General features: G+C 43.8%; 8 protein-coding genes and 1 pseudogene across 8 annotated transcripts; 5 read left to right on the forward strand and 4 right to left on the reverse strand.

Moving 5' to 3' along the window:
• Nucleotides 1–5742: 5742 nt before the first annotated feature.
• Nucleotides 5743–6342, reverse strand: LOC127329414 (uncharacterized). The gene has a single exon (XM_051355934.1). It carries the CDS (start codon nt 6340–6342, stop codon nt 5743–5745), a length of 600 nt encoding a protein of 199 aa, XP_051211894.1.
• A 19172-nt stretch (nt 6343–25514) lies between these two features.
• LOC127329413 (uncharacterized) lies at nt 25515–30496 on the forward strand. Its single transcript, XM_051355933.2, has 3 exons — nt 25515–25544; nt 27455–27519; nt 29377–30496. The coding sequence occupies exons 1-3, from the start codon at nt 25515–25517 to the stop codon at nt 30494–30496; spliced, it is 1215 nt and encodes a 404-aa protein (XP_051211893.2).
• An 829-nt stretch (nt 30497–31325) lies between these two features.
• LOC127336077 (uncharacterized) lies at nt 31326–34153 on the forward strand. The gene is made up of 3 exons (XM_051362841.2): nt 31326–31696; nt 31809–32035; nt 33434–34153. The coding sequence occupies exons 1-3, from the start codon at nt 31411–31413 to the stop codon at nt 34040–34042; spliced, it is 1122 nt and encodes a 373-aa protein (XP_051218801.1). The 5' UTR covers nt 31326–31410; the 3' UTR covers nt 34043–34153.
• Nucleotides 34154–35026: 873 nt separating this feature from the next.
• On the forward strand, nt 35027–39821 carry LOC127336075 (histone-lysine N-methyltransferase ATXR2). The gene is made up of 15 exons (XM_051362840.2): nt 35027–35244; nt 36081–36156; nt 36280–36365; nt 36470–36774; nt 37230–37342; nt 37483–37514; nt 37963–38093; nt 38302–38389; nt 38506–38554; nt 38644–38698; nt 38852–38921; nt 39018–39087; nt 39179–39255; nt 39350–39406; nt 39506–39821. Exons 1-15 carry the CDS (start codon nt 35143–35145, stop codon nt 39617–39619), a joined length of 1425 nt encoding a protein of 474 aa, XP_051218800.1. The 5' UTR covers nt 35027–35142; the 3' UTR covers nt 39620–39821.
• Nucleotides 39822–40699: 878 nt separating this feature from the next.
• LOC127336074 (peroxisome biogenesis protein 22) lies at nt 40700–43734 on the reverse strand. The gene is made up of 9 exons (XM_051362839.2): nt 43451–43734; nt 42231–42461; nt 42096–42143; nt 41941–41997; nt 41758–41859; nt 41466–41531; nt 41256–41357; nt 41033–41160; nt 40700–40927 (listed from the first exon to the last, which is right to left on the reverse strand). Exons 1-8 carry the CDS (start codon nt 43598–43600, stop codon nt 41047–41049), a joined length of 870 nt encoding a protein of 289 aa, XP_051218799.1. The 5' UTR covers nt 43601–43734; the 3' UTR covers nt 40700–40927; nt 41033–41046.
• Nucleotides 43735–46298: 2564 nt separating this feature from the next.
• LOC139835849 (uncharacterized) lies at nt 46299–50412 on the forward strand. The gene is made up of 3 exons (XM_071825732.1): nt 46299–47985; nt 48856–50299; nt 50391–50412. Exons 1-3 carry the CDS (start codon nt 46299–46301, stop codon nt 50410–50412), a joined length of 3153 nt encoding a protein of 1050 aa, XP_071681833.1.
• An 823-nt stretch (nt 50413–51235) lies between these two features.
• Nucleotides 51236–53100, reverse strand: LOC127336073 (cyclin-P1-1). The gene is made up of 2 exons (XM_051362838.2): nt 52615–53100; nt 51236–51774 (listed from the first exon to the last, which is right to left on the reverse strand). Exons 1-2 carry the CDS (start codon nt 52974–52976, stop codon nt 51369–51371), a joined length of 768 nt encoding a protein of 255 aa, XP_051218798.1. The 5' UTR covers nt 52977–53100; the 3' UTR covers nt 51236–51368.
• Nucleotides 53101–54709: 1609 nt separating this feature from the next.
• LOC139835850 (uncharacterized) lies at nt 54710–56181 on the forward strand (annotated as a pseudogene).
• A 10300-nt stretch (nt 56182–66481) lies between these two features.
• LOC127336072 (ethylene-response factor C3-like) lies at nt 66482–67818 on the reverse strand. The gene has a single exon (XM_051362837.2). The coding sequence runs from the start codon at nt 67805–67807 to the stop codon at nt 66986–66988; it is 822 nt and encodes a 273-aa protein (XP_051218797.1). The 5' UTR covers nt 67808–67818; the 3' UTR covers nt 66482–66985.
• Nucleotides 67819–69509: the final 1691 nt, after the last annotated feature.

Genomic DNA, 69509 nt, shown 5'->3' on the forward strand with positions numbered 1-69509 from the left:
ACACCAAACTCGAAACAAACTCATTAGAGGGTTAGTGCATAATCAAAAATTCACATGTTCAGAGGTGACACAATCATTCTTAACACTTCTGGACATTGCACAAAGCTACTGGAAGTTAATGGAACAAAGAAATCCATCCAACACAGCAAAAGAGGCAATGCGAAATAAAAGGCAGAATCTGTCAAAACAGAACAGTCCGTAAAGACGAATTTTAAAGTGGCACCAGACTTGCTCAGATGAAAATTCCCAAATTGAATGAAAGTTGCGTACATATATGAGGATCACGCACGTAAATTGGCAGATTTTTCTGAGTTACCTACAGAGAATTAGGCCCAGATTCGTGACAGACAGAAATCTGTTTCTGCGCAGTAATCCAAATCTAGTATGAACCTTACTATCAACGACTTTTCTTGGCACAACAATGCACACAACTAAGATAAGGAGAGGTTGCTACAGTAGTAAACAACTTCCAAGACTCAAATATAAAACAAAGTACTGTAGTAAAAAAACACATGGGTTATCTCCCAAGAAGTTCTTTCTTTATAGCCATTAAGATGGGCTCAGCAATTTTAATGATGCACTCGCAAGAAACAAGAGTTGAAGCAAAAGAGAGCATCAAGAAGCAAATTCAAAACACATTTAAGTCTAACATGCTTCCTATGCATAGGAATCTTGTAAATAAACAAGTTCATGAAGAGCAAAGTAACAAGCATAGGAAGATAAAACCACAGTAACTTCAAAAATTTCAGCATATAGAGAGGTGTTTTAGTAACATGAAAATTTCTACAACCATATTTTCCTCTCTCATAATAATTTTCAGAGGCATCATGAACAAACTCAACAATATAAGTATCACATAAAGCATTCTTATTCACATGCATAAAAGTATCATTACTCTCCACATAAGCATAATCAATTTTATTAGTTGTAGTGGGAGCAAATTCAACAAAGTAGCTATCATTATTATTCTCATCATCAAATATAGGAGGCATATTGTAATCATAATTAAACTTATCCTCCATAGTAGGCGGCACCAAAAGACCACTATCATTATAATCATCATATATGGGAGGCATATCATAATCAACATAAACTTTCTCCTCAATACCCGGGGGACTAAAGAGATCATTTTCATCAAAACCGACCTCCCCAAGCTTAAATTCTTCCATAGCATTAGTAACAATGGTGTTCAAAGCGTTCATACTAATATGTTCCATAGGTTTTTTAATTTTTGCATCAACCCATCCATGTCTTAAATCAGGAAATAGAATAAGAAGCTCATTGTTGTCCATTATGCCAAACTAGTGTAAACAAGAAACAAAAAGATGCAATTGCAGGATCTAAAGGAAATAGCTTCGAGCACACACACAACAGCAACAGAAAAGTACTTTACCTGGGACCGGAGTATGAGTGCCTTTTACCTTTCCTCCCCGGCAACGGCGCCAGAAAATAGCTTGATGCCTACGGGAGCTTCTATTCTTGTAGACAGTGTTGGGCCTCCAAGAGCAGAGGTTTGTAGAACAGCAGCAAGTTTCACTTAAGTGGATCACCCAAGGTTTATCGAACTCAGGGAGGAAGAGGTCAAAGATATCCCTCTCATGCAACCCTGCAACCACAAAGCAAGAAGTCTCTTGTGTCCCCAACACACCTAATAGGTGCACTAGTTCGGCGAAGAGATAGTGAAATACAAGTGGTATGAATGAATATGAGCAGTGGCAACGGCACCAGAAAAGTGCTTTGCCCAGGACAGTAAACAAGCAGTAGTAACGCAGCAGTAGTAACGCAGTAAAACAGTAAACAAGCAGCGATAGCAGTATTTAGGAACAAGGCCTAGGGATTAGACATTCACTAGTGGACACTCTCAACTTTGATCACATAACAGAATAGATAAATGCATACTCTACACTCTTGTTGGATGATGAACACCATTGCGTAGGATTACACGAACCCTCAATGCCGGAGTTAACAAGCTCCACAATTCAATGTTCATATTTAAATAACCTTAGAGTGCATGACAAATCAACACAACTAAACCAAGTACTAACATAGCATGCACACTGTCACCTTCACACTATGTAGGAGGAATAGATCACATCAATACCATCATAGCAATAGTTAACTTCATAATCTACAAGAGATCATAATCATAGCCTACGCCAAGTACTAACACGGATGCACACACTGTCACCATTACACCGTGCAGGAGGAATAAACTACTTTAATAACATCACTAGAGTAGCACATAGATAAATTGTGATACAAAACACATTGCAATCATAAAGAGATATAAATAAGCACTTCACTATGCCATTCATAACAGTGAATAAGTATTCTGTGAAATATAGCCTAAGAGACCCACACGGTGCACACACTGTCACCTTTACACACGTGGGACAAGGAGTCTCCGGAGATCACATAAGTAAAACCCACTTGACTAGCATAATGACATCTAGATTACAAGCATCATCATATGAATCTCAATCATGTAAGGCAGCTCATGAGATTATTGTATTGAAGTACATAGGAGAGAGATGAACCACATAGCTACCGGTACAGCCCCGAGCCTCGATGGAGAACTACTCCCTCCTCATGGGAGACAGCAGCGTTGATGGAGATGGCGGTGGTGTCGATGGAGGAGCCTTCCGGGGGCACTTCCCCGTCCCGGCGGCGTGCCAGAACAGAGACTCCTATCCCCCAGATCTTGGCTTCGCGATGGCAGCGGCTCTGGAAGGTTTCTCGTACCGTGGCTTTTTCGTATCGAAGTTTTAGGTCAGGGACCTTTATATAGGCGAAGAGGCGGAGTCGGGAGGTCAACGAGGCGATGACACCATAAGGCGGCGCGGCCAGGGCCTGGGCCGCGCCAGCCTATCATCTGGGGCCCCTGTGGCCCCCCTCTGGCGACTCTCGGGTGTTCTGGATGCTTCCGGGGAAAATAGGAACCTGGGCGTTGATTTCGTCCAATTCCGAGAATATTTCCTTACTAGGATTTCTGAAACCAAAAACAGCAGAAAACAGGAACTGGCCCTTCGGCATCTCGTCAATAGGTTAGTTCCGGAAAACGCATGATAATGACATAAAGTGTGTATAAAACATGTAGATATCATCAATAATGTGGCATGGAACACAAGAAATTATCGATACGTCGGAGACGTATCAGGAAGTAAAACCCAAATTTATTGATTCGACACAAGGGGAGGTAAAGAATACTTATAAGCCTTAACAACTGAGTTGTCAATTCAGCTGCACCTGGAAAAGCACTAGTAACAGGGGTGATGTGAAAGCAACAGTAATATGAGAGCAGTAGTAACAGTAACGCAGCAGCAGTAGCAGTAATATGAGAGCAATGGCACCAGAAAATAGTTGATACTACTTCTAATGTCATGTAGAACGAGTATATAATGATGAGAGATGGATCGGGGTTCCCAGCTATCTACACTAGTGGTAACTCTCCAATAGAAAATGTTGGGTGAACAAATTACAGTTGGGCAATTGATAGGATTGAAAAAGCATTAAGAAAGAACATCAAGTCTATTAATCATGTAGGCATGTTTCCCATATATAGTCATACGTGCTCGCAATGAGAAACTTGTACAACATCTTTTGTCCTACCAGCCGGTGGCAGCCGGGCCTCAAGGGAATCTACTGGAAATTAAGGTACTCCTTTTAATAGAGCACCGGAGCAAAGCATTAACACTCCGTGAAAACATGTGATCCTCATATCTAAGCCTTCCCCTCCAGTTGTCCCAATTTCTGTCACTTTGGGGCCTTTGGTTCCGGACATAGACATGTGCATACAACTTGTAGATACAATCTAAGCAATAAGTATAGAGCTTAAATCTAAGATCATGCCACTCGGGCCCTAGTGACAAGCATTAAACATAACAAGATTGCAGCAACAATAACTTCACAAACTTTATAGATAGACAATCATAACGTAACAATCCATCGGATCCCAACAAACACAACACCGATTACATCAGATGAATCTCAATCATGTAAGGCAGCTCATGAGATCATTGTATTGAAGTACATGGGAGAGATGATACCAACTAGCTACAGCTAGAACCCGTAGTCCATGGGGGAACTACTCACGGAGCATGATGGAGGCGATGGCGTCGATGGAGATGGCTTCCGGGGGCACTTCCCCGTCCCGGCAGGGTGCCGGAACAGAGAGTTCTGTCCCCCGAATTGGAGTTTCGCGATGGTGGCGGCGCCCCTGGAGTCTTTCTGGAGTTTCGTCAATCGGTCTCGCGTTTTTAGGTCGAAAGGGCTTATATAGGCGAAGAGGCGGCGCAGGAGGGGCACCAGGGCGCCCTCCCCATAGGCCGGCGCGGCCAGGGGCCTGCCCGCGCGGCCCTATGGTGTGGGGCCCCTGGGCCTCCCCTCCGGGTCTCCTTCGGTGTCCTGGTCCGTCTCGGTGAATTATGATGTTTGGTCTTCGTTTCGTCGAATTCCGAGAATATTGCCCGAACAGCCTTTCTGGAACCAAAAACAACAGAAAACAGGAACTTGCACTGTGGCATCTTGTTAATAGGTTAGTTCCGGAAAATGCATAAAAACATTATAAAGTGCAAGCAAAACATGTAAGTATTGTCATAAAACAAGCATGAAACATCAGAAATTATAGGTACGTTGGAGACGTATCAAGCACCTGCATCTGTACCTGAAACTGATTCTTTACATATGCATGGAAGTTCCAAAAACAGTGAAACACCTCATCCTTGTGGCACATCAAATAAACCCAAGTCATACGAGAATTGCAGTCAATAAAGGTAACAAAGTACTTCATTCCATTCACTGTCACCACTGGGGAAGTCCATACATCTGAATGAACAAGCATAAAAGGAGATATGCTCCTAAGCCCCTTACTCACATATGAGGCTCTTGTATGTCTAGCATATTCGCAAGCATCACATGTTAACTTTCCCTTGCTTATTCCACACATAATATCAAGAAATATTCTACTCAACTTATCGAAAGATACATGCCCCATCCTATAGTGATGGATCATAGCCTGTTTTTCCTTGTCCTCCATGGTTGCAGCATACACCAACTCTGGCTGCACTCTTTTTCCACATACCAGAGCCCCTTACGCCTGGTGCCAGTCCCAACCATCTGCCTCGTCTCTAGCTCCTAAATCATGACACCAAACTTGTTAAGAGTCACACTACAGTCTATGTCATCAATGAGAGCACTCAGAGAGAGCAAATTAACAGGAAACGTTGGGACGTGTAAAACAGATGACAAAGAGATGTTTGAAGTGCACTTTAGTGTTCCCTCTCCAACAACAGTACCATCAGCAGTTTGAATGGTGCCTTTGTGAGTAGGAGGATGCTTAATGTAAGACTCAAACACACCGAATTTACCCGCAACATGCTTAGATGCGCCAGAGTCTAGAATCCATTATGTATCATTCTCATTAGTAGCATGGGATGCCTTTTCAAAATTACCTTCATCCGTGGAGACCAAGTAGCAAAGTTTTCATAGGAAGCACCATCCACTTATGCATCCTTTGACGTCCCATTGTCCACTTCAGTCGCCATGTGTGCACTCTGACCACCGGAGTTTCCCAGTGTGTCCTTCTCTACATCTAGCAGTTTGACGTACTAAGTATCCACCTCTTCCTCCTGCCATCCTGCTACTTCCCCCTCTGTTATATCCCCTGCCTCTACCACGAGTGGGGTAGTTCCACTTCAGGTGACTAGTCTCCTCACAAATGAAATAGTCCCTAGTCTCTTTCCACTATCTGCGCTCGGTCACGACAAACGAAGGAGCTGACACAACTTTCTCATCTGCTGGTTCCACAGAGAGCCACACCTCCTCTTGAGCCATTGCTGCAATGGCCTCGTCAAGAGTGGGCAAGGAGGTGTGGTGTAGCAGAGATGCATTTCTACCATCAAAGCACTTATTTAGCCCTTCCAAAAACATAAGCACACACCTGCGTGCTATCCACTTGTGCCCTGACTCAATGGAGGCTGCATCATAGAGTTCGAGAGGGTCACAGTTATCCCGATCAGCCCATAAGGCTTGCAGCTCTGCCACATATGCCATCACTGTCATGTCCCCCTGGCGGAGATGGCGAATATTCCCATCAATCCGAGCAATGAGCATGGCATTGCCTTTACCAGAGTACTGGGTGGAAAAGGGCTTCCATATTTCAGCAGTTGTGGATAGCCCCTCCACGGAACGCACAATGGAGGGCACCACCGAGTTCAACAACCACCCAATAAGCAGAGAGTTGACGGTTTTCCACTTCTTTCCCTCAGCACTAGTCTTGTCTCCTGGTTCTTTGATAGTCCTAAATAAGTACCCATCAAGATCTTTCTGATCCACAACCAACATTGTAACACCCCAACTTTTGCAACCTTGTTTAGTTGTCCAGAATGCAAAAATCAGGGGGAAACAAAAACTTTTTTCTAAAGACTAACTAAGATGAATTGCCTTGGTCTGCTTGTTAATATGAATTGCTTTGATCTTCTTGTAGATGATTTGCCTTGATCTGTTGGTTGAAATAAATTGTCTTAAGCTACCTCAAAGCAAAACCCATCTAGAAGTAAAACCAACTAGCAACTGACCAACTCAAATCTTTCCATTTGTGGAACCATGAATGCACCTACATTGAGATCCTCCTTGTGATGCACTTTAGCTCACCCTATCCTTTATTCAAGTTTTGTGATCATCTACTCCCAAATCCATCTTTCTCTTGTCCCCTAGTCAACTACCCTAGAAAACAACACCATTTTTGACTAAGTCCTAAACTGTTATCAGAATTCAGTTTTGAATCCCTTACCTTTATTTATCCTTTGCCATCTGAGGCAATGCACTTAGCCCTTGACCTACCTTGTCATGTACACTTCCCAAACCTGTCAATGACATGGACTAGATCCTTCATCTACCCACTTACCCTTGATGGTTTTGAGGCCACGCCAATAATCTATTTTTGGTCGTGTTAAAAGATTCAAACTTTGGCAGTTGTCCTCTAAGCACCCACAACTGTTATAGGTGAACTCAATGCATGGATCTCATATATGCAACTCCCTCTACAACTTCCATGTCTTGCATGTCCCATGTTATCCTTCCAACCCATTTATTCAACTGGATCTTATACCCTATCAAATGTTTTATCTCCAGATCCTTTCTCCCACTCTAATCTCTTCTTTTTATTTAAATTCAAGTTTAATATTCACAAAACTAAGAGTGGAGGTGATGGCTACATTATGTAGTTATCATATGCCCTTGAGAAAATACTTTCCCAAAATTATTATTTCTCAAATCAAGTTATTTTTATTTCTTTTCCAAAAAACCCTAATTTACCTTCTCTATTTTGACCACAAAACTATTTCAAGTTTTATCAAGTATTTCCATTTTTTTTCTCAAATAAAATAGGGAATGTGTGTGGTATTTTATATCACCTCATCTCCATCCAAAAATATTTTCTTTATAATTATTTTCCTTCTATTATTTTCTTTATGACAATATACATATTTATGGTGCTTATACCATCTCTTGCCTTTCTCTTTTTTATTTTAAATTTGAGAAAATCTACCTTGTGACTTTCGACATAGTTGGAGCTTCGGATGTGGCAGGAGTTGGCTTGCTAGAGCTAGTCTTCGCCTCCTTCGAAGGAGGCTCAATAAAGCCCTCCTCACTGCAAGTAAGTGAATAATTATGTCAAAGGGAATATGAATCAACTTCGAAAGAAACAAAAAGGAACTTGCAAGTCAAGAAGCAAATCGTCCTCATCGGCAAAGCTGCTAGACGACCTCTTTGACTTCTCTAGAGCTGCATGAACAAAGGGAACACAATCAACATCATTGCCATGTTTACTCGACTCCACTGTATCAGTTAATTCATCATCAAGGATTTTATGATCGGCAGAAGGAGCTTCGGGGTTGTTAAGGTTATTGTCCTCTTCCTTGGAAGCTTCACTGTCTCCAGCTACTTCTATATATGCAAGACTCTACATTGGCAGTAGAATCACCGTCTTCAGGGTTTTCTTCAACTTCGGATACATTTGGGAAATACTCAACAGCCGAAAGGATCTACCGAAGTAAACAAAGACGCAGTAAGATGAAGAAAAATGTCGAATGCAAGTACTAGCATGGGCAAAAGAAAGCTAAAAGATTACCTCAGATGGTTGGTGAGCAAGATCATACGAATCATGAAGAGCCAGTAGGGGAATTGAGTCCTCTTGACTAAAATGAGTCAAACGTCTGACTTCGTCCAACGTTTATTTTTCTGACAGTTCTGCAATGTTGATTCGAGTCTCGTCTTTGGGACCCGAATACAACCACATTTGATGAGATCTAGACATAACTGGTTGGATGCGACGCTTCAAGAATACAACGAGTTCCTCGGTACCAATCATTGTTTGACCAGCGGATTCCTTTATCTCCAATACTCTTTCAAACAACTTGTCGGCTACTATCTTGTCTTCGGATGTCAGTATATTCTTCCAAGATTTCTTCCGTGTAGCTTCGAAAATGTCAACAAACTTCGGCAGGCATGTGTTGCAACCAACTGTCGATGGATTTCTAAGATAGAACCACTTCAACCTCCATCCTTGGACCGATTCTCTCTTTGGAAAGTTGAAGTAGTTTACTTCTTTTCAGACAACAAAACCAACTCCGCCGGTGATGAAGGGTCCATTTCTACTACTATAACGTTTAACAAAGAAAATCTTCTTCGATAAACCCCAATGAGGATTGATGTCAAGGAAAGCCTCACAGATGGTGATGAAGATTGCAAGGTGAAGAAAAGAATTCGGGGTCAACTGCCAAAGTTGAGTCCCGTACTAAAGCAAAAGACACCGAAGAAATTCGTGTGTTGGTAGGGATAACCCACGGTACAAGAATGCGGCAAACATTACAGTAAACCAGCAGGAGGATTGGGGCGCGAATCTGAACCTGGTAGAAGGACATCTTCCTCCTTGACGGAGATCAGGACAAGGCTTCGTGCCTTCTTTTCACTATGCTTCGTCATTGTCGAAGCAGGCCAGTCACCTGGAGCATCCTTGGTAACAGCAGTAGAGGTCTCCGGCGCAATCTTCTTCGTTGCGGCCGCAGCAGCCTTGGGGCCGGTGGCGCTTGTGGCCACACTGGCTATGGTAGTGGCGCCCTTCTTCTTAAGCATCCTGAAGTTTCTTTGGAGCAGAGGTGGATTGGGCGGTGGTGACGGCGCAGCGGTTATGAGTTGCAAAAACCAAAGAAGAAGAAGAAAGCAATGGGAAGAAGAAAAGTAAAATCTACGCCTCCTTTTATAAAGGGGAAAGTTATAAAGGATCTGGTCCGGTGGATCCGTGCCGTGAATATTAGACGCAGAACTGGTTCACCATGTGTCAGATAAAAATCAAACCAAAGGACAATTACCTCCACTACACGCAGAAATCGAGGGGGCGCCTCGGATGAAGCGCAATGATCGGTCATTTCCCAAATAGACTACTCAGAGTAGGGGTGGGCCTGTCAGGTCACGTCTCGTCAAATCCGCAGCTGCAGTTACAACGTCATTGACGATGTCATCAAAATAATCGGCTCCTCATTAATAAAGCATTCGAAGGAATCTACTGTGTTCGACTACTCGACTTGAGTCTACGCACGGTTGCGAACATCCGTCTCTAGACTCAGGGGCTACTCCCATCGGAGCGCTGAACGCGCACCCGATAAAAACTTCTGAAGCCAAAGAAAGAACGACCCAAAGATTCCAGACAATCCATGATCGAGCCTAGGGACTTGATCCTGAGTAGAGTAACGTTGTTTTGCCATCAGCAGTTAACTAGCATCGATTTATCGAGTAAGTCTGGGCTCGTTACTTCTATCCCTTACGTGCTATCATATTGTATGACTTCACCCAAATCTTTTGAAAACCCAATATACTAAAAGATATCGGATGATGAAGGAAATTCAGAAAGCATAGACATCAGAATCTTTGAGTAGTACTTGTTGAGTCTACGCACGGTTGCAAGCATCCGTGACATAGGCATCCCAAATGGGCCTGCCGAAGATAGTACCCGGGGTTTACTGAAGGCCCAATACCCGAAGAATAAGAAGATTCGGGAGCCCAAGATATATTAAGGAAAGTTAGAGTTGTAATAGGAAGTGTTATTTGTAATCTGGCGGGATGAGTTAGAAACCGTCCCGGACTCTGTAACTTGTACAAAACGAAACCCTCGGCTCCGCCTCTTATATAAAGGGGGAGTCGAGGGACGAAGAGATCATCGAATCATTGTCCACAAACCCTAGTTTTCATAATCGTTGAGTACTTTTCGGCTGAAACCTTCGAGATCTACTTGCCCTCTACTTCCAACTAAACCCTAGCCTACAATCCATAGGCATTGACAAGTTGATACCTTGTCAATTGGCGCCGTCTGTGGGAACTAGAGGCGTAAGGATCTGATCTCGATGGCACGTTCAGGATCTTCGGCATCATCGACCGCAAGCAACACAATGGATCGAGGTAAACAGATCGCTGCTGGTCTTGTCGATTTTGTTCCTCACCCACCCTCCCGTTTGGATGCATATGCGTATCTGGCGGAGCCCATGGAGATGACGTTCGGAAGGTTTCACTTTCGCGTCGAGAAGGAAGGATCGTATCGTGTCGAAATTCCGATTTCGTCGGGATCGTCGGCGGTCGATCCCGATTTTTCAAGCTATACATCGTCAACCGAGTCAGGAGAAGAAGAAACTTCGTCGACACGCTACGTCAGCACCAGAGCAAGAAAGAAACTCGCCAAGATCTTCAACGACATGTCGTTTGAGTCATCTGCGGACTCATATATAAGCGATGGCTCAAGCGATGTCGACAGTTACGACTTCGTTGACAAATCTATCACAGTGGGCAAGGTCTTCATCAATCTCAACGATGATGTCACCAAACCCAACATAGATCTGAGTACAAAGTATCATCAGATTTATGCCATTGAAGATCAAGAGGAAACATCTGAGGCTTTCGACGATCTGGGAAATCCATACGTCGATCCCTCCAATCTGCGACAAGGCCTGGGCAATAAATATGTCGGGCCGCAGCCGCGAGACAGAGTTCAGCTTTCGCAAGCAGCGTGGGACAGAGCCACGAGAGCTATGAACGGTTCAGAACCAATGGCCACCACAGCCACACCAGAGGAATTGCAAGCATATCAATATAGGCTCGCACGAGCTGCAAGAGAATTGGAAAAACAGACAGCTGAGCTAAACAGAAGAAAGGAAGCAGCTTCTGCATCTAGCAGGAGGAGGGCAGATCTAAGTCGACAATCTAGAACTTCGGGTGATAGCCACAGGGAGGCGCGGAACAGAGCAAGATCAAGGTTGCAACATATACCCGAAGCAGAAAGAGAGCACTTGGTCCAAAACCTCGACATGTCCTTCATGTCGATAGATACAAGAGGAAACATCATCCCCAAGACACCAGAGGCTGGGTATATGGCGACACATGCTTTTATCCTCGCATCTAAACCACCTCCAGGTGATCCAAAGGAAACACTATACAATATGGCGGTAGCAGGAGTTGGAGCTATGGGGACAGCGTTTGTATTAACGCCTCCCGAAGGAGCGGCAAGGCAAAATAGTCCACGACCTGCAGCAGCAACAGCGGCAGCACCTGAAGGACCAAGTGGAGCAAGAGACACAGCAGCACAAGCAAGGGTTGACAGAGCGTGGCAAAGTAGAAGGGATCATCGGCAATCTCCGGAGCTTAACGACGAAGATATGTGCGGCTTACCATGCTTCACGAGGAGAGTCCGAAAAACTCAAGTCCCCTCAGGATTCAAGTTACCCGACAACTTCAAGAAGTTCGACGGACTTCAAGATCCAGAGGATTGGCTAGTTGATTATCTCGAGACAGTGAAGCTCACAGGAGGAACCAGGGCAACAGCTATGCAAAGCATCCAGGTGCATTTGAGTGGAGCCGCACGATCTTGGATAAAGAAACTCACTCCAGGATCTATCGACAGCTGGGAAAGTTTCGAGGACGTGTTCGTCAAGAACTTCAGATCCACGTGCAAAAAACCTGCGTCGTTAGAGGAGTTGAGAGCATGTCGACAAAAGCCAGATGAGCCAATGAGAAAGTACATCCAAAGGTGGAATATCATCAAAAACTCGGCAGAAAATATATCTGACGAGAGAGCAATAGATGCGTTTGTCGCAGGAATCAGGCGTGGAGATTTTGTCGAGGACTTGGGAAGGACTAATCCAAAGACAGTATCCGCGTTAATGGAAATAGCAAACAGATGGGCAGATGGAGAAGACGCTGTCCACAACAAACGGCACAGGTCGCCAGAGGAGGACCGTGGTCGAAACTATCAACCAAGGCGACAATTTCCTCGGCAGTACCTGAACTATGACGCTCCAGGGCAAATTTCGGCAGGTTTTCGGGCAAACACAGGAGGAAACAACAGAGATGATTATCAGAGAAGCAGTGAACAGCGAGGTGATAACAGGGATGATTCCCGCAACAACAGGCAAAATAGCGGGCCTAGGTTCCCAAGGCCTTTCGTGTCCCCTGAAGAGATGATGAATGAGCCGTGTCAAATGCACTTTTTCCTCGACAGCAATGGTAAAAGACAGTCAGGGCACCTGCAGAAAGACTGTCGAAATTTTCAGGCAATGCTAAGGTATGCAGAGCACGCTAATGCGCGAGCAACACAGAGAAATCCTCGAGAACCCAGAAGCGAGATTCACTTGCCGCCCCCTCCCGCGATTACAGACGACAATCGGCATCAGCTCGGAATAGCGGCAGCACCTCCACCACCACCTTATGTTGATCCTAACTCCAACGGAGCGGTGTCGATGATTCAGAAGGCAAGGCCATCCAATAGAGCTCAAAAAGTAATCTCACGACAGGTGTTTATGGCAGAAAAAATGCCTCCACCAATAGTTGAGTATCTTAATTGGTCAGGACAAGATATTGGCTTCACCATAGCAGATCATCCGCAGCAAGTTCCTTGACCAGGGCAGTCAGCACTTATTCTGCCAGCAGTTATCGCGGGATTTGATGTCTCTCGAGTGTTCATAGACGGCGGCAGCAGCCTAAACCTTATGTATGCAGATACATTGAGGAAGATGAACATATCCTTAGCGAACTTAAAACCAACAGACACAAGGTTCCACGGCATCACACCGGAGAAACCAAGTTATCCATTGGGGAAGATCAATCTCGACGTTCAGTTTGGGACCCGAGAAAATTATAGAATCGAGAAGCTGGAATTTGAAGTCGTGGATTTTCCGTCGCAATACCACGCTCTGTTGGGACGACTAGCATATGCTAGATTTATGGCGGTACCATACTATACATACCTGTTGTGGAGGTTGCCTGGACCAAAGGGACCAATCACAGTCAAAGGAAGCTTTGCCTTAGCCGATAAGTGTGATAAGGATTTTCACCGGCTATCAGAAACTTTCGGGATGCAAGCTGAGTATTTGGCATCAAAAAGTATGACTGATTACGACGTACTGCCAGACGTTGGAAGGCCAAATAAAGAATCAACTTTCAATACCGAGAAAAATTCTAAGGAGGTGCAGATTCACCCGACAGACCCGAAAAAGACGACGTCCATTGCAACAAATATGGATATCGCATAGGAAAGCGCGCTCGTCAAGTTCCTCCGTGAGCACTGGAAAATCTTCGCATGGTGTCCAGCTGACATGCCAGGAGTACCCAGGGAACTTGCCGAGCACCACCTCAACTTAGATCCTCTCGCAAGACCAATCAAACAACCCTTGCGGCGTTTTTCGGAACCAAACCGCAAAGCTATGTTATCAGAAATAAATCGACTTAAAGACGCTGGTTTTATCAAAGAGATATCTACAGAAGCCACATGGGTAGCTAACCCAGTGATGGTGCCGAAGAAACACACGACAGTCCTTCGCATGTGCGTCGACTTTACGTGTCTCAATAAACATTGTCCAAAGGATCACTTTCCCCTCCCGAGGATCGATCAAATTATCGACTCCACGGCTGGATGTGAACGTCTTTCCTTCCTGGACGCATATTCTGGTTATAACCAGATCAGATTGAAAGAAGAAGATGAAGTAAAGACCGCGTTTATTACACCTTACGGCGTGTTTTGCTACAGAACAATGCCCTTTGGTTTAAAAAATGCGGGAGCAACATATCAGAGGATGATGCAGAAGTGTTTGGCGACACAGATTGGGAAAAACGTGCAAGTATACATCGACGATGTCGTCATAACATCAAAAAAGGGGACAACACTGATCGAGGATCTCAAGGAAACTTTTGACAACCTCGACAAATTCTGCTTGAAGTTGAACCCGACGAAGTGTTCTTTTGGCGTCCCAGCAGGAGAACTTCTGGGGTTTCTAGTCTCAGCAAGAGGGATTGAAGCAAATCCCGATAAAATACAGGCTATCGTAACAATGAGAAAACCAACAAAGTTGAAAGAAATACAACAGCTAACTGGGCGAGTCGCAGCTTTGAGCAGATTCGTCGCCAGGCTGGGAGAAAAAGCGTTACCATTCTACGCTCTGATAAAGCAAGGAGATAAATTCCAATGGAACGAAGAAGTGGACAGAGCCTTTGAGGACCTCAAACGCAAAATCTCGACACCCCCCATCTTGGTGGCGCCAAAAGAGAAGGAGCCTTTGTTACTGTATATTGCGGCAACACCCCAGGTAGTAAGCACAGTCCTTGTCGTTGAAAGGGAGGAGGAAGGAAAATTCCACGGAGTGCAGAGGCCGGTATACTTCGTCAGCGAAGTTTTATCGCCTTCAAAACAAAGGTACCCTCAGTACCAAAAGCTAGCATATGGAGTGTTCACAACAGCACGAAAATTGCGCCACTATTTTTCGGCACACCCGATCATAGTGGTCAATGAAGCTCCCTTGTCAAATATACTAAACAATCCAGAAGCTACGGGTCGTGTCTCCCTTTGGGGAATAGAACTTTCCCCTCGGGACATCACGTATGAAAAAAGAAAAGCAATCAAGTCGCAAGTTCTGCCAGACTTCATCGCAGAGTGGATGGAGCTGCAAAACACAGGACCCCCAGACCTGTCAAGAACCTGGACCATGAATTTCGACGGGTCCAAGAGAGTAGAAGGAGCTGGCGCAGGAGTAGTACTTATATCACCTGAAGGCGACAAGTTGAAGTACATCCTTCGGATGACGTTCCCTAACGCATCTAACAATGAAGCAGAATATGAGGCCCTCATACACGGGATGAAGATGGCGAAAGCTTGCGGAGCAACTCGACTAAAAATCTTTGGCGACTCACAATTGGTGGCTCAGCAAGTTATGAACCAATGCGACGCAGTCAATGATAGCATGGTAGCATACAAGGAGATGTATAATGAACTTGAGAAGCTATTTGATGGATGCGAAGTAAATCACATCAGTAGATTGAGCAACGATGAAGCTGACGTCCTCGCAAACATCGGGTCGCAGTGCCTCCCAATCCCGCCAGGAGTATTTTGGGAAGAAATAGCAGAGAGATCTACGAAGCCAAAAAAGGTGCAGAAAAAAGCAAAAGAAGAAAAAACTTCGACGCCCATCACAGAAACCACGGAGGATGAAGAGGACCAAGAACTTGTGATGATGGTACAAGTTCCTTGGATGCAAGCATATATATCATACATCCTCAGGAAAGAAATACCTGATGATCCAGTTGAGGCAAGGCGAGTAATTCGACGCTCTAAAGCTTTCACGGTGATCAAAGGAGAACTGTACAAGCGAAGCATTTCAGGCGTCCTGCAAAGGTGTGTCACACCCGAAGAAGGAAGAATAATTCTGAAGGATGTACACGAAGGAATATGTGGCCACCACGCGAGTAGTCGAGCTATTGCAGCCAAGGTTTTTCGGGCAGGATTCTACTGGTTGACAGCAATTGAGGATGCCAAGGAAATAGTAAGGACTTGCGACGCATGTCAAAGGTTTGCCGCAAAACCTCATTCTCCAGCAGCAGAACTAACACCAATACCATTGTCGTGGCCCTTTGCCCAATGGGGACTTGATATGGTGGGTAAGTTACACAAATCCTGGCCAGGAGGAAAGGAGTACATGCTAGTAGCTGTCGACAAATTTACAAAGTGGATAGAAGCGAAGCCGATAAATTCACCAGACGGAGCATCTGCAGTAAAATTCATAAAAGGCCTCGTCTTCAGATTTGGAGTGCCCCACAGCATTGTCACAGACAATGGTAGTAACTTCACATCCCACGAGTTTAAAGATTATTGCGAGGAAGTGGGTATCAAGTTACACTTTGCGTCAGTTGCGCACCCGCAGACCAACGGCCAAGTCGAGAAAGCTAATGGAATCATCTGCAACGGCATTAAGAAACGCTTATTAGCGCCACTGGAGAAAGCTCGACACACCTGGCCAGAGGAGCTGCCCAGTGTATTATGGAGCATACGAACAACACCAAACACAGCAACACAGGAAACTCCGCTCTTCTTGGTTCATGGAGCAGAAGCAGTATTACCAATCGAGATAGAACATGACTCTCCACGAGTCGTAGAATATGATGAAGAGGTGTCGAGAAAAGCGCTAGAAGATGACGTCGATGCACTTGATGAAGCTAGAGATGAAGTACTATCTCGGGTAACCAAATACCAACAGGACTTGAAGAATTACCACAGTCGACGTTTGCGGCCAAGATCCTTTCAGGTGGGAGACCTAGTTCTTCGGCTCACGCAAAAAAGTCATGAAAAACTTGAGTCACCATGGCTAGGCCCCTACATTGTCACGGAAGTAATCGGAGGAGGAGCATACAGGATAAAGGACAAGAAGATAGGGGTGGAGGAGCAAAACCCTTGGAACGTGGCGCAACTCAGGCGGTTCTACGCCTAGAGCTGAAATATAGTCCTTGTAAAACTTCAATGTACTGAAACGCCCGCGAGTTTTCAGACGCACTCTTTTCCTTTTTCGGGGCACCGAGTGGGGCCGGGAAAGGTTTTTAATGAGGCGGGCTCGCGGTGCTGCAATATAATAAAGATAGTGTCAATATAACTTTTCTTTATCGACATGCTCAAAGTCTCCGACCCGAAGAATTTCAATATAGTTCCTCGCAAAAAAGAAAAGCCTTGCCTTGGTATTAAAATACCTCGTGAGTCAATAAAAATACAAAATAGTACTCAACAAAGAAGCTCGGGGGCTGATACTCGCCAAAACTCTATATTGAAGAAATGCCTCGGTTCAAAACCTCGCAATACACAAATACAGTAAATAGCCACCGAAACACTCGGGGGCTAGACAAATATAGAAATATGATGATTGCTTCACAATATAATCACAATCATGGGTTACAAAGAAGAGTTATCTACCAGAGGAAAATAATTAGTCATGATTCAATATGTCATCAAGGGTAACTCTGTTTTCTTCAGGAGCAGCGCCAAGAAAATCAGCATAATGACCATCTGCAAAAAAGTCGGCATCCATCCGAAGAAGGTCTTCAATCATTTCTTCGGCTATAGGCGAAACCTTCGTGTCAATTCGGTTAACACCAACTCTTCGGCGCTTTACCTTCTCATGAACTTTCGCAACAACTTGGGTCAGGTCAAGATTTGAGTGGCAGATCTGAAGCATGATAAGAGCAAATCTGGCGCCAGCTACCAGTTGAGCTCTGACAAAATCATGGATCCTGTGGGCATCCTTGAATTTCTCCATTAACTCGGGAAGAGTTTTTGGTTGAACGTTCCGAGGAAACATGGAGTTATAAACCATAGATAGGGTCTTGGTACAGAAGTCAAGGAAGTCGCGAGTTTGAGAGGTGCGATCCTGAAATCTGACAATCTGGCGGGTCCTCTCTGGGGTAGCCCAAAACAGAGAAGCATGGTCAAGGGAAAGGTTAACAAGGAGGTTCGTCCTAGTATGTACCCTCTCTTCCTCGGCAGCAGCATCAGTAAAGGAACCTATTAAAACAACGGAGTAGAAAACTTTAAGAGACGTAGCATGAAGACGAAAGATATCGGAGGATGAAACAAGCATACCCGACATATCCGCACTGGCTTCATTCATTAACTCGAGCATGAAATTTTCTCGAGTAGTCGCCTTTTCAGCCTCGGAAGCAGCGATTTCCTTAGCAGCCACGGCCTCGCGAGCTTGCTGAAGTGCAATTTTTTCGGCTTCACATGATTTACGAGATTTTTCCATCATCACAAGTGTTTGCTTCTTTGCATACTGAAGTTGCTGCCGAAGTTCATCCAATTCTCGCGGCAAGGAATCTTCGACAGGTGTAGCATCAGCAAGAGTTCTCCTTGAGCGAGAAGAAGAAGGCGAAACATTGGAAGGAGCGGAAGATGAAGTATAGTTATCAAATACCAACTGAAATTTAATAAAACAAGACAACATCAATCAACAAGCAAAAGATAGAGTTTTCATTAATCTTTCGGAATAATTACAAAGGCCTTACAGTGGAGCTAATGATGTACGTGTCGCCAAATAACTACTTTGGCGACAAGAGCAAAAGAAACAGAGAAAGAAAAACAAAGAGGCATGCAATTAGACCTCCGGCCTTGATGAGCTAGGAGTCGAAGCTGGTTTGATCCCGAGATAGGCCAAGATCTTCTTCGTGTTGGGCTTGGCAGCCTTAATCAGCGACCTCCATCTTGATTGCTCTATCTGATCAGTGTCGCCAACTTTCACCCAATCAACAGTCTGTTGGCTGTCAGCAACCAGGGCAACAGTGCTTTCGACAGCAATCTTCATGTTTTCCTGGCGCATCTTCAGTCCAAGGTCCTCTGATGAATTGAAGCTCTTGGCCAGGGCAAGGAAAGTCGGGGGCTCCTCTTTCTTCGGGAAGAAGTAGGGGAACAGCGTCGACAATCCTGCATTAGCATTTGCCACGCCTTCACGAATTTCGGACCCATGAAGCTCCAGATAAGAAAGTGCGTCAAGGAGAGGGTCATTGACGGGATTCTCCAGATCAAAATCTTGGTTTGTTTGGGCTGCCACAGGAAACAAAACGTCGGTCAACAACAAGAAACAGCGGTTCTCATAAAAATAGAAGGGATCAACGGTATTACTATGAGTGCGTCGACTTTGTGATTTCAGGCGCTTGAGGATCCCCTGTTCACGAGCAGCTTGTGCAGCTTTATGCTCGTTTAAAGCAGATTCAGCATCCTCAAGTCTTTTCTGCAGTTCTTCGACACTAGCAGCTTTTGCTTTGGCTTCATCAGCCTCGGCTTTGGCTTCGCTAGCAACAAGTTCGGCTTTCTTGCGAGCCGCCTCACTTTGCTCCAGTTTTTGAGCAAGTGCGTCGGCACGTTGGTTGGCCTCTGCAAGTTTCTCTGTCGAGATATAAAAAAAAGAAGAAGAAAGATCAAAAATCGCGACAAACAACAGGAGCAAAAAGTCAGAAAGAACGGCAAGTATAAAAGTTGTTACCTTCAGTTCTGTTGGCATATTCACGGTACCCAATGAATTGGGATCCGATGCGGATGAGATCTTTGATCATGGGCTGTCAAAGAAGAACAAAGCAAGAGAAACATCGGCATGAAAAAAGAGTGAAGGCGTGAAAAAGCAAAATAGAGGAAATATAGATATCGATAAACTTACATCGTCCAAGAGCAAAGTAGAAGAGCCGCCCAATTGAGGGGCAGGCTCAACGATCGTTTCAATCCTTGTCCTTTTTGGTGAAGGAGCAAGGGGGCTTGCTGGCGGAGTTGTGGTGACGACGTTTCGTTGAGGAGGCGAGGATTCTTCTCCTTCAACTAGCGTGTCTGAGGCAAGTACAGTATGTGACGTGCTTGTTCGAGGAGCCACGTCAGCAGTTGGTACTTCTTCCTCGTCATCACTGTTGATCAAAAATTGACAGCATAAAAAGCAAGACAAGATAAACATTTCGAGTACAGAAATAAGAAGAAATAAAGATGACTTACGAGCTGACGAGGGATTCAATATAAGGATCATAAGCTGCCTTCGGATGAGAAGGAACAACTTCTTTGGCTTTGGAAGTGCCGGAGTCTTCGACATCATTCCTTTTCCTTTTGCCTTTCGGGGAGACAGCGGGAGGAGGAGATTGTGCCGACGAAGTACCTTCGGAATTACCCGCGGATTTTCGTGAATCCACGGGTTCGTTCACAAAGGATGGAGCTTCTTGATTGTCATCCGTGACAATGGCCCTTTCTTCGACTTCTCCATCCTCAGGAAGAGGAGGAAGGGAAGCCACAGTAGGATGGTTCTGCAGGAAAATAGCGACAAAAGAAAAATTAGAGAGATATCAATACAATGAGATGCAGGAAAAGTCCGGAACAAAAAAGAAATTCGAGAAGACAAAATACCTCAGGGAGAGGATTGGCGGAGCTGTATGGTTCCACGCGACAAGAGGAGGGAATAGGATCCTTCTTGTTAAGCGAGGAGATTCTTCGAATCAGCTTCTCCAAGTCCTTTACAGAAAGATCATTGGAGAGCCTATTGGCGTCATTTTCACCAGAATACGTCCAAAGGGGATTTTTGCGAGCCTGAAGAGGCTGCACTCTAATCCTAAGAAAGTAGGCAGTGATTTGAACACCAGACAGCTCTTTGCCTCGAGTATTTTGGAGCTGATGAATACGAGACATAAGTGCTTCTGTCGCCTTTTTCTCTTCTTCAGAAGCTTCAGCATCCCAGGAGCGGCGGCGCTGAATTTTGGCACTTCCGTCGAAAGGGACTATGTTGTGCTCAATAGAATTAGCACTTTCTTCGTGTATGTAGAGCCACCTTTTGCGCCACCCTTGGACAGAATCAGGAAATTTGACGTCGAAGTAATCAACGTCAGTTCGGACACAGATAACAACGCCGCCTATGTTATATGTGGCGTTGTGGGAGCCATTGCGGCGGAGGCAGAAAATGCGTTTCCACAGAGCCCAGTTAGGAGGGATTCCAAGGAAGCATTCGCACAGCGTGATAAAAATGGAAATATGGAGGATGGAATTGGGGGTCAACTGGTGAAGCTGAATCCCATAAACAAAAAGAAGGCCGCGGAGGAAATCGTGAATTGGGGCAGAAAGGCCGCGGATGAGGTGATCAACGAAACTAACTCGGTACTCCATTGGAGGGTTTGGGTAGCTTTCTTCGCTGGGAAAGCGGATGGCGTCCTCTTTCTTCATCAGGCCAAGCCTCTTCAGCATGTTGACGTCCTGGTTGGAGATTTTGGATCTCTCCCATTCAAGATCTTCAGCGGCCATCTTGGACTCTGGAGTACTGTGGCGAGTGAGTCGCGTGCGCGGTGGCATCAACGGCACTGGCAAAGCAACGTTAGTGCGTGCGGAAGATCAAAGAGAGTTGGGCGCAGGGGAAGTTTTTTGCAAAGAGGAACGGATGTGCGGCGCAAGCGAAGGAGTGAACGGAGGTTGAAGAAAGGTTTATATAGGAATCGGGCGAAGCAATGCACCGTTGGATGAAGAAATCGTGTGGTGAAAAAAGATCTTGTAGATAAAAGGGTAAAAAGGTATTTTTACTGAAATGGAATAGAACAGGTGTTACCGCACGTGTGCCAGGAAAAGCGGAGGACGTGTGTCCCCCACTTGCACGACGTGTCAACGTGGTGGAAACAATGGACCCACAAGGCAGAAAAATCATGACTATTAACAGAGATGAAGTAAATTTGACTAAGGGAAGCATGCCGACAAGAAAAATAAAGGAAGATTGGCGACAGGAGAAGTTATTAAATACTTCGGGAGCCTTTGATCAAATACAAGTTTTTGCCCAAATGCTCGGGGGCTACTTCGACAAAAGTAAAATTTCGAGTATGGCAGTATAGAAATTGTGGGAGCCTACACCCAAGCACAAGTCCTTGGCTGTAGCCTCGGGGGCTACTCCCATCGGGAGCGCTGTTCGCGCACCCGAAAGATGAAAAGAAGATCATATCGGGGAATAATGACAATATAGCGACAAGGTGGACTAAAATGTTGAGCCTACAACCAAACACAAGTTCTTGGCTGTAGCCTCGGGGGCTACTCCCATCGGGAACGCTGTTCGCGTGCCCGATGAAATTAAAAAAAGAAAGATAGAAAAGCAAAAGAGTATATTTCGAGTTATAATTAACTCTACATATACTCCCATCGGGAGAACAACATAAGTCATATTTGACTCGATAAAATGTGCCATTCCAACAGCCGAAAAAGCACTCGACAATATATTCTCAGAACGCCAAAGTTGCGATCAATTTCTGAATGCCGCAAATTTGCGAAGGTAAGACCCCAGATCCGTTCTGCTGGGCGTGGCATCGCCGAAGACTGCGCTCTGCTACTTTTATCCGTATCAACAGATACGAAGAAAAATCCTAACGGACGCGTTAGGTACTCGATAAATTTGACTGGGACTCGACAGAATGGTAAGACCTTAAGCGGCACCTGTCGAAGTTTACACCAGTATCCCGAGATCATGTCCAGGGACGTGATCTTGAAGTAGGTTTTTGCGGATTGCCACTAGAGCAGTTAACTAGTACCTGATCCGTCAGATGAACTAGCCCCAACTACCATTATCCCTGTACAATATAGAATTTTATGTGAAGAAATATAAAAAAGTTAAAGCTCTCGAATAAAAATAAGCAGTGGAGATTTTCCCTGACTCTACGATTCAAGCAAAATCTCGGGGGCTACTGACATAGGCATCCCAAATGGGCCTGCCGAAGATAGTACCCGGGGTTTACTGAAGGCCCAATACCCGAAGAATAAGAAGATTCGGGAGCCCAAGATATATTAAGGAAAGTTAGAGTTGTAATAGGAAGTGTTATTTGTAATCTGGCGGGATGAGTTAGAAACCGTCCCGGACTCTGTAACTTGTACAAAACGAAACCCTCGGCTCCGCCTCTTATATAAAGGGGGAGTCGAGGGACGAAGAGATCATCGAATCATTGTCCACAAACCCTAGTTTTCATAACCGTCGAGTACTTTTCGGCTGAAACCTTCGAGATCTACTTGCCCTCTACTTCCAACTAAACCCTAGCCTACAATCCATAGGCATTGACAAGTTGATACCTTGTCAATCCGTCCCTAGACTCGGGGGCTACTCCCATCGAGAGTGTTGGAAGCGCACCCGATATCAAGCAATTTCGACTTCAAGATGATGAAGAAGAACCAATTGTTTTCAACAATTAAGGATATTCGGATGAAGGAAATTATAGTCCCTGCCCGAAGCTTCTATGTGGGCATTACCCTTCGGGTACCCGACATTAGTCTACCTCCTCCGGCCCAACTAGGGGCATGTGGTGACCCTGCATACCACTGCATGTTGTAGTATGCCAGTTGTTGACATAACATATGTGAAGTACCAAACCGCAAATATTACATCCCTCGGAGTAGTACAACAGAAACATAGCTGGTCTTTATTTTACTCACTTAAGATTACAAGCGATATATCTACATCACACTGGAGCTCCTCCTGGATCCATAGAGGATAACTCAAAGGTTCTAGGTGAACCCTACTTAACTTATACAATATAGGTCAAGCAGGCTTAATACCATTTCTACTCGAGCAGCTAAATACTATAGAGTTCATGTTGCTCAGCTACTACTACTTATGTTGCTTAAGCGGTGTCTTCTTCAGGAACCTCCCCGATTCCGTAGACTATCAGGTAATCCACCCCCTCTACTCCTCTAGGGAGGTCTAGTTCTTCATAGCAGATCCCATCTGCTCCTTCTGGTCCTTCATTTTCCTCCTCCAGGTGGTTCAGGCAATCTAAGCATGGAATTATAAGAGGTATGAGTACGAGCGTACTCAACAAGTTAATTATAGGAAAGAGGTGTTTTATACACTAGCTATGACACTAGACCATAAAGTCATATGCCAATGCAGGTTTTTGTAAACGTTTCTTCAAAAGGTTGCTTTTATTCCGAAGAGCTATGTCTGTCAGCCTTCACCGGGTGTCTAGAACTTCATGGAGTTTCTTTCCGGCCGCGTTCACAGTTCCAAAACCTGGAACAGGGAGTGACATGTCACGATTCGTTACACTCTGCAGAGGTGTGTTTCTTTACCCATAAGATATCTTAACCTTGGTGCCAACCGGGCAGCTTTCCGGTCCACACTTCCTTGGTGTGAGGCCCGGTATAAGGTCCTAGCCAATCATTGAATTTCTCCGTGACCCCGCACACCCACCCTTTGTTGCAGTTCCGACCTTGGGTCCTCACCGGTCAGCATATCCATTGGATATCATCCGACCTCGACTAATATCCCAACCGGTAAGCATACCCCAATGGGTATCATCCGACCTCGATACCTTTGTCGGCCTTCTGCAACCCATCATAGACCGCATTACCGTGGGGACTTGGGGGTTCCCCACCCACTCCGGTTGTCCCTCGGGATACAACTGACTACGGTAAGCGCATTCGTTGATGTATGAGAGGAAGAAATGCAACTGACTACTCCGTCCCACTCCAGATCTTATGGTTAAGACAGGTCTTACGGCACAAGAATCACTGGACGACATTTGTTGTTAATCCTAGATGGATATAAACCCATTGCAGTGGAACCTTCACCATACTCATACCATGGTTCCATCGCCCACAACCTAGTCATATTCATAGTTATGAAAATAACATTTTTCTTTTCATGCAAGAGTGATAAGTATAGTACTTTGCAAGTAATTTGGTAAATACTCAAAGTGACATGAGCAAGCGATGAACTTACCTGATGACTGCAAGGTAGTGCAGTTGGATTGATTGGACTGACCCTGGTCCTCTGTTTCTGAAAGATAGCATCATTGTATGATAAGGGCAATGGTTAAAGATTCAAATATGCATGCTTTACATTTTTAGGGTTGTTCCCCCTTCCCGATGCTTAATTATTTCATGTCAGAGGTGGCGAATAAGCACAATTTATAAATACTCCTTAAGAGTTATTAAAATAATCCTTTGTGATTTTTATTAAGGACTTTATTCAAAGAAAATATTCCAATTTTCTTAGGATAATTATGAGTTGTTATTCTTCTTTAATTATTAAAAAGCTTAGAACTTCTTTGTTCAATTTTATTGGTAATATTTCATCATACACATTTTTGATATTTGTTCAATTTATGATGAAAGTATTTATTTTGAATAGTTCTCAAAATTTTAAGTGGTCTACATATTTATTTATGTTTTTATAGTTATTCTAGTGTTTTTAGATTTATTTTCAAATCTAGAATAAATCCCATGGTCAAATGACCATTTTGCCCCTCCCTGGGCCCACTGGTCAGACCGACCGAGTGGTTTGGTTGGACCAGCCCGTTGAGCTCGGCCCAACCGGCTCACTCGCTCGCATCCTCCTTTCCTCGACCTAACCCTAATTCCCCTTCCTCTCTCGCGACGCTGCGTTGCCAGCGCCATCACCGGTGTTCCCCGGCCGTCTTCGGCGGTCCCTAGCGGCGTGGTTGGTCGCAATCGAAGTATCTGGTGACGCCGCCTCTTCCTATCCGCTTCGATCTGGAAGATCTGGTCACCTCCGCTCGTCATCGACCCCCTACTGCAACTAGGGTTGCGGTGCTCGCGGTGATTCTCGTCGCGCTGGTGTTCCTGGGCGCCATGGTGGTGCTCAGGGCTCGCTGATGGTGCGGCGGAGCTACTGTGCTCAGGGTAGCCATGGCTTGGTCGTGGCTTGGCCTGCCGTGACGCCATGGACACGCCTGCATCGCTTCGGCTCCAGGTACACATCTCCTGCTACCCCTCTCTCTTCTCCTCTTCTTCTCCAAGCTCTGGGGTCACTGGCCAAGCCTCCCTCTCTGGAATGCTGGCCATGCCGTGCTGCTGCCATTGTTGGGCTTGCTGCTGCTATTGCTCTAATGCATGAACTGTTGTTGTTGTTAGCTGCTGCTACTGCTCTATTTGTCATGCTCTGGCTGCTGTTACTTGTTTCCTACTGTGCTACTGGATATGCTATGGTTGCTGCTATGCTACTGGTTGCTTAGATGCTTGCTTGGCTAGCCCTAGCTACTGCTGTTGCTCAAATCATATGTGCCTGCCTCTGTTCTTGCTTCCCTGGCTTACTGCTGCAAGCAGTTCTTGTATTTAGCAAGTGCCAGTACTGCCTCTGTGATGATTATTGAGCTCTAGCTCATGGTATGGCTCTGCTTGGCTTTGCTGCTGTCCATATGCATCAATTCCTTGATGATATGCTTCTAGATACAATTATAAAATTATTTATATAATTTTTGTTGATGCAATGTTTGCTTATCTGTAGAAATTCAGTAACTCCAGTGAGTTACAGATGCTCTAGCTTGTTCTTGCAAGCTCTGGTGATCATATGATCACCATTTGCTTGATACTGGCTCACTGTGGTATCTCTCTGTGATTACTGATGGATAACTGTGCTATTGCATAACATTTCGCCATGTGCTGGTGGATGCTTGTGCTTGGTAAAGCATGTGTATGTGCTTGCAGTGCTCTAGTTGATGATTAGCAAGTGCCTTCGTTACTTGTCAGTTAATTACTTCATTTATCTATGCAGTTTATCATGTATCAATGGATAAATGAGATGAACTGTTGTGCAGTGATGACTCTTGTGCTATATTTGCTTGAGCTAGAGGGATACCAACTTCTGTTGGGGACCCAAGCTCCATTTTGAACCCGTCTAGGTAATGATAAGTGTGTAGGGCTTGATGTGGTTGGATGGTTTTGTGTGGTTAAGTTGGACTTAGCAGTAATCAACTGCTGCTTTGGTATCTCCCACCTACGTTGGCTTGCTGTGAATGGATAAATGCTTGCCGGTGATCATATTTGATTGCCAGCAGCTTTTGATGTTGAAAAATAATTGTAGATACATATAATTCTGCTTTTATCTGATGGTGTCAAAGGGCTAGCTAGTGTAGTGTGGTAGGTTTGGGTTAAGTATCTGGGATGGTTTCCTTCCTATTTCCATTTGGAAGATGCTACCACTGGTCTGGTTGGCATAACCATGGTCATGTGCTTGATTCGTTCCTAGTATTTTCCATTTCCACCAGGTTACACTTGGTCTATGACCAAGTGATGATCAAACAGGTTTTATCCACCTTGTGTGTTTGTGTGTAGCATGGTTGTGCAATAATATGAACAAAACCATCTGGTTTGTTCATGTTTCAATGGTATACCTCACTCCAGCTGATAGGTTTTGCTAATGTAGAGGATTGCTTCTATTTGGTTGACTGGTGCTTGCCCTGCTCCTCCTTGCTGGCTTGTGCTGGTGCTACTCCATCTTTTTGTTCAACAATCACTTCTTCTTTGTGGAAAAAAACTGGAACACTACTGTTCTTGTGTTCTTGGTGTTCTTGCTGGCTTTGGCTGGCTTAGTCGATGAATGGCTAGGGTTTTGTGATGAAAAGGTTTTATATCAACCTTGCCTTGCTTCCCTGGTCGACAACAAGGCCTGGTGCAGTTTGGTGACTCCCCTGGCTTGTGTGTGCTGGTGTGCATGCACACAACCTTGTGAGCTGCCTGTGTGGTTCCATGTTGGAACTTGGGACTCTTGTGGATCAGCTCGGCTGGTCTGGTCTTATCCTTCATAATTCCATTCTTTCTAACCTTCCAAGTGGCATTGCCACTTGGCAACAATGTGCATTTCTTGTTTGTGTTCTTATGCAGGGATCCAGGATGATCAAGAGGTTCTCCTTCTACTGGATGATCAAGAAGATCAAGAATGTAGATAGGTTTAGCTTAGCTTAGTTATTCAATTCATTGTAATTTTTCCATTTTCTTTTTCTTTTATCGATTTCTGAAATGGTTATGTAATGATTATTATATTTGGATATTGTAAAGACAATGTATCTTGTGTGATGATCAATAAAGCTCAATGTTTCTCTAATGAGATTATTGTAATATATATCTATTCTTTTATTGTTTGTATTATCCAAATATAATATTATTTGTTGAATTGATACTTGTCTTTTTATTTTTTGTATTGTTTAAGTTTGAAATTCCATTCAAACTCATTTCAAATGCAATCACTCAACTATAAGTGTTGAATTCAAGTGTTTCCTCCTTTTCCAAACCCTAATTCAAAAGAGATCATGTCCAAGTTTGTCGCACTCTCTAAACCCTAATCCTAGCTGGTGTCGAGAGAGAAACTTGTTCCCTCTTAGGTTTTATGCAATCAAAATTTCCCCTAGTTTTGCGATGCAATGCACATCCATTTTCTAATTCTACACCGCAAACGTCTGAAATCCTGGGATATTACAGGGCCCATGAAGATTACCCAACAACCAAGGTGGGCCTATACATCGGTTCCAGCAAAGGAGACTTACCAGAAGATGGATTCTTGATGAACAAGGCAAGAAGATATCAGTAAAGGAAAGGCTAGAGTAGATCTCGTTGTAACCTAGTCGAGTTCGGACAGGACTCTCGAGACCCGACTTGCTATATGAAGGCCAGGAGGGGGCCTGCCGAACAACACAACATCAATACGTAGAATCCCCGCAAATTAGAGCTAGAAACCTAGAATCCTTGTCTCTCGGCGAGTCGACCAATAGCATCCTATCGGCTACCCCATTGTAACTCGACATATTCGATAATCAAGATCAGACAAGCAGGAAGTAAGGGTTTTACCTCATCGAGGGCCCCAAACCTGGGTAAATCTCTCTTCCCGTTTGTTTGGTATCTGATGTCTCGTGCTAGCCTGCAGGATTCCGTCAACCCTAAGCCCCTCATGGTGGGCATTGCCGAGTGACTGGCCGAAAATTGGCATGACCTACATAATAGAAGGCATCTACAGTGGTAGCTTAGTACGAGCCAAATATAAATTAAAATGGCATGACTTGTAGTTGTAGAGCTGGAAATGCAACACAACATATACAATGACTTAATTTTTTTGATAAACTACAAAATAGAAGAAAACTACTTTATACCTCATGTTGAGCAAGCTAGAAATTACAATGGTATAACTTCTAAACATGAAATATAAACAACCATGTTGAGTGCTTTGAAATTTTCAAGGAACCACACCATAGGGAAGCAACTATTGTGGTAGCATTAGGCTGGTGCCAACGCGGGCTGGAGCGGCGGCGGTACCGCCCGCGTAGGGGCGAGAGGCGGGCGAGACGGCAGCGCGGGGCGGTGGATCCACCGCCCGGCGGTTGCGCCCGCTACCGCCCGGCTGCTGCCCGCGCTGGGGGCGAGAGGGGGCGACAACGTTGGCAGGTCGGGGCGAGAGGCGGGGCGAGAGGGAGGGGGTAACGGCTAGCTGACATGGCGCGATCTGATTCGTCCACGTCAGCTAGCCGTTGGGGTAGCCGTTGCTGGCTCAAAAAATTCGAAAAAAGCCAAAAACCCCAAAATTCCATCCCCACCCCCTATAAATACCCCCATATGGTTTCACTCATTCCACACCTCACTTCATCTCCTCCACTCTCCATTTCCACTCCTCTCAACGCCATGTCTTCGTCTAGCAGCAGTTCGAGCGACAGAATGGAGGGTGATATGATCGGTGCATTCCAGGCGGAGTATGAGGAGGCGATGCTCAACCTCGAGGCGGAGCCAAGACGGCCGTGACGCCGCCGAGAGTTCATCAGGCGTGATCGTCTGGGTGCCCACGATCGGCTCTACGAGGACTACTTTGCCGACGATTGTAATTATCCTCCTAGCTTCTTTCGGCGAAGGTATCGGATGAGGCGATCCCTTTTTCTACGCATTGTGGATAGATTGGGTGAATACTCTCCGTATTTCACCCAAAGAGTTGATGCTCTCAACCGTGCTGGTTTTTCTCCCCTACAAAAGTGTACTGCGGCTTTGCGTTTATTAGCTTATGGAGCCGCTGCAGATACGATAGATGAGTGGCTTAAGTTAGCTAGACAAACTTCATCAGATTGTCTAGATAGATTCTGTGAAGGCATCATTGACTGTTATGGGGAACAATTTTGCCATCGACCAACTGTCGAGGATACTCAGCGTCTGTTAGCGAAAGCCGAGGAGCGTGGCTTTCCGGGCATGTTAGGGAGCATCGATTGCATGCATTGGCAGTGGAGGAACTGCCCAGTGGCGCATGCCGGTCAATTCACAAGGGGAGACATCAAACACCCTACCATAATCTTAGAAGCCGCTGCGTCGTATGATCGTTGGATCTGGCATGCCTTTTTTGGAGTGGCCGGGTCCAACAACGACATCAATGTACTCAACCAGTCGCTGTTGTTCACTGATGTGCTTAGGGGAGAAGCACCCATAGTGAACTTCACGGTGAATGGACACGAGTACACCTATGGTTACTACCTTGCCGATGGCATCTACCCCTCCTGGCCGGTGTTCATGAAAGGTGTTACTCTTCCACAAAGTGAAAAACATCGACTGTTCACTGCTGCTCAATCAGCTTGGCGCAAAGATGTCGAGTGTGCCTTTGGAGTGCTGAAGGCTAGGTTCAACATTCTAGTAGGTCCGGGACGCTCCTACTCGAGGCGTACTCTTGGGTTGATCATGCGTGCATGTGTCATTCTGCACAACATGATCATCGACGATGAGCGTGATACAAATTTGGAGAACATCTATGAGACAGTTGATTCCAATGTCGGCCCTGCGATACACAATAATGCACCACCAAGCCTAGCAGCCAGGATTCAGATGGACAACGAAATGAGGGACTCACCGATGTATACACAGCTCCAGCATGATTTGATTGAGCATGTGTGGGCTAATGCCTAGATTATGTAATTTTTTCAAATTTTTATGTAATTTTTTCAAATTTTTATGTAATTTTTTTTATAATGTAATCGGTAACAATTTTAGTTGAATAAAATAATTTTCTTGCATTATTTTGAATGTTGTAATCTGAAAAAGAAATGCTCATGTCGAGGAGAGAGAAAAGCTAATGTGGAGGAGAGAGAAGTGAGAGCTGGCACTATAGCCCGTGCACTAGCACCGTGGGGTGAGAGTGGGGTGAGAGTGAGGGTAAAAGCTGACGTGGCGAGGCTATAGGGCGTGATACATTGGCACCAGCCTTAGAAATCATAATGGCACGACTTTTAGAGCACGGAATGCAAATAACATGCCGAGACTTAAAATTTTGCATTAACACAACACTTGATCACGATAAGCTTAAACCTGTTATACTGTTAACACGGGACAAAATTCGTAGTGAGAAATATGGTTATCTAGGTCGCGGCTTCATATGCGAATATTCGGCATCTTGAGGACCACGTTAAGGACGTCGGTCGGTGAAACGGATTCGGTGCAGTACACCATCAGCGTCGGTAAGTCATATCTGGTGCTGTGCATAACGATATAGGCAAAATGGTCCGACGTGATCCACAAATAGTGAAGGCTACCATCACGCGCGGCAAGCTGGATTTGCTTGCCATGCCTCGGCAGGTTGTTCTTTTTCTATCTTTTTTGAGGTGGCAGTTTTCTTTTTGAAAAGAAAAACAGGGCAGTTTGGTTAATGGAATGATTAATCTAGAAAAAAGTTCTTCTGGGCTGTAACATATGACTTAGCTACTTGTGGCCCGTCAATGCGCCGTTCCTAATGGGCCGCTTCTGATCCCGTGCAGCCGTGCTCCTCTCCAACTCCGCCGGTCCAAACGGCCCGAGCTTTTGCCTCTTCTCCGACGCCGGCGTCGATGGAGGCGGTGGCGGAGATCGCCGAAGAACCGAAGCCGCCGAGGATGAACCGCAGGCAGTGGAAAGCGGCGAGGGGTAACCGCGAGGACAAGTGGACGAGGAAGGACCGCCTGCTGCGGGAAGCGACCGCGGAGAAACACCGCGAGCAGGAGGCCGCGGAGGCGGCGGCGGACGCGGCGGCGGAAGCGGCAAATAAAGAGGACCCGGAGGGCGCCAAGGCGGCGCGCTACCGCGAGTGCTGGATCCAGATATTCTCCCGCTCCCACGGCTCCTACGAGGACACCAGTAAGCACTGATTCCACGGGTCTTCCGGCTGATTCCTCTCGAGGTCTCGATTTGTTTGATGATTGGTCATGGTTGAACTACTTGTCTGAATTTTTTATCCTGCTGCGTGCAGCGTCTATTCCACCGATGCGATTCACCGACGATCAGCCGCCGCCCTCTGCCGGCGTTGGCTATGCTGACTCTGTGGTCATCTTCTCGGTGAAGGTGACACAACTAAAGGATTCCCTGGAGTGGCCACTTGATGTATACGGCATAGTTGCTGCACGGGATTCACTAGACCGCAATCGAAACCTCATCTTCAACCGCACCAGAGACAATTGCCAGAAGCTCACCCCAGAGGTATATGATTCAACCTCGTACTTGATTCTGTCAGACGTTTATAGGCTAATGGTCACAAATAATTATTTCATATATGCTTACGACTGGTTGTAGCTAAATTAATGTGCATTTCAGTTGGTGTATGCATAAGTTTTTTCAAGTATCGGTCCTAGACAATTCAGTTAGATCAATTGACGAACTTCTTTGAATGGGTATCTTTCACATGATGACCAACCTTTGTTACTCCCTGCAAATTATATTTACTTTTTGTAATATTTTTGGTTGAATTAAATTCATAGATAGCTGAGCCTGTGCAAACATGCAATGCAAGAGAATGGAAATAAACTGTTCATAGTTGAAAGGCAAATATGAATTTGCCAGAATTTATAGTTGAAGCACATTTGGGTGACTTTAGTATGGTAGGTGCAACTGTGCAAGACATTAGTCTAAGCTCAACCGGCCATGATCTGTACATGTTTTTACAGTGCTTGATCAAAACTTCTGACAACGGTATCTGGGCGTCACCTTGTGCTTTCCATGGTGCATTGCAGTTTTGGGTTTTATTATTTCCTGTAGCACAGTTGCACAACATTGTATGGTACAAATGACATACATAATGAAGGCGCTTTTGAAATTAAGCATCTCTGATAAAGTGGTGTAGTATGAGTTAGAGCGAGCCATCACGGTTTGACCATGCCTTGTATACATCGGAAACAAGTCGTACTTTAGAAAGCAAGTAGTTCACAAATCAGCTTATGTCTGGTGCATTTTAAGCACATCGGCGGTCTTTCTTAAAAGGGATGAAGGAGCCTTGTCATTAATGGCTACGAGAATTATTTGTGTTCATCTATTTTTATTACTTTTCCTGCAAACTGTAGAAAAGATATGTTATATTGTATTATGGCATGGGGCGGGACGTATTCGAACAACAAGCGTGGCTGTCTTTTCAACTATTGGGCAACTGCTGTGGTTGCAATCAGAATTCACCTAGCTTACCAGCTTTTGGGCATCCCCTGGTTTGATAGTGGCCATTTTTTGTCAGGATTTCATTGTGCACTATCTCAGTCATGTGAATGTTTTTCCAAGTAAACCTCCATTAGAACAGAGACAAACCACTCTTTTAAGTTACGTATTTCTCTTGCTTCCTTCTAATAGAGACTAGAACCCTGGATGGTATGATATGTTGCTTTGAGTCTTGTTTCCAGCTGTTAGGGCCTGTCTTTTAGTGGGGCTAGGCATGCAAGACACTTTGTTCTGTTGGGAAGATTAACCAGTAAAGTTCATGTTAAATTTTCTTCCAGCAGTGGCAGTCTCACTTTAGAACAGTATTAATCAGTGAAATTTTACTGTATTTTCATGTTCAGTTCTCTTATTCACTAAGAATCCAAATTTGATTAATTTGGAACTATCATAATGCAGGATGCCTCTCTGTCGTTGACCGGTCCTACCCGTGCTGTCGTGATGATTGATCCTGTGAACTATGAGGTCGAGCTAAAAGTGAAGGGTGACACACCATCTCAAGATAAACTCTTAAGCCTTCTGCTCATCGAGGAAAAGTACTATCCTCCGGCTCCGGGTGAACGTTGCCAAGGAGTTCACTGCCACACATACTCTTCTAAGCTAAGCACAGTCGAGGTGACTGTTGGCCATCTTGCACGAACAGTGGAGGCTACTATCTCAGTCCAGGTCATTGAGGGATCCTGGCCAACTCACCATCACGGGCGATTTGTTGCACGGATGGCTAGTCTCGATGATCTGGAGATGGTGCTGCTTGATTCTCGTGACGGAACGGTAACAATTGCCAATGATGGCGCAATCGAGCTTTCGCGGTGTGTTGTTCCTGTCGAAGCGGATGGGGAGCTGAAGCTTTCAGTGGATGCCTGGCAAGGAGACTACAAGGCCGATGCTGTCGGCAAAGGTCAAGTAACATTCGCGCCTGAAAAATCAGGTAGAAGTGAGGGTATCTGTGATGTTGGGTTTTGTAAATTGAGAGTTACTGTTGCTTGGTCGCTTCTTGTGAACTGGTGAAATGTAGGGACTCAATCTAGTCTGACAAGTGTGTTTCGGTCTGACCACATCGAACAAACATCGTTGCAGAGGTAGTTATACAAATTAGAAGTTAGATTATCTTGCGCGACACTCATAATCTCATATGCTAACAATACAATCTCAAATTGCAGATGGGAAAAATATCTCTTGTCTGTATGAACATTTTCGATCTACCTAGTACTCCATCTGATCCAAAATGAATCTGATATTTGATTCCACTAAGCAAGGGTTTGACCTGCAATTAATATAATAATAATCTAATGACATAAAGTCACTGTAATAATTTATATTAAATTAGCACTCACATATGTTTGTGATTTTTGTCATAAAAATCATACACATATTGCATTTACATTTTCGAACCTAGCTAAAATCAAGGTTTAAAATAGCATGCTAAATGAAATAGCGGCGGCCTTTCTGCAAAAGCTATACACGCTATATGAGATTATGAAATAGCATACTATATTTTAAATATCGTTTTGAAAAATACCATATATCGCCTAAAAATAAAAAATAAAAGGATTTTGGCAAAAAACAAAGGATATAATTCGGTTCAGAAGAGAAACCAACACATTGTAGTTCATCACCACGACAAATGAAAAATAAAATTCTTTTTTATTTCCTTGAGGAGGAGAACTTGAGTCCTTGGACCAATAGACTGAAGAAAATAGTGTGCTAATGCTATGATATTTAGGGCGATATTGCACGCTATTTCACAAATAGTATCATAGCAAACACGATTATTAAAATTTAGTGTGAATTCTTCAGATATATTATAACGTGCTGTTAGGGAAGAAATAGTGTGCTACGTAGTATTTTAAATCTTGGCTAAACTCACCGGATGTTGAACTTGCTGGGAACGACTGATTCGCTTTCGTAGATCGAACGCGTATTCCGTGCTGAACACTTATCTTGTCCCCAACGAAACCTACTTTACGCCTTCATGGCCCAAACACCAATCTTGGCCCCAACGAAACCTACCGCTACAAACCTCCCAAAACCCCAGGACCCAGCGACCAGCAACCAGCGGCGGCAGAAGCCAGGACTGGCGGCAGACAGCACCAGCGAACTCCGGCGGCATGGCTCGGGGCAGCGGCGGCGCCAGCCCATGCGATCTGGACAGGGAGTTCGCCCCCCAGATCGCCCAGCTCCTAGCTACCCCGCCTCTCCAGCCCGCCCAGGTACCTCCCCTCCCCTCCCCTTCCATTCCGTTCCGTTCCTTATCCCTCTTCCTGGTCTGCTGAGTGAGCCCGGTTGCTTGAGGACCAGTTAATTATACTTATCTGCCTCGTGGAGGCTGCTTGTTTGGTGGGAGGAGTTGGATTGGGCTTCTTCGCGGTGCCAATTTCGGGGATGAACTGATGTTGTGATGGGATGGGGGCATTTTTGGGTGGTGGTACTTGTGGCTTGTTGATTTGTTCAGTCTTGCTAGTATAGGAGGACATGCTTTTTCTTCTTTTCTGTCGCCATGGAATGATTTGTGGGTGTGTGAGATGAGAGAGGAAGGTCAGCTGCTACCTTTCAGACAAAGATTTGAGTCGAAATGTGTGGCTCTTAATTATCTGCAACATTTACCCTTTGATTAACCTATTTTCTTCACTGAAGTGCAACTTTAAGATCCAAGGTGTCTCTTTTTATCATTCCAGTAGCTAGTGTGTGTAGGTAATTCAGTTCAGTGTGATGTTAAGATTATGGCAGAATGGGAATAATCTTATGTATGCTAAGTTTGAATGACTGGTGTTTATAAGCTGGTTATTTTCTTCACTGGGGTGCAAATTTGGCATCCGAGGTGTCTATTTTTAGCATTCCGGTAGTTTGCGTGTAATGAATTCAGTTCAGTGTGATTTTAAGATCATGAAGAATGGAAACAGTGCTGTGCTCATTGCTGTGTGGCAGATTATGGGTGGATTTTACTTTTATTTGTCTGCTCTGCCTTGTCATTTAGATCAAGTATTGCCAAGGGTTTGTGGCTCACATTCGACAACATAGCCATGATACCTCTGTTTTGACGTTTCAGGAATACTATGATGAGCTCATACAGTCTAAGAAGCATGACGGTGTAAGAGTGAACTACAACGGCAAGCACGGGAAAGGTACTGCTACTGAATAAATACTCACCATATGTCATATGGGCTAGCAATCCTGTAAATACGGTGCTTATCTACAACTTGGTGTGAGTTAAAAGCCAAACCATTTGAACCAACGGGCTCTTGCAGGTGTTTTTGCAAACAAGGATTTCGCTGAAGATGACCTTATTCTGAAGGATCAAATGTTGGTTGGCGCGCAACACAGTCTTAACAAGGTGCACTTGCTCTCAAAATTGCTCCAATGTGCACTCCTGTTTCCATTTTTATGTGAACTGTTGCTCCTAGGAATATTATATCTATTTTATGTGTTCTGTTGCAGATTGACTGTGTCGTGTGTAGTTACTGCTTCCGCTTCATTGGTTCTATAGAGTTCCAGATTGGGCAAAGACTGTACTTGCAAAACGCTGGTTCAAGCATTGGCTGCCATAGTGAGAGACACTGCCATGGAAGTGAATCGGGATCGAGCACTGGCTCTCCTGGTGTAACAAAGGGAAATAGTGAAGATTTGCCGCTAGAAGTCATAGAATCACTCATAACTGGTGAAACGTCACTGCCTTTCTCAGATCATTTTGCTTTACCAGAAGTTGTTTCTTGCCATGGATGTGAGGAAAAACGCTACTGCAGGTTTGAGTTCTTATGCAATTTCACCTGTTCTTTGACTTCATATTCAGAGATATTTGGAATGTTTATTGAGGCATAAATCTTTTGACTGTAAATGTTTGATATCCATGTTTCATCATAAGTTATAGTGGCGATCATGTTAAAAGTTGAACCTAATTGCGTCATGTAAAACTTTGTATTCTTTCTTGAAGTTGAATCTGATTGTGTCATGTATAGACCATATAACTTATTGTTCCTTGGGTAACTTGTTATCTTGAGAAAACATTTTTTTGGAAACTTGAGAAAATGTTAGCTTGTTATTTTCTCTGTAGCCCATGTTAAATTCTGAACCTGATTGTGTCATGCACAACTTGCATATGATCTTTGTTATTGTTCCTTCAGTAAATGTTTATCTTGATAAAGCATTAGTTTTTATTTTGGAAACTTGAGGAAACGTTAACTTGGTAATTCTTGTGTAGCCAATCATGTGCTGATTCTGATTGGGAATCCTACCATTCTTTGCTCTGTGCTGGCTCCAACACTGAACCATCCCGAAGATCTGCTCTTCACAAATTCATAGAGCATGCTAATGGTAAGCTAGCAGTACTCCTTGTATGTATTATCTAAGCGTCATTCATGGCATGTATGTTATATCAATTCAGCCATGATCAACTATGGTAGCGATTGAGGTCATCAAGCTGACATCTGATAATACGCATTCTTTGTTTTCAGGAACCAATGATATTTTCTTGGTTGCTGCCAAGGTATGTGATAGACATATCTTTAATATGCTTAGGATACTTTTTGTTTTCTCACTTTAGGGACATAGATGTCCATTTTTATTTCTTGGTTGTTAAGCTAAGCGCCAAAATGTGATGTACAAATGTTCATTTTAGTTTCTCATTTTCTATCATTGTCCAACTGGTGTTTTCATTAATGTATTCGAAGACTAGAAAATAGGTACCTAGCCAGCGTCTAAGGCCAATGCTTTTGGCATCAACTTTGAGTTGATACGATGTCAGTCATTAGTGTTCGTCTGAATGTTCAAACTGCAACTTTCTTGATCTTTAGTACCTTATTGCTCAAGACTAGCTATATCAATAGTAGCAGATAAAATAAACAAAAGAAGAAATGCACTCCCTTATGTACTAACTGCAACTCATCTATGGTTTCCTGATTCTCATGCATGAACTCATACTTTTCATATGCCAGGCTATCACTTTCACCCTGTTGAGGTACAAGAAACTCAAAAAGCAGCATGACTTTCAAAACAAATTAGCTGGATCAAACTTTTCTTTGCTTATGGAAGCCTGGAAACCACTTTCCATGGGCTTCAAAAAGAGGTAAAAGCTTCAAAGTTTATATTCCTCTATTGGTAACCGCTTGTCCTATTGTTTTAACTGATACCTGTGGCTGGATGTATCATTTTGTCTCCCTTGTTTTGGGTTACACTGGGATATCAATTTTGAATTCTAAGCATCATTTCTACTACTGATTCATTATTGCTTAAAATAACTACCCTGATTTGTGCAAAATATCTTGTGATTGCAGATGGTGGGATTATATTGCTTTGCCTCAGGATGTTGATGCTTCTGGTGAAGATTCATTTAGGCGGGAAATAAGGGATCTAGCATTTACGGTAACTATGTCGACATATTACTTGAGAAAATATACAATGGGGATGTGATAAGTGCACAAGTGGCCTGTTTTACTTTCATCCACTGGTGGACTGATCATGACTTCTGTCTTTTGCAGTCACTGCAACTTCTGAAGGATGCGATCTTCGACGCTGAGTGTGCGCCATGTATCCTTTTTAGCTGTTACAAGATTTGTTTCAGTTTCCCATATCATAAGTAGTTATCTTTTTCATTCAAGTTACCTTAACTTGACTAGTGTTTTCCCTTGAGGTGTATGGCCATATAATTGGCATGTTTGAGCTGAACAATCTGTAAGTAAATATGCTTTCCCCTATTTCATTTTGAGAATTATATATATTCTTGTCAATTGTATTTCTCTCTACCTTTTACTACCAAAAGCAAATGTAAGGCCGCATTTGACTTGAATAGTCACTCCAGTCATACTTCCACCTTTTTCGTTCCAGTGATTTGGTCGTTGCATCGCCAGTTGAAGACTATTTCATACATATTTATGATCTTCCAGATGATAAGAAGGTTTGTTTGATGGTGGTCTTAATTTATTCTATGTGATTTTTTTAACTCTTGCACTTGCATAATTGCTTTCTTAATCTGAAATGCAATGTATTCCAGGAGGAAGCTGAGAAGGTGACGATGCCATTTCTAGATGCTCTAGGTGATGACTATGCAGTTCCTTGTGATGGTACGTACAAGTTCATCCTCTTGATTACTCCTTCAGTGCACTGCTGTGTGCCTTTTTAAAATAGATTTTATGTGTTTTGTTTTGTTTCCAGGGACGGCATTCTTTCCTTTGCAAAGCTGCATGAATCATTCATGCTGTCCAAATGCTAAAGCATTTAAGAGAGACGAGGTGATGTATATTTTCCTTCCAGCTGATTAGCCCATTTTCCTACCAAACTGCCGGCCAGCAATGCTGATAAGATCTGCTGAAATACTGTCTGCAGGATAATGACGGTCACGCAGTGATACTTGCTCTGGGGCCTATCAGCAAGGGAGACGAGGTACGTCGTTTCTAGCGCTATGTAAAATCCTCTTAAAATTCCGACAAAAGAAACTCTGGCCAAATTGTTCTACCACGTGCTGACACTCCAATGCTGTAGATTACTATTTCCTACATTGATGAAGATCTTCCATACGAGGAGCGGCAGGCCGAGCTCGCAGATTATGGATTCACATGCACATGCTCCAAGTGCCAGGAAGAAAAGCCCAACTGAACGAGACAGACTTGACTTGCTAGAGATTTTGGTCGTTATCATAGTGCATCTTGCTTGTAGTTTATGCCACTTGGTACTTTGACAACTCCAGAATGTAAGGGTAGGATTTGAAGAAAGAACAAGATGATGGTATTCTGATCTGAGGTGGTGTTGGGTTCTGTTTTGTCCAACTTTACTGAATAATCAAGATGTCTTACATATCTGTAGTTTGTGTCATTGGAGATCTTGAATACTACAGAATGTAGGATCGAGATGCTTGACCTTGAAGTAATACTTCATTTTGCTTTTTTTATGTTGAGAAATTAGAGACTGGCATTGCATGCTTCAAACAAGAATAGCCATTTTTATTCCTTTTCTGAAATTGCTGCAAAGCTGCAATAGGAGGATTACAGCGAGCAACAGTTTGTTGAAATGTGTAACATCTTGATTGATGCGTGGGCACCAAATTATACAGATGCATGTAGGCAGTGGCATGCATGCCTAAGTCATGATAGTTAAAACTTCCTGCTTCCTTACGGATGTATGGGTTCTGTTGGAATAGATGAATGGATGCCAGATTTATGTGCCGCTGGTTGCTATCTATCGGTGCCATTTTGTTTATTTGAGTTTATGATGATGAATCCAGCAATCTAATAAGTAGTTTGTGCCAAATGTAGCGTCTTTTGTACAGATTTTACAATTCTGTGCAAAATTTATATTCCGTGAGCTGTTCTCTCTGCTTTGCTTCATGTCTCTTCTTTTCATTCTAATTTCGGCTGTGTTGCTCTGGGCAGCATTGGTTGTTGACGTAGTAGCGCTGCCCTCAAGGCTTTTAGGGCAGCTGGTAGATATTCATCAAGTTATTACATATAAACAAATCGAAAACTCTTAGCAGGTGTAGAGATTCTTGAATTGGACAGCAAATGCTAGATTTTGCTTTTGATAAATTTCATATATCCGTTCTAGTGCCACGCTGGGATGCATATGTGGCATTGAATGTATTGTTCAATCCAGAATAGCTTTTTATTTCCTTCCGAAATTGCTGCAAGCTGCAACAGGAGGATGACACGCAATTTTTTTTTAAATACGGAGCGCATAACATTTTGACAACTGTGAAGTATTTTAGTTATACATGGACACAGTTGATACATGAGTTATGCTACAGGTGCTATCTCTTCCCATAGCTTATGGGCAACACAGAACAAGCTTAGTATTGTCAGAAGACTTTTACACATAATACAAGAAAAACGAATTACATCATTCAGGAAAAAATGAACAATGGTTTTCCTCTTTGTTCTCACTATGCCACTGCTCGCTGGAGTCATTACCCTGCAAATATGAGCATTCAAAAGATAAGAGTGTAATCATAAGCATATATCAGACATTCATTATAAGTTAGATTTCAGAAGAAACACGCCATGTAAATGTTCCAACCCTATCTCATTGTATCATCTCTGATCAAGGCCTCCAAAGAACTGCTCCAAGCTTGTAGAGCTGAAAACATTGGCCGCTGCTCTTTCCGTTTGTTGTGGCGATATGTGCAGCTGATATTTGATAAACCTCTGCAACAGGAAATAACAAATCAAAACCATATTTCACGACACTACTCTTCCCGTTTGTTGTGGCGAAAAAGGGCAATACTGCATTTGTGACTTACAGATAACTGGTGAACAATTTCAGGACTCGAGTCAATGTGCCAATCAGGTTCCAGTTGCCGAACAAAAGAGGTACGGCCATTTTCCGTACTACAAAAGAGAACCTATAGATTTCAAGAAACAGAAGTTATATTTCAGACATGTATTGGCCATATCCAATGCTAAAATAATGATATATTTATATGTCCACAAGGTCTGATTCGAAAGCTTACCTTGTCTCTTACCAAACCACCGCTAGTAAAAAGCCCAGCTTCGCTCAGAGCAGACAACACCTTTTCCTGCATCATGATTCATGTGAGCGGGGATCAGGTTACAATGGTCTGCTCCAAAGACTAAGCTAGGTAACGTGTACCCCATGTTTGTAATAACGCAAACTCTACAGCAATCAATGAGCCATAATGGGATGGAAACTATTTATCATTCATTCCGTATGCATATGATGGTGGCAGTAACTGGCACAAAACATAAGTAACAAGATAACATGAGCGATCTTTCTGGACCTACCCCACTTTCGTCATCAAGAATGCGCTCCATCAGATAGACATCACAAAATTTTGCGATTTCCAAAAGAACCTCTAGGACAGAAGGTCTCACTGTGACATGATTCTGCAGAAAGGTATACATCCATGAGTTTTTCATTAGTCCATGAAAACCAATACCAATATCTGCAGAAGCATTTGTGCCCACCTGGAGCTCCTCTGGAGTTGTTTCCTCCAAAATGACGCCAAGTAACCGACAGGTAACCTGAAGTTGGTATCCACACATCAGTAAAAATCATGAATTGGTTCAACAGGTTACATGACACTTGAAATTTTATAAAAAAACAGTGGCCCGTGTAGTACCCTTCGTCCTTCGCTAAGTTTATGCCTGACAAGCTGCTCAAGAGTCAGCTGAACAAGAAACGAGCAGCTGTCAATCCAGGGTTATAAAAACATAAACATAATTTTACTATATTCAACAAAGAAAGTAAGCTATACATTTACAGGCTGGAAAAGCTGGTTGATTGCTTCATGTGCTCTTGAATCTGCCGATGAGCAAGCATCCGTTCCGGTCAATGCACCTTGTCGTGATCGACTGCTGGTGTTGCTAGGCGAGGGAGCAACCCGTCTGCGTGGCCTCCGGGGTTGCTCTTGAGGAGCTCTCAACAGTTTCCAGGCAAACACGAGTGTGATGGCGATCGCAGCAAGTGTGGTAAGCGAGCGGAGTTTCTGAAGGAGGAAAATGAAGGAAGTACTTGAATAATTCTTGTAACAAGGATAGAAAACAGCATATCATGAAAATGTGAAGCCATGGGAATTTGTACTCGAGAACAAACAAAACATGCTATATATCTTTTTGTTCTGGCCCAGTAACACGTAATGCTACAATCGGTCCAGTGCTGCAGTTACTTTGTGAAACCATATTGATGTTCAAACAGCGTTAAGTTAAGACGTAGATGGCACATGCCTTTCTGTCTTGCATGAAGTGCTTACGTACATGTTCATGTCTATTAATGTGTACCGCCGCATTCTATTAATTACAGAGTATTTGCCATTTTGTGAATCTAACCTTAGCACAACCTTAACTCTCTAGGCATACCAAAACAATACTGCAACATTAAATAGTTCGCTACCGGTTCGTTATCGCCGACCAGAGAGGTATGTCGCCTCTTGAGATCACCTAGTAGCCTTCCGAAAGTTTCTGTCATTCTCGTCCCTTTGGGGACATTTGATACTAGGACAAAACTTTCCGCCTGTCTCGCTAACCGACAATTCCTATGTATAGTACCGATAAGTGATTCTTTCAGCTAAGGGGCACATCAAAATCACAAGGACCACAGCAATCCCTGATACTTTGGCTTTTGCCAAACCTGATCGCGGTACACGCAATATAGGACCGGTGTTTTACACTGAAGAGTAAACACCTGTGAATCATGTTCACCTTCTACGGGCCCGATGCTTGCAAAGCAGCTAGCAACACATTACCTAATCGATTGAAGTTTTGCAATCTACGGAGGTAATGGCTACCGCAGTAGAACAGGCAACCTAGACACAGCTAAACTCATAGCCTTTCCCCCAAACATGGAACCACTTTCACACCCTGGCTGGCCAGGCCAACAAAATAAAAAAATAATCCTAAGCTACAGCTACGAGGTACTGACAGACAGATCATTGTAGCGACGTTAACGGGAGGGAGGCGACAGATCCGAGCGGGGAACCTGGCGATCGAGGTCGAAGGGGAGGCGATCGGAGTAGCGCGCGAGGGCGTCGACGAGGCGCCGCACCAGATCGGCCAGCTCGTCGTCCTTCCCTCCCCCGGCCGCCGCCGCCGCCGGGGCCGAAACCGCCGCAACGGACTCCGACGCCATCGCCGCCGACGAGACGAGGAGGGGAGGAGACGGCGGCTCCGGCAAACCCTAGGGGATGCTCGTCGGTCGCGGCGAGGCAGTCTGGGGGGCGGAAGTGTAATTTTGGGCCTGTGCGATGTCGGAACAGGGAAGAAGAGAGAGAGGGAAGCGGCCGCTGCTTCGTGCTGTTTTTGTCATGACTTTGGAGGCGATGGTTTTGCAGTTTGGTCCTTGGACGGTGGAGCTATTACGGCGCAAGTAAGAGTTGTAGCCTTCTAGGCCTATTTGTTATTTCTCTATTTATAGTGGCCCCATTTGTTATTTATCGCCAAGACATGCATGTAGAATTACAAAGCACGATAGTTGATCTTCTAACAAATGTTTAAGTTTACTGTTCTTACTTGATGTACATTGTACAATGATTTCATGAGTTGACACTTGGTATTCATTTAGTTTATGGAGTTGTTGAATGGTTAGTTAGAATTGTACCAACATCTAAAAAGGGAAAGGATATTTAGATCTCTCGATTTCCACACCAACGACGATGGGAAGGGAGATGGGTGGTGTTGCTCATGCCAACATAAGTAACACCACCACATGTAGAATTGTGCCATACAAGATCTACAATCACACACCCACCCCCACACCAATATATGGTGTGGCGCATGTGAGTGGCGCTTCGGCTCCCCATGCGCGTTGCAAGCACCAATGTGGGAGAGACGTAGATATGAAGAAATATAAATATTGAAACGGTAATATATAATGCTAAATAGGGGCATGATTAGGGGGGGACCTGAGTTAGTTACTTTTGATTATCATTGCCATGTGGGAGAGACGTGGATATGGTGACCCTCCTACAAGCCTTATGGATGCCGCTGACTAGGGCATGCTCTCTCGTGATCATCATTGATGAAGCACATCTTTTTGGCTGGCACCGGCAGTTAGTGGAACATTGTGACTTTACTTGGCTCAACGATGAACCTAGAGGAAGAAGAAGGTTGTCACTGTCGAGGGATAAAAATATTGGATATCTAAAAGACCTCCTGAGCGTACCCGTGAGAGCAGGTGATTTGTTTGGTCACGATACACTCAGATGGTACGATGGACGACTTGTACCCTGGTTCGGAACCATTTTTCATGGTTAACCCTAATATTACTTGGATTAATTATATGGGGGTTTGATTTTGCATAACTTATCATAAATGATGTAGCTCGACGAGTTCAGGTGATTAACACGGTCGATCTAATTGTGTTTGAAACGGGATAGAGTGCCCTATACCGATCTGACTTCTAGATGAAGATGGCTTGAGATTATGTAGACTTGAGGAGCTTCGTCCTTGGGAGGGCTTTGTATACTCTTTGTATAGTCGTAAATAGGTTGTTGAATGCCTTCCATTTGAATGAGAGTCCTTTTGTTGCACAATTGGAAGTCCCATCGATACAAAAGTAGGTCTCTGGATTCTGTGGCTTGTTCTTCCAATTCTTTTAACTCGAGAAACCTTCCGAGTGGTATGAGGATAACCCGTCTCGAGTATCCTATCTATGTAGATGCATGCCCTCCTAGCCTACACGAAGTACACAATGCTGTGGTAGGATATCAAACTATCCACCGTCAAACACCAAGAATGTTAAAGATCTACGTGCGTAATTCATCATTAAACAACCTCGTGAACGTGTAGCGAAAACATAAGAGCAGCAAAGGCAAGCTTGGCGACTTCCACTCATAATCATCTAGGCTAGAACCCATAAGGGGTCTGCCAAGATGGAGGTTTAGGTGGAATTAGATGCATCTCATGTGAACACCGCACAAAGTTGTGTTCGCTCCCCAACTGAAGGAAATCAAGTTATACATCAAGAAAAAATATCAAAATCTAGAAAATAGAAATGAACCATGGTTGGATCCCACCAAACACTTCCTAGCCGCGAGGCGCACAAGCAATAAGCCCGGCAAGATATTCACCTGCACCAAATATTTGAATAACAAAGCCCTAGAACTAAATCCAAGACGGGAAACTACAACATAATGGGGAAGGGACATGGCTTATGTGTGTCACATTGACTTTTTCTCGATCCCTTCCACCTCTATCGCTGCATTTGCTTTCCGAATTTCAAGAAGAAAATAAATAAGAGAACACACCCTCCCTTAGGCCGTACAATACATGCGAGATAAGGCAATGCACGGTTCTTGTGCTCTTGGCTGGTATCGCACTGACGTCACATGTTGGAGACCCCTGTTTGTATAGTAGAAAGGTAGGAGGACTAATGTGTAAACTGTAATATGTATTTAGAGAGAAGTGGTTGGCAGAGGATGGTGCCATCGAAGCTTCGGGACACTAAAAATCCCCACTCCCCCTAACCCTATCTTCTGAGAAATTGCTCACCAGCGATCTGTGATTTGGTGAGAGATATACAATATGGTATCAGAGCACTCAGCTGGGGCACGGGCTGGTCGTGCTGATTGACGGCAGCCAGGTCCTGGTGGTAGCGGGCCGGTGTGGGGCTGCACAGGGAGGTGATTGAAGGTGGCTGTAGTGAGAAGAAGGGGCTAGAGTCGAGGATCTCTCCCATCAGCTACTTTCTTGGCTAGATCCAAGTCAGGCAAGGTGAGATTGTGTTGTGGCTATAGCTGTGGTGAAGGTCTCACGTGAGGCCAGAAGCTGTGGTATTTTTCTCTGATTGCTATTCATTTGAAGCCTGTGGTGAGGACTAATTTGCGATAATGGGGGACAAGTCAGACAAACCATCGGTTGTCACATCGGGGGAGCTTGTTGCGGTTCTGCAAGCAATGGATGAGAAATACAGATTCATGTTTGATGCCCTAAGCAAACAGGGAGGAAGCTCAAGGCCAGATGGTGAGATTAAAGAGGATATTCATCCTCTGCAGATGCCTCATGTCAAGTTGGAAGGATCTGAAACTTACGCAAGCTGGGCAGAGCATGCTGAGACAATTTTAGTCTCAAGGAAACTGGAAGGCTACATATTGGGCACGGTTGAAAAACCAACAGAAGAAGATTCAAAGGAGGGACAAAGGTGGAAGATGACTAATGCATTAGTAAGAGCATGGTTGTTGAGTTCGGTGTCACCTCAAATTGCCAAGCAGGTTGAGAGGATTAAGGAAGCATCAGAAATTTGGCGGCTGTTGAAAGGCACCTTTTCTGGGGTTGGAAATGAGATGCTTGCTTGTAGAATTCAGCGAGAGTTGCAGGAGTTGTGTCAAGGTGAAAGATCTGTAGTTGAATATGTGTCCGAGCTAAAGAGGTTGTGGAGTGATCTAGATTATTATGACCCAATCGATCTGGAGTGTGGAAAGTGCATTGAGAGGTTCAGCAAATGGACAGAGAGAAAGCGTGTGAGGGACTTCCTCAATGGACTCAACTCAAAGTTTGAAAATAGGAGAGCTGCGTTGTATGGTGCTAGAAAACTACCTAGCCTGGAGCAAGCAATCTCTGCAATTATTAGTGAGGAGACACGGCTGAAGCTGGAGGTGATAGGACCAACCACACAAGGTGTGTCACATAGGAGTGCAGCCTTTCTTGCTTCAGAAGGAGTGGGCTACCAAAAACCAGGAGCAATTACATCTGCATCTGAAAGGAAATGTTATGAATATGGTCAACCAGTACATATGCAGAATGCTTGTCCTGAGTTGTTTGGAGGAGGTAGGGGCAGAGGACATGATTGGCGCGGAAGAGGCCGTGGACGTCTCCCTTATGGACGACGTGGTGGAGCTAGAGCTCAAGGCTTACGGCTGGGGGGTAGAGTTAATACTTGTGCAGCAGTCGAGGAAGCATCGCATACTATGAAGGTTGATATGACAGTTGATGAATGGGAGAGATGGAGTCAATTTAAAGGGTTGTCCCTCGGTGAAAAATCATCTGCTCAAGCCTCTACATCGCTTACTACAGCCTCAGCTAACTTTGGTGGTAACAATTCTAATACTCTAAAGAATAAATTATTTGATGCAACATGGCTAATAGACTCAGGGGCATCTAGACATATGGCTGGTTCCTATGGAGACTTTCTAGATTATGTTCCGGACCAAAAGAAATCAAATGTAAAACTAGCTGATGGTTCATGGCAACTCACTAAGGGTTCGGGGACAATTATATGTAGACCAAATATGGCCCTTTCATCTGTTTTGCATGTTCCCTCGTTCCCAATCAACTTGTTGTCTGTCTCTTGTACTACAAGAGAGCTGAATTGTGCTGCTATATTCTTTCCAACATGGTGCTTATTTCAGGAACTTGGGACTGGAAGAGTACTTGGGACAGGGAGCATGCGTGATGGGTTGTACTACTTGGACAATAACACGCTGCATGTGGTTGCTGCTGCTTCAACCCACTCTCCACAAGAAGACCTTCTTATTCATCATCATAGGCTAGGGCATATCCCTTTTGCTATTTTAGGTCGTATTTATCCCGAACTCTATCATAGAGTTAGTAAGGACATGCTAGTGTGTGATGCTTGTCAGTATGGGAAACAAACTCGGAGCTCTTATATTTTGTCTGATAATAGGAGTACTGTACCACTTGAGACTATCCATTCAGATGTATGGGGCCCTAGTGGAGTATCGTCTCTTAATGGATATCGTTTCTTTGTCACATTCATTGACTGCTGTACTAGGACAACTTGGGTTTATGTGTTAAAACACAAGAGTGATGTGTTTGAATGCTTCATGGATTTTCATAAACTAATCATGACTCAATATAATGCATGTGTGAAAGTTTTCCGTACTGATAATGGCACAGAATATGTAAATAAGGAGTTTGATGAATATTTGTCAAACTTTGGAATTTTTCATCAAACTACATGTCCGAATACCTCTGAGCAGAATGGTTTAGCAGAGAGGAAAAATATGCATCTATTAGAAATTACACGCTGCATAATGATGGCCATGAATGTCCCAAAGTTTCTGTGGAGTGAGGCAGTGATGACTGCTGCATACTTGATGAATAGAATGCCGTCCAGAGTGTTGGGTTATAGAACTCCAATTGAATGTTTGACAGGGTCGACTACATATGTCGTTCCACCTAAGGTGTTTGGTTGTGTTTGCTTTGTGAAGGATTATAGACCAAGTGTTGGGAAGTTAGATCCCAGAGCCTTAAAATGCATATTTGTTGGATACTCGGGTAAACAAAAAGGGTATAAGTGCTGGTGTCCTTCCGAAAAAAGGATGTTTGTGAGTATGGATGTAATCTTCAGGGAATATGAGTCATTTTATGGGGAACCAACGGATCTATCTGATGTTTTCCCTAATTCTTTTAGTAATGATGTCTTAGATGCAGGCTGTGAGACAGGGGGAGATAATAAAGGAAAAGACGATTATGAAGCATCAAGGGAAATGATTGGGGCAATGATACCAACAGGAGAGGTGCACGACGGTGATGAGGGTACGGCAGAACCAGAACAAGAACAAGAGCATGTTGATCAGCAAGGTATATCTAATGAAGCAAGGTGGCCAAGACCGAATGAAGAACATGACCTTCAAGTGTATAAACGTAGAAAGTGGAATGAGCGGGAACATCAGATGCAGGGGGAGGAACATACCCCTTTGAGACAAGATCTTGAAGCCCAAGAGCAGCATGACACGAATGGTACACTTTCATCTCCATCAGTTTCATCCCAAACTCCGCTATCAACCTCTACAAGTGATGGTACACCCTCTTCTACATATGATGACCTAGATATTCCCATTGCCCACAGAAAGCAACCTCGTATTAATGTTGGGAAATTGCCGTCAAAGTTATCTCCATATAATACCTCTTATCATGTTTCATATTCATCAGTGGATCCTAGTTATAAATCATTTATAGCTGCTCTAGACTCAACAACACCTATCCCACGTGATTGGCAAGAGGCCAAAAAGGATCCAAAATGGAGAGAAGCAATGCTGGAAGAAATGGCAGCACTTGACAAAAATAATACTTGGGTACTTACTCCCATTCCAGTAGGCAAGAAGATTGTGGGTTGTAAGTGGGTATTTACTGTCAAGCAAACACCGGAAGAAAGAGTAGAAAGATATAAGGCCCGGTTAGTGGCAAAGGGGTATAGCCAAACCTATGGAGTAGATTATGATGAAACATTTGCTCCGGTGGCAAAAATGAACACCGTTAGAACACTAATCTCAGTTGCATCAAACCTTAAGTGGGATTTATTCCAAATGGATGTTAAAAACGCTTTCCTTCGTGGAGATTTGCAAGAAGAGGTCTACATGGACATTCCTCCGGGATTTAGTAGTAGTGAAACTGAAGGGAAAGTATGCAAACTAAAGAAGTCACTTTATGAGAAGTCACTTTATGGACTTAAACAATCACCAAGGGCTTGGTTTGGAAGGTTTCGAAAGGAAATTTGCTCTTTGGGATATCAACAAAGCAATGCTGATCACACTCTATTCTTTAGAATTCATAATGATAAGATTGATATGCTTGTGGTGTATGTTGATGACATAGTAATTACAGGGAATGATGACGAGGAAATACAGCGCTTGAAAAAGACACTAGCAAGAATATTCGAAGTCAAGGACTTGGGTTCCCTTCACTACTTCCTAGGAATTGAGGTGGCATACGGGGCACAAGGTATTTACCTTTCACAGAGAAAATATGTGCTTGACTTGCTTACTGAGACAGGCATGATAGGATGTAAACCAGCGGCAACACCAGTTGAGCAGAATCATCATATTCTATCAGACTCGGGTGATCCAGTAGACAAGTATCAATATCAGAGGTTAGTTAGTCGTTTAATTTACTTATCACACACAAGGCCAGATATTGCATACGCTGTTAGTGTTGTAAGCCGATATATGCATGATCCCCAGTCTGGTCATTTGGATGCCGTAAAAAGAATATTGCGATATCTCAAAGGCTGCCCGGGGAAGGGGATCCTATTTTCTAATCATGGACACATGAGAATAGAGGGATACACGGATGCTGACTGGGCTGGATGTTTAGATGATAGAAGGTCTACCTCAGGCTACTGTGTATTTGTTGGCGGCAACCTCGTTAGTTGGAGGAGCAAGAAACAAAGTGTTGTCGCTCGATCCACAGCGGAGGCAGAATTTAGATCAATGGCATCCGGATTATGTGAGTTAATGTGGTTGAGGATATTGCTGACAGAACTTCACTTGTATGGTGATGCACCTCTTCAGCTTTACTGTGATAATCAAGCTACTATCAATATAGTTAACAACCCAGTCCATCATGATAGAACAAAGCATGTTGGAATTGACAGACATTTCATTAAGGAGAAACTCGATGAGGGGACACTTCGGGTTAGCTTTGTTAAATCTGTAGATCAGCTAGCTGATGTATTGACCAAAGGAGTTAGTGTTATGTCTTTTATGAGAATTTGTGACAAGATGGGGCTAATTGATATATTTTCCCCATCTTGAGGGGGAGTGTTGGAGATCCCTGTTTGTATAGTAGAAAGATAGGAGGACTAATGTGTAAACTGTAATATGTATTTAGAGAGAAGTGGATGGCAGAGGATGGTGCCATCGAAGCTTCGGGACACTAAAAATCCCCACTCCCCCTAACCCTATCTTCTGAGAAATTGCTCACCAGCGATCTGTGATCTGGTGAGAGATATACAATACATTTCACCCGCTGTAAATTCTAGTTCTAAAACAGAACTGTACTACAATCTAGTGGTACACGCATGGTATACAAAAATTCGCACATCAGCTAAACCTGGCTTCATTATCAATCCTTGATGCAATACATCTAAAAAAAAAAAAAATCCTTGATGCAATAGTATATACACGTCAAATCTGGGTAGTAGTTAAACTTGCACATCGTCAGTCAGAAGTCTGGCCCGAGAAGGAGTACCGTGCCGGTGCCTGCGACGACGAGTGCCGCCGCACGCCGGCGCCACCGCTCCCTGCCGCTGGCCCCTGGTTCCAGTCGTACTGGACGGCGCCGTTCGCGAGCCGGCTCCGGTTATCTTCGTCGTCGTCTCCGTCCGCCGATCGCTCCTCAATCTTGATCGACACGACGGCCTCGACTAATTCGTCGACGCCGGCGGCGTCCCTGCTGCTGTGCCGCGTGTCGTCCTTGTCGTGGAGGTGCGCGTGGTAGAGGTCGTAGAGTCGGCGGCTGAGCATGACCTCGAAGTCGAGCACGTCGAGGAGCTCCAGCTCGAGCTTGTTCATCTCCGCGTTGCTCACGCCGCCCACGCGCGCGAAGAAGGCGTTGTCGTGGTGGCTGCAAGACAGTGTGTTCAGTAACTGAACTTCAGTTAACTTATTTCACCACGATCTGGCACAGGTAAAACATCGCTGAACAAGTAAAAAAAAATACAGTACTGCATTATCGATTCCATTAATCATCCTGACTTGCATGATCATGCATGTTGCATCCATGATCTGTCTGATCAAGAGACATTATGCAGGTAGTAGTAGTATTACTCTCATACATGATGCACGGGCCACTCAATTAATCTGCAAATGTACGTACGTACCTGTCATGTACATTGAATTATTGTTTGACGACATAAATACGGATCGATCATGAACCTAGTGCACGTACCTACCAGTCGTTATACAAGAGTGCGTGGCCCAAGTACAACAACCAATTGACTGATGTGACTAGGTGTAACTGAACACAATGAAAGCCAGTGGCATAATTCTTGTTTGATCTTAGTTGAAATTTGAACTAAAGCCATGACAAAAATTCTAAAAACGGATCGAGGGAGTATATTCCAATCCCGTTTATGTTGTTGTCAATGGATTTATTGTGGTCGCATTTTTCCGGAGCTAAATGTGGACGTGGTTGGTCTCCCCTATCTTTCCGTCGATCGCACGGCATTATCTCAGCCGTAGCAGTCAGTGAGCATCAGCATGACCAGTTAATGGCGGCTATGCTTTGGCTATTCTTGGTAGAACAGCGGGAGTGTGGCAGTAATCTTAGATCTTTGATTTCACTTCGCGTGGCATATGATCGAATTGAGCAAAATATATATGCAGTTCAGTACTTCAGTGCGCGGTGAATGGGTGCACTTTTTTCAGTTCGTCGCCGAGGCATGCAATGGATCGAGGTACTTACAAGTCGTCGAGGACCTTGGAGGCGACGAGGAGGCATGCGAGGAGCAGGCGGTGCACGTTCCTGGAGGCGACGGCGGCGGCGGGGCGCCGGTGCGCGGCCCTGTCGACGTACGCGTACGCCACCACGTAGCACTCGGGCTCCAGCCCCGCGTACCGGTGCACCCGCTCCAGGTACTGCGCGAGGCTGATCCGCGGCGCGCCAGCGCCCTCGAACGCCGTCATCCCGCTCCCAGTCCCCTCGTCGCCGTCGAGTGCGTCGTTCCGCGCCACGAGTCGCTGCACGGCGCGCGCCAGCATGCTTAACTCCGGCGGCGGCGGGGACGGCGGGGAGAGCATGCCTCCCGTGGCCCCGGCGTCGCCCATGCCGGCCCGTCCGCGCGTGGGCAGGCTTGCTCTTTTCGTCGGCGGCGTGCGCCTGCCTGCCTGCCGGATAATCAACGCGCACTTGGCCGGATGTTTGCTTGGCGGTGGTTTAGCCGCGGTGCGGCGGGCGTGGGGCCGCGGGTGACTGGTGGAGCTTTCTCTTCAGGTTGTCGGCCTCGCGAAGCTTGGACGGATGTCAGTGGAGATGGATAGGGTGGGTGGGGTCGCAAATCCTCTTTCCCGTTTCGATTTCGACGGAAGAAAGTTTTCTTTCGATTTTTTCCTTATTTGGCATGTCTTACGAGTTCTCTTGCAAGCTATTGGTTGGGTGGGTCAAGCACTCAAGCCTATAGACGCAAGCGGGGTCCATCATTAGCTAATTTCTATCCCCTTTTAGTTTTAAAAATAAACTAACTTTATTCATGATATTATTGTTTTGAAAAATAGTTAGTTCAATTTTATGACTAAAGAGGGTAGATGGTACCTATGGTGGACCACTTGCACCTTTAGTCAAGAAACCGACCGTTGCGCCATACACCGAGCTCAAAAACATTATCAACAAAATCCTGAAATTAGTCTAGGACCCTCAAAACAAAAATGAAGTAAGTTGTTAGGCCCCACACGCTAAATAAATGCCAAATTTGGGACGGTGTCGTCTACTCAGATCTGGTTCGAATCCGCTCCCCCTTTCCCTCTAGCTCCTCTCTCGAACCTCGGGTGGGTGAGCAGGGGCGCGCTGCACGGGCGGCCCGCGGTGGTGTGGTTCAGCCAAGCGACAGTCCGACGTGGCCCAGGTGGTCTTCGTGGCGGTGGCACGGCCTCTTGGCGGTGGGGAGTCGTGGTAGTCTGAGCGCGGCCAGCGGTGCCTAAGTTCGGCCCTTATAATGCTCGTTTTCCTTTTTGCAATTTCCCCCCTATCCATGAGTGTGTCTTTTTATAGCTCGGGCTACATGTAGCCCGCTTTTTTCAAAAATTCGAAAATGGCATCTTATAGTTTCAAAAAATTAGGAACAAAAATTCTATAGGTAGACAATAATGTACTCTACGACTGTGAGAAAAAAAAGTAATACAAAAGACTAAGTATTTTGGGCTGTGCAAGATTTATAAATCAATGGATCTAAAAACATGAATAGTACAGATTTTGAAACCTCGAACATTTGTCAGAATTTGTTATTTTTGTGTAGCCTCAAATATAACGTATTTCATCCTGAAAATTTGCACAATGGTAAAGTACATCATTGGCTACATCCAGTTTTTTTTTAATTTTAAAACTTTAAATATTAAATTCGAATTTTGTAAAAAAAACAGGAGATGTGTAGCTGGGGCTACACTTTGAGTTTCCCCATATCCATAGCTTATTCATCGTCCCAGATGAACCTCAATGGCCAACCAGACCGGACCATCGTTTTGTTCTAGGAAAGAAAATCATACGTTTTGCAAAAAAATAAATTGAAAAAATCGAACAAGTGATCTGATATGAAAAACGAAATTTGGCCGTACATGCTCCGTTGAGTCCTTCACGAACACGTCTTGGTTTGCGTCGCCGGTGCCTGGGTCTCCTTGGTTCGTTAAAATAGCGAGCGAGCCGCCGCCTCAAATCTAGACACCCTCGTTTCTTCCCTCCGAAAACAAAGAAAACTCCGCTCCCAGCTCCCTAACCCTAAATCCCAGCGTGTTGTCACGAATTTGGCTCGTCAAGCCCTTTACTTCCGTAAGCAGACCCGGCGACCCCCATGGCAGAAGAAGCTGTTTTCCCATGTGCTCTCAGGATCCTTCCGAAGTCCGAACCTTGTCTTGAACAAGACGAATCCAATCGTTCTTGGTGTGCAAATCATTGACGGAATAGCCAAGGTAACTTCACTTTTGGCTAGTATATCGGTTTGTCAATCACACACTGTATTTTCTTCTCATTCAACCTTAATGGCGTAGCATGTTGTTTATTAATCTGTTAAGCAGTCAAGACCTAATAAATACTCCCTTCGTTAGGGATTATAAGTCTGGCTCTAAACTATCAATTTGATCAACGTAATATAAATTATATAAACTAAAAAATTAAATTAATAAAAAGTATAATATCTAAACTTTCTAATAATATATTATAATATATAAATTATATTACGTTGGTCAAATTTCCACCTAGAAATATGCCTGATCTTATAATCCCTAAGGGATGAAGTACCTAGTAGTAGAAAACTTGTCCCATATAAAGGGCTTGTATGACAAAAATAAACACTGGAACTCGAGATCAAGAGTACATGATAACGGGCTAGCCCCAAAATCCGTATTTCCATGCCACCAAGAAATTTAATTTTTTTCCCTATGTAGAGGATGCAATATATGTGCATGTGTCACATTGTAATCCTAAATTTGAAAGTATGTAGCTTAGAAAAAAAATTACAAGTTCCGAATGAACAGTTTAAAGGAAACTCGCCCAACCCGACCTGTCTGTAACTTAAGGATCCATACATTATGTAACTTATTTCCAGACTACGTAATATCGGGTTCAGAAGTACCCATGTTCAGAAAATTCCCTTTACTTGTATGTTCATGTCTTCTTTTTCCCATGTGTAACATGATACCGATATTCGATATGAAGATATGAAATTACGGTTTTGCTATGTTTTAATCGTCGACTAGGAATCCCTTATGTCACATACGCCCAAAAATATGTACAACTATTCCTCATCTTGCATTGCCATGTAGGTGGGAACCCCTCTAGCCATACCTAGCAAGGATTTCATAGATATCGGGAAGATTGCCTCTATTGAAATCAATGACACGCAAGTCGACATGGCCACAAAAGGGCAAATGGTGACGATAAAGGTTGGCATTATCCTCAGTCCTAACGTTTATTTGATTTACTTCGTTCTGTCTAATGTTACATCTACTGGGCTGTGAACAGATCACTGGGAGCAACCCTGATGAGCAGAAAAAGAGTTACGGAGTGCACTTCGAGATGGAGGACGAGCTTGTGAGCCACATTACAGAGCGTTCGATCCTTCTTCTTAAAGAAACCTACAGGGCAAGTCCAATGTTTCTTCTTCATCTACACATATTGTGCCGCAGTCGCCTTTTTTGTATGCATATATACGAGTTGCTAATTATTTTTTAAAACATGCATTGCCACCAACAGGACGATTTATCTCTTGATGACTGGAAACTTGTTGCAAAGTTGAAGCATGTACTTGGGATACATTTTTTTTGAAACGGTACTTGGGATACATTGAGGGCCTAACTCAAGCCTGGTTGCGGGGAGGACTTAAGACTAGATGATGCGGACCGCCTCTTGACTGTACCGAGTGGAGTCTATTATAGTGATATCAATTCCATTGCAACAAATTTTATTTGTAGAATATAATTTGTGTATAATCTTTTGGCTGGGACATAACATACACAAGTGTTTTAATCATGGTGCATTGATAAGTTGTTGTGGTAATGTTTGTTCGACATAAAATTTTTGTTGAAGAGAACAACACAACTGTTAAATATCAACTTGTCACGGGTGGGCACTTCAGTCAACATGTCACAAAATGTGGCAGGCTGGTCATGAAGTTGCCAATTTGTGCGTCCCGTGGTCATTCTACTTTAAAACAAATAGTATTTTTTATATAACTGGCTTATAGTAGTAGTAGTGTCACATTTTCACATCTAGACTTGACCTTTTATCTTAAATTTTCGTGAACACATATTTCAAACTGTATGAATAAATTTGGTCTCAACATATGGAGAAAATTCTTAGTATATTATTACATTAAAGTTTTTTATAAATAAAATAAGTAAGTCTCCAACGCCGGCTGCTCCCTCTCAAATTCGATAGCTAGGGTTCTTCAGTTCTTCCCCAAATCTCGCGGCCCGGTGAGATCACATCACCTGATGGCCGGTGAGGAGGGCTTGTTTGATCGGCGCATCACCAGAAGCATGTCGGCGAGCAAGAGGGCAGCAAAGGCAGCGGTGTCTGGCAGCGAGGAGTCTTTGCTGACGCGGAGCCAACATATGATCAAAAAACCGCATCCGTAGTTACCCCCAAGACCTTCGCTTGTGGCACGCAGTTCAGTAGTTGTGGCGAAAATATCAGCTCACAAGATAGTTCTAGCTAGTAACGTTTTTGCCAATCCTGGAAAACAGACACTTCATGGTGAAAAGAATGGAGATATAGAAACTTAATGTTTGTAGACTACAATTGTACTATCGATGTGCTTTTTCGCCCCTCTGGGTAAAATGCACCCAAGATGCATGAAGAAAATCCGGTGAGAGGCTGTTGGCATGGACCACGTGTACTAGCACCTTTTTTTTTAGGGAGCACCTACTTTATACAGGAGGGCGTATTAAGGGCCAACAATCGTGTTTGGAAGCCCGGTCTGGCGGCCTGCTGAGGAACTCCGTCGCCAGCAACATTCGCTTCCAAGTGATCCGAGTCCGACACCGACTCGATCCTGTCGTCTTTATAATCTGCAGACAAGGCCGGCTGCACGTCCTCCAATTTGAGTGCTAGGGTTCCTACCAGATTCTCACGGCGCGGTAGATTGAGAAGCGAGGGAGATCAGATCCACCGATGGCCGATGAGGAGAGCTTGTCCAATCGGCGCATCACCAGAAGCATGACGGCGGGGAATCGGCGCATCACTGGAAGCATGACGGCGGGGACGGCCAAAGGCGAAGAGGAAGAAGCTCCAGCGAAGAAGAAGATGATCCGGCTGCCGCAGGAGGATCTCGATCGCATCCTTTCACGGCCGCGGGTGCTCGAACTCCCTCGTTATATCCAGGACCTGAAGAGCTGGAACCCTGACTTGATCCCGTCGGCGGAAGAGGAGATGGACGAGGAGATGGTGGAGTTCTACGACGAGGCGCGCCTGTTTTCTGATTCTGCAGAGGCTTACAGAGAGTTCCAGGCTTGGATACGCAGCGAGTACGACAAGTATGGCTACGTCGAGGTCGAGGATGACTACCTCGCTAAAGTGGAAGAGACCAGAGCATGGCAGGCAGAATTCAAGGCAGAGCTAGCCCAAGACATAGACGACGATATCTTGGGAATGCTCTTCAAGAACCAATTCTGAAGACGTCTTATCTGTGTTGGCCATCTATATGCACACCTGCATGTCCTGTGATGATGCAGTTTTAGAAGTTCAGCAATGGTGTTTCTTATGTCTTGTTGTCATCCCTCCGAACTATTGTAAACGATGAACGTCTTGTATGATGTATTTAACGAAGGATGCAGTTGTGTGTTCCCGCACTGCAGAATGTGTGTTGTCTCTTGCCTCTGATGATGCAGTTTTAAGACAGCCCAGGTCTCTTTTGTCATTATCCATCCTAGATGTGCTGCCACATGTGCTATGCTAAGCACTCATGAACGCCTCGTGTAATAATAATTCACCATGCTATATCAATGAGTTTACTATGGCAATGTGATTATTACAGCATTGTCTTTACAGCAATTCACTATGCTATATCAATGAGTACAAGGCTCGGTATGTTGTCAATTTTGCTAGTTGCTACACATCGGTAGGGCTTGAAAGTTTCACTACTAGGAAAACAATTAGCAATGGCGAGTGGTGCGCCAGTGGTGAGCCAGTACTACCGCTGCTAACAACTAGTAGTGGTGCGCCACTGGTAACGCATGTATCAGTGGCGCACCACTAGTAGAAAACTTGGTGCGTCACTGGTAAATTTTTGAAATTTGGATCTAGCACCATTTTTTTGATTTTATTTTGGATTTTGTTTGAAAATAAAGATCGAATTTCGTTCTACTCTACATCGTTATACGTTCTCCGTGAGCTCCAATTTTGGCCCGAGAGAAGATGAGGGAGGGTAGCCATAGCAGAGGAGGGAAGGGCCGGCAGACATGAGCAGATGAGGGAGGCGCCGGAGTAGAGGAGGGAGCATAGGATGGAGGAGATGAGAGGAGGGATAAGGGAGGAGTGGAGAGGAGGGAGAAGGTAGGAGAGACGGCCAGAGAGGAGGGAGGAGCCGGAGAGGAGGGAAAAGTCGGAGAGGAGAACAGAGCAGGGATGCCGGTGGTCGGAGGAGGTGCGGTCGGACGAAGAAGAGAGGAGTGAGAAGGGAGAAGAGAAGAAGAGGGCGGACGAGAGGAGAAGAGAATAGAAGAGAAGAAGTGGATGAAGGGAAGTGTGGGAGGAGGGAGGAGAGAAGGAATGATAAGGGTGGATGAAAGAGAGGGACTTGCCTCGACCAATCAGAACGCAGAATCAAGAGCACATAGATCATGTGTTTGTTTACACACATTGAGAGCTTGAATTCTCCATCTGAATCTGGGCCTCTAAAACTTAGCGGTGGCGCACCACAAGTCCTCGTGCGCCACTCCTATTTTTTTTTTGAATTTTTTCATCAAATCTAAAACCTCCGAAAACTCGGTTTGCATTTTTTATTTTGAGCAATCTAGAAAATTGGTAAACGTCGTGGGCTGCTAAAACCAGATGTAACTTTTTATGTAGATACATTTTCATATAAAAACCTTTTTCATCAAAGGTCGTATGTAAAATCAAGAGCCATTTTACCGAAACAGAGACAAAATGGATTTTTGGTGTTTCGGTATAAAATGTCTCCTCGAAGGATTTTGAAATTTGAAATTTCTATCAGTTATCAAATCATTTTTATAGGGCTGTCCGAAAAACTTAGAAATTTCGCCCAATTATACTTTCTTTTGTTTTTTTCTCAAAACTAAAAAGGCGATCCACGGGAGATAGGGGTTCAAATTTTGAGCTTAGATACCACTGACGCACCAAGACATGGTGCGTCACTGCTAAGTGGTCCCATTTTTCAGCCCTCTCAGTGAGGCAAGACACACCTAGGTATGGTACACCACTGGTATGTCTTGGTGGTGGGATCAACTAGACCTCGTAATAGCAGTGACACATCCCTGATCTAGTACGCCACTAGTATGTCAGCTAGCAGTGGCGCACAACATTATACTGATGCACCACTGCTATATAGTAGTGTTTTGCAGTTTTGTGGATAGCTGCATATAGCTAACCAAACCGTCCAATGTTTAGCTGAATGACGTACTCCTGAATTTAAGCTAGACCAGCGTGTTTCTTCTATCATGCCATGGTCGTTCCTAGATGTGATCTGCATTAGGTCGTCTCCAATATGGAAACAAGGCTAGGCCATTAAAGCCTCTAAGGTCGACCATAGTAAGAATAAAGCATTGTGAAGGTCGGCTAGAAGCAGAAAATTCTGGAGGTCGACCTTACCCATATGATCTGTCCATAAGCAATAGAATACAATTTTCTCTCCCTCCTCCCGCTGCAGTGTACAGGGAAGGGGCGTAGCACCGAAGGGAGTACTGCCAGTTGAGAAAAAACTGTAGATGGTGGGTTGTTGTTATTTTTCGGATGAAAGCTTAGTGTCTCGATGCTAACGAAGACGATGCATGCGGGTGTCGTAACCCACTTGAGGGAGTCTTTGCGGCTACCTTCTCTGCGTTAGGGCTCCAGGTGAAACCATTGACCGTCACGGTCTCGTCGACGCCGGCGCGCTGCATCGTTAACATAGGCGGACCCAAGAAAATTTGAAACCTGGGCAAACAATTTTAGTGTGCTAAATTTTTATCAAATACATATGAAATTTGGACGAAAATAGGCTTGCCGGCCGGCCGGAAGCCTGGGCGGCTGCGCGGGCAAAAGGGATGCTAGATCCACCTATGGTCATTAACCTCTTGGGGTCATCGGCATGGAGCTCAGGTATCCATCGTCTCGTTCTTGTGTCTTCAGTAGCAAGTTTCAGTTATCATTGTTCTTTTTTATTTATCTTTGTTCTGATTTTGTATTAGTTTGGTTTCATTTATAAATGGGGCCAAAAGTCTGCTTTGAAGAGGTACTATGGTTGTTGATATTTTTTTCATATTTAGAATATAATTTTCTCTCTTTCCTCAAGCTGCAGGGCACAGGGAAGGGGCGTGTTTGCGCAAAAGGTATAACTGCTTGTTGAGAAAAAGTTGTAGATGTTGACGGGGTGTTGATATTTTCGAATGAAAGCTTACCGTTTTTTATGTTTATGGTGGCGATGCCTGTGAGCGTCCTTGCGGCTACATTCTCTGTGTTAGGGCTCTAGCCTCTGGGTGAAAACCCTTGACCATCTCGGTCTCGTCGACAGTGGTGCGCTTCATCGTTACCCTCTTGAGGGCGTCGTCATGATCTCCAGGATCCATTGGCTCGTTCTGGTGTTCTTGGTGGTAGGCTTCGGCTCTTGAGGGCGAAGGCCTGTTTTGTGGAGGTATTATTGTTGCTGAACTTTCTTTTCATATTGTTGGTCAAATTTGAGAAAGAGAATAATTAAGCAATAGAATACAATTCTCTCTCTCTCTCTCCTCACGCTACATTGCCAAATGAAGGGGCTCTGTCGGTTGAGAAAAAAATTGTCTCCTATTTCAAGGATGTCTTATGGTTGTTCATTTTTTATTCTTAATTAAATTTGAGAAAGTTTAACTTTAACTAAATCTAAAATGTGAAGCAAAAAGTCAGAGGGAGTAGAAGAAAAGCAAGGGACTTTAATCAGTACTCCCTTTTTCTAGGATTCGTTTGAAGGTAACTCGGATTATCCCAGTATAGAAATACTCCTATAAACGAGCACCTAGGGTAGATCGATCAGGTGGAAGCGCGAATAAAACCAGATTCACTGCACTTGGAACGAATTGCATGCTAATTGACCTGATTTCGTATACTCGCACGTGACCTAGAAGAAGCCACTCACCACTCACCACTCACCACTCACCAGCATGTTTAGACCTTGACCTGGTCAAGACATGCATACATTACCTAACCTGCCTTGAGTTGAGTTCTTCTTTGCAATGCCACGTCAGCACGCACGCAGGCAAGCTCCATTCCACTACATCACTCAACATCAATAGCGCAGACCCTTCTTTGTTTGCTTTATCCATAACAGATAAATTCAAGCATGGCGCCTGCCATTATCCACTCTTCGTGCCCTTCTCTTAGGGCATCTACAATGCCAGCGCTAACAACGGACGCTAGGGCCAAATTCCCAGCAGTTAGGCCTAAATCCCAGTTGATCCCGGGAATTCGTCTTGCGTCACCGCTACCTATTGCGTCGGGCGCTCCCCCTTTTTCGTTTCTAAAAAACCGAATCAATCAGCTCATGGCCCTATCCAAGCGCAGGAAAAAATCTTTTAAGCGGTTGAAGTTAGCGTCTTCCATTGTGGCTCGTGACTCTTAGATGTAAATTCCCCGGTGGTTGATTTATTTTGGATACTTAAGCGCCTGCCTAAGAGCCCTCCATTGTACATGCCCTTAATTGACACTCAATTTCATGGTTAATTTATCTTAATACCAAATATATCTTTAAATCGTTTTTAGAATAAAGATTTCACTGCTCTCGGTTTCTGCGCATACATACCCATTATCATCCAATAATTATAACATTTAAAAAAGGAGCAATCTTAAGAATAAACATAGCAAGCTAAGTAGAATCAATGTCGCGCAAATCATGTGCAACCGCTAGTAATTAAGGAGTATGCCACCACGAAAAGGGCTTTAAAACATTTGACCCCCATGACATTCTTACCATACACTTCTAACTCTGTAGGGCCTATAAAGCCGTGTGGGAAACTGCCACACTTGGGGACCATCTGTTTGGATTATAAAGATAGATATGAGTTATTGCTGCTTCAAATATTTGAGCGTGCAACTCCCCTAAAATTAAACTAAAGCATTTCAGATCAAATATGTGCTAATGCATGAGGACTCATGTCATGAATACACGAGATAGTCACGTCTAACAATAAAAAAAATTGTTCACAATGAATGTCTTGCATGCGTACATCCACCGATGCATTACTGGATGTGAGACTTACATTATCTACCAAAAATATACAATAAGAGTCATAGATATGCCTATGGCGCTTTAAAACTTGTGGACCATATGCAATATAGCTCATTCATTATTTAAACCACTTATAAAATCAGTAAGCAATATCGACCCCAAATAGCTAATAGCTGATTCTCTAAAACAAGAGACAATAGGGGAAAACAAACACATTATGCACTACTTCACTTAAACACACCAGGTTATTTGTCAACTTGTGGTGCATCCGATCAAGTTGAATTCACATATGTTGTTGTTTGCTTTCTTTTCTATTACTATGGAGAAATGACATATAATTTAATTCAATATATCATTCCTAAACCATTCTCATTTTGTTTGCGAGAATGTTGCGAGCCAACACAAACATCAGTCATCTACATTTGTTCTAAATTTTTGTACCCGTAGTACATTGATATGTCAATAAAACTTACCTAGTTTTTCCACTAAAACCATCTTTAATATACTTTTTTGTTCCTAACACATTAAACACGTATTTTGTTTCCTATATAATAGTTGAAACTTCCCTGTTGGAAAATTAAATCACATCATACCATTACAATACACCCATGTGAATTAAGTTGACATAAGATGTTTTTTTTAGGTTTTTTGATTAGGAAGTTTTATTGCACCATGCTTCATCTAATATAAGTGAAGATGAAAGGATGACAAAATTACATTCAGATATAAATTTGTGCAAATTATAAATCTACAATGTATATATATGTGTGTGATTGGGGCAATTTCCTTCTCTTTAAATTTATTATAGTATATAGTGTTCAATGGTATATATAAGCACGTCAAATACCTTAATACTCGAGTATAATTATTTATTTTAGTGATAATAAAAATAAATATCTATATTATATGAGGTGTCAATAAGTACAGATATTTATGTTTGGTTTGCACCATCACTAGTTAGCATTACTACTCATCCTCTCATGGCCAAATTTTCCATTCAATAGATCTCGGGCACTTATGCTTGGTCAGCAAGAAAGAACGCATTGGTCTATGTACCTTTGGGCTTTATTCTAAGGTCATGTGACAAAAGTGTTTGCAAACTTCACACAACATCTATATTTTCATGTAAAATGGAGAATTTTTTTTTAGCTCAAACTTCAACAACACAATAATATACATTAGAAACATATTATAATTCATCAAAGTACTACATTCTCTTACAGAATTATCCCTTTTTAAATTAAAAATGTTGTGGCTAGAATAATATATTTTATTGTTTATATTAGTAAGTTCAATGACACATATCAATGGGTGCAAGAGAAACAAAAACATGTAGTATGTTTGTCGAGTGAGATTCACATTCAAAGTAATAAAATATTTAACTGACCACTAAGTACCGAAACTGATTTTTAGATGTATCTCAAAATAATTTAAGTTACAAATAATGCATATACATATTATTCAAGTCATTGAACTATCCATGAACACTTGCCTACTCACTTTACTCTAGGGCTCCTTTGATTCAAAGGATTTGCATAGGAATTGTGTAGGATTTGGTTCCTATGGGAAAATTTCCTATACATGTTGTTTGATTCATAGGAACATATCCTATAGGAAAAATTCCTATAGGAATCTTGTAGTGTAATTCCTATAGGAAAAAAGCATTAGCTTATACCTCATGAAAAAATTCCTTTGCTTCATCAAACACACTTCATCTTCCTATAGGATTCAAATAGACATGCCATTCCAATCATATACCTTTCCTATTCCTATGCTTTTCATATCCTTTAAATCAAAGGAGCCCTAGTGGGTGACTAAAAGAAAGGAAAAACACATACTAACTTTATGAAGACCATAACAATATAGAATTTATAATGTAATTATTGATAGTTTTTCCAAATATTTAGTTAAACTTTAGAAATTTTGACTTTGAATAAAACCAGAACCTGAAGTAAATAAAAACTCAAGGCGTACATATAAAAATATGCAATTTGCACATTCTGATTATCTGGGCACACGAACATGCTAGGATCTTTCTTACAACCAATCAATCAAAGAGTATATAGCCGACATTGTCTAGGATAAAAAGTAGCAAGCCTTGCGACACCTCAAAACAAACCCACGTCTTGTACCCCTTTGTCCCTAAGAAACGCTCAAGAGGCAACTAGGGTTTCTTCGCTTCCTCTCGGCGCTACCGGCGATCTACCTTGCTTTTGTGGCCTTCGGGCCATGGAGGCAGGGTGGATCTCGGCCCTCGCCGGCGGGAGGTCTCCGTTTTCCTGGTTTTAAGGTTTTAGTTTGATGGGGCGACGCTCACGTGGAGGCGGGGGCATCTTTTTCAATAAAATCTTCCCGGCTTTAGCCCCATCTTGACGGTGACGTCAAGAAAGCTTTTGGGAGTAGTGTGGTTCTCGAGGACTTCTTCTGGCTGGGGGAGGGGAGGGGGTCTCCATATCGTCATGGAGCTTCATCGGTGGTTATTCATTCCTCTTCATCTTTGGGACAGATGTGGTCTTCTTGACCCGTTTGATGACTTCCCGTCCGCAACCAATAACGTTAGGCCGACTCGGGGAGGAGCGGCAGCCGCGGCGCGCCGTCACACGGTCTGGAGGTTGAAAACGAAGGGCATATCAAAACATTTGTTGTAATTTTTATTTTTATTGTGTTGATTTGTGCTTTCGACGTTTTGATGTCAGGGTTCTATTCGTAAAAAAAGTAGCAAGCCTTCAGTTCAAAACAATGAAATTACATGTGGTGTAAATAGATCGCTTAACAAACATGGTGACGTCCAAAAATTATATTGAATTGTCTGCCAAAGAAAAGCCCAATGTTTATTAATTAGTACTAATGTGTACCAGGTATCAAGGATATTGCCAAAAGAGAAGAGACAAGACCCGAACCAATTTATTGAATCATGCAAACTGATGTTTATCACTCGACGGAATGAGAGCAACCTATAGATGGTTTTGCACCACAAGCTATATCCGGTGGGTAGCTTGCTTGTCCTGGGCTCCTGGCCACCTCATTCCACACATGAACATGTGTACTACTTCCATGGCAGCTTGTGGAGTGTCAACTGTTCTTGCTGTGTTGATCACTCCGACGTGTGTCATCACTGTCATCAATATCCCATGCATCTTAATCTTAGATTGATGGTCATAATCGGTAAGATTAAGGTTGTTAGACGAAGGGAAGTTACTACTTCCACCGTTTTAATAAATAATGCTTATATTTTTTCTGAAAAGTTAAGTCAAGTAAAATTTGAGCAAACTATTAAAAAACTATCGATAAATAAGATATTCTATAGATATTAAATGAAAATATATTTTATGATCTATCTAATGATATTAATTTTTTAGTTGCATATTAATGATTTTTCGTAGAAACTTGATCAAAACTTTGCATGATTTATTTTTTCAAAAATAATATAAGCTTTATTTATTAAAACGGAGGTAGTATCCAGTTCCAAGGGCCATGGACTATTTGAGAGTTGAAGAGATAATTTGCTTGCCGCATGCTCTTGATGTGACTGGTTGGTCATAGTAGCAGAAGCTACTATCAGGTCAGATGTGCCAACCTGAATATATACACACATACTCGAATCGACCACCATAACTATTGTTTTTTATTACGCACGCACGTGGCTAAGAAAACTACTCACTCACCAACATGCATGTTTGGGTGCTTTCTATAAAGCAGGCCCTTGTGCCGGGTTGTCTAAAAAAATATGCATGTTTGGACCTGGTCAAGATATGCATCCATGCAAGTATTTTTCTGCATGTCTGCTTGAGTTCGAGTTCTCATTTTGCAAGCTCCATTCCACTTCACCCGTCAACACCAAAAGTCCAAAACCAACAACAATCTCTTCTAAACAGAATTTGGGGAACTATTCACAACAACTAATTTCACTGAATTCAAACCAAAACATTTGGCGCTTCAGAACTTATAGACAGCTCCTCAATCTGTTGACGATCGAGTGCGTGCTCTGATCAATGGAGAGGACGGGTTGCCCATTTCGAAAGAAAAATTCTCACCATGTTTTCGGTTTCTCCATTCTAGAAGAAAATCGATGGATCCTAAAGAAACTAGTCTAGCTGAATTGTCCAACACACAATCGGGGCTATCACACATACAGGGAAGAAAAGAAAGAAACCGGTCCATCATCTTCAACAACTCTCACCAACACTATTCTTGTCGATCATGCTCACTGCAAAGTCAGACGGAGTGGTGGCTCTGGCTCCAGCACCATGAAATGGTGGCGGTCGAGGTTGTGTTGTCCTGGTAGGCGCCGAGTAGCTCCTCCAGGTACTCTGCGCCGAGGTCCTCCAGCTCCATCACGCACTCCGGCCGCCGGGCGACCTTTGGCTTCCGGTTCGCCGCAAGCGGCCGCCTCCGATGCATGGAATGTCGTCGCTTGAGCGCCAGAACGGGCGACACCCCGTCGGCGCGGCCGCACACGTCGTCGCCGGCGCCGTCCAGCGACCGCCGGACATGGTCCGCTGGGAAGTTGAGCACGGCGGCGCTACCCCGCATCGCGAAGGCGGCCTGGTCGTACGCCAGCGCCGCCGCCTCCGGGCTGTCGAAGGTGCCCAGCCACACCCGGACGCCGTTCCGTGTCGAGTCCCGAATCTCCGCAGCGAACTTGCCCCACGGCCGCTTCCGCACCCCGCGGAACGCACGCCCACAGCCGCCGGTGTGCCCCTCGTCTGCCTCTTGTTTCATTGGCGTCTCCGTCTTGGGAGCTTGCACGGGGGCGTTCTGGGAGTGGGAGAGCAAGTCGAGCAGGAGCATCTCGTCGGCGTCGTTGGTGTCGAACGGGAGCAGAGGCGGTGTGGCCGGGGCACGGTGCCACGGCGCGGAGTCGGCCGAGCTGGCGGAGGAGCCCGGCGAGTGGAGTTGAGCGGTCGGGAGCTGGTGGCATGCTGCTGCTCGTCGGTGCGTGGTCATGGCGCGACGGGTCAAGAAATTGACCACGCCGGTTGTGAGGCGTGGAGAAGAAGATGAAGAAGAAGCGGTGCTGCTAGGATCAGACGACATTACTGGATTTTCTTTCGATCTTGAGTTGTAACGGTTGGAAGCACGCAAGTTATATATAGTGGCGGCAAGAGGTTGGCTTGGGAGGCGTGGAGAAAAATACTCTGTTTTTTCACTGATACTTGACAAAAATGCTCTGTTTGGTGGGTTTCCTGAACTGTTTTGGATGCCCTGCCTATTGGGGCTGAGATAATAATTCAGTACTGATGGCGACGTGTTTTGATTTCTACTAGTAGGAGTAGTAAGTTAGTTCCGGTGAGGTTTCAAAAAAAAAAAGTTAGTTCCGGTGAAGAGGGAACATAAAAAGAACATCAAGCTACACGTAGCTCTTTATTTGCAAACATTCCGAATTTATATTTGAAAATTTAAAAAAAATTGAATTAAAATTTTAGAGATAGTTAATGATGTATACTATAGTGGTGTAAAATCTTAATACAAAACTACTTTATATTCTATGCTACACAAAAATGATAAATTTTTTAGTAAATAGTGCACATTCAAGACTATTAAATTTGTCAGATTTTGTCAAATTCCTATAGCCTAGAATAAAAATCAATGCCTTGAGATTTTACGCTATTCTAGTACACATTTGGCGCTACATCTACGATTTTTTCAGATTTTTTTGAAATTTTAAAATACAAATTTTAAATCTTTAAAAATAAAGGGCTATATGTAGCTCGCCCTCCAAAACACCACACTCCGGTGAAGGCAAAATATTATGTTAGAGCAACATGATAGATACACAACCCTGTCCACACCTTCTATCTTAATGTTGAAATTTGTGTGTAAACTTTCTTTATTTTCCTCCCAAGTTTTGCATGAGAAAGAGACTCGGCGAAAACATCAAAAACTGCAAAATAAAATGGTGCGTGTATATCTTCACATCCTACATGCTCACAAAGTTGTTTCAGCAAAAACCGACCTTTTGTACTAACTTGTGTTAAAAAAAAACTAAAATAAGAGGTTTCTCTCGAGATATTTTTTTTTATCTTTTGTAGATCAACAACACAATGGATGTACAACGTACTAAAAATAACTCTGGATTTATCACACACACACACACACACACACACATATATATATATATATATATATATATATATATATATATATATATATATATATATATATATATATCTAAAATAAGGAATTTACTGATAAATGTAGTTTTTAAAAATGAGAGAATCCCACATTTTACCTTCCATGTTCACCTTTTTTACACTAATTACCTTATTTGGCATGTTTTCATCCAAATTACCTCATTTACCCAAACATCTGCCAATTTTTACCCCTTCTAAAATATTGTGAGCATCTTGACTGGTGGTCGTGGCTGTCACGTGTACATGGCGGCCATGTAGGTGGTTTTTCTTCTTGTCCTTCCCCTTGCGGTTCTTTTATGGATCTAGAGGGTCTTTATATGGTGTTTTTATGTTGATTTGTATGCATACGGGGTGCTTTGCGTCAGTATCGTGGTTACTTTGACGGAATGCGGCTTTGAGAAATACTTATTAATTGTTTCATGACCTGTTGATGGCATTGAGAAAAGCACAACTAACATGTTGTCGGTTTTGCTAAAGAATCTGACACTACACAATATTTTCCATTCATCCGCAATACCGTCCCTAAACTTTTAGAAATACTCTCAGGTCTCAAGTACTTATAGGATGGAGAAACAAATGAACAAACTAAACCGAGAAACAAGCAT

This window comes from Lolium perenne, chromosome 2 (genome assembly GCF_019359855.2).
Source record: "Lolium perenne isolate Kyuss_39 chromosome 2, Kyuss_2.0, whole genome shotgun sequence".
Classification (NCBI taxonomy): domain Eukaryota; kingdom Viridiplantae; phylum Streptophyta; class Magnoliopsida; order Poales; family Poaceae; genus Lolium; species Lolium perenne.

What these genes read in the sequence shown, in the direction of transcription:
- LOC127336075 (XM_051362840.2), top strand. Translation starts at nt 35,143, where the DNA reads ATGGCTCGGGGCAGCGGCGGCGCCAGCCCATGCGATCTGGACAGGGAG. An exon ending in CGCCTCTCCAGCCCGCCCAG is followed by an intron (nt 35,245 to 36,080) that starts GTACCTCCCCTC and finishes TTGACGTTTCAG; the next exon opens with GAATACTATGATGAGCTCAT. An exon ending in CAACGGCAAGCACGGGAAAG is followed by an intron (nt 36,157 to 36,279) that starts GTACTGCTACTG and finishes GGGCTCTTGCAG; the next exon opens with GTGTTTTTGCAAACAAGGAT.
- LOC127336077 (XM_051362841.2), top strand. Translation starts at nt 31,411, where the DNA reads ATGGAGGCGGTGGCGGAGATCGCCGAAGAACCGAAGCCGCCGAGGATG. An exon ending in CGGCTCCTACGAGGACACCA is followed by an intron (nt 31,697 to 31,808) that starts GTAAGCACTGAT and finishes TGCTGCGTGCAG; the next exon opens with CGTCTATTCCACCGATGCGA. An exon ending in GCCAGAAGCTCACCCCAGAG is followed by an intron (nt 32,036 to 33,433) that starts GTATATGATTCA and finishes ATCATAATGCAG; the next exon opens with GATGCCTCTCTGTCGTTGAC.
- LOC139835849 (XM_071825732.1), top strand. Translation starts at nt 46,299, where the DNA reads ATGGGGGACAAGTCAGACAAACCATCGGTTGTCACATCGGGGGAGCTT. An exon ending in CCCTTTTGCTATTTTAGGTC is followed by an intron (nt 47,986 to 48,855) that starts GTATTTATCCCG and finishes ATGATGTCTTAG; the next exon opens with ATGCAGGCTGTGAGACAGGG. An exon ending in GACAAGTATCAATATCAGAG is followed by an intron (nt 50,300 to 50,390) that starts GTTAGTTAGTCG and finishes CATGATCCCCAG; the next exon opens with TCTGGTCATTTGGATGCCGT.
- LOC127336074 (XM_051362839.2), bottom strand. Translation starts at nt 43,600, where the DNA reads ATGGCGTCGGAGTCCGTTGCGGCGGTTTCGGCCCCGGCGGCGGCGGCG. An exon ending in AACTTAGCGAAGGACGAAGG is followed by an intron (nt 41,998 to 42,095) that starts GTACTACACGGG and finishes TACCAACTTCAG; the next exon opens with GTTACCTGTCGGTTACTTGG. An exon ending in TTCTTGATGACGAAAGTGGG is followed by an intron (nt 41,532 to 41,757) that starts GTAGGTCCAGAA and finishes ATCATGATGCAG; the next exon opens with GAAAAGGTGTTGTCTGCTCT.
- LOC127329414 (XM_051355934.1), bottom strand. Translation starts at nt 6,342, where the DNA reads ATGTTGGTTGTGGATCAGAAAGATCTTGATGGGTACTTATTTAGGACT.
- LOC127329413 (XM_051355933.2), top strand. Translation starts at nt 25,515, where the DNA reads ATGGACACGCCTGCATCGCTTCGGCTCCAG. An exon ending in CTGCATCGCTTCGGCTCCAG is followed by an intron (nt 25,545 to 27,454) that starts GTACACATCTCC and finishes GTTCTTATGCAG; the next exon opens with GGATCCAGGATGATCAAGAG. An exon ending in AAGATCAAGAATGTAGATAG is followed by an intron (nt 27,520 to 29,376) that starts GTTTAGCTTAGC and finishes AGAGTTCATCAG; the next exon opens with GCGTGATCGTCTGGGTGCCC.
- LOC127336072 (XM_051362837.2), bottom strand. Translation starts at nt 67,807, where the DNA reads ATGTCGTCTGATCCTAGCAGCACCGCTTCTTCTTCATCTTCTTCTCCA.
- LOC127336073 (XM_051362838.2), bottom strand. Translation starts at nt 52,976, where the DNA reads ATGGGCGACGCCGGGGCCACGGGAGGCATGCTCTCCCCGCCGTCCCCG. An exon ending in TCCAAGGTCCTCGACGACTT is followed by an intron (nt 51,775 to 52,614) that starts GTAAGTACCTCG and finishes ACTGTCTTGCAG; the next exon opens with CCACCACGACAACGCCTTCT.